At 50.5% G+C, this 65,412-nt stretch overlaps 1 protein-coding gene across 1 annotated transcript; it reads right to left on the minus strand.

Moving 5' to 3' along the window:
* Window positions 1-35,323: 35,323 nt before the first annotated feature.
* LOC120662448 lies at window positions 35,324-36,137 on the minus strand. The gene is made up of 2 exons (XM_039941593.1): window positions 36,129-36,137; window positions 35,324-36,019 (listed from the first exon to the last, which is right to left on the minus strand). Exons 1-2 carry the CDS (start codon window positions 36,135-36,137, stop codon window positions 35,324-35,326), a joined length of 705 nt encoding a protein of 234 aa, XP_039797527.1.
* Between the last annotated feature and the right edge of the window lie 29,275 nt (window positions 36,138-65,412).

The raw sequence follows: 65,412 nt of genomic DNA on the forward strand, positions 1-65,412 counted from the left end.
GTGCACCGCCGCGGGAACGCGCCGCCGGCGAGTCGCGCTGCCGCCCGCACCCCTTTTCCCCTGAGCCGCCCGATTCGGAAGGAGCGGCCCAGATTAGATCGTAGGCCACTTTGATCTGATCCGCCAGATCCAGATCCAACGGCCGAGAATCGCGCGTACCGGTTCGGCCTGTCACTTTTGTTAAAGAGTCCCTGGACTCTTTGCTATTCAACCCACAGTCCATCACAAGTCAAAAGAAATTGCAGTTTGGCCCTGAAACTTGCACAAAGCCCCCTGGCTTTTCTCAGAATAGAACCCGCCGTCCAGGTTTAGTCTTTTTGTGAGTTAGACCCCAGAGTTTTAGTTTAATTATGTTTTAGTCCTCGGTTTTGCCCAGAAACCCCCTGGAACTTAGTTTTTCTCGCAGATAAGCCCCTAGATCTTGTTTTAGCTCTAGTTTATGCGTTTTAGCTCCGTTTTAGACGGTCTTTATGTCCACGCGATCGTTGTAATGCGTAGAATAGCTTTAGACTAGTTTAGTGTGCTGTTTTTATGTATTATTGTACTATTTCTTAGTTTTTGCTATTGTTTGCATGTATGTTTATGTTGTGCATTGTTTTGGCCATGTGTTCGTGAGTAGACGTTGATCCATCCGAGGAGCCCCAGTACCAGTACCCGGAGCAGCCGTCTTCCGACCAGTTTGAGCAACAGCAGGAGCAGTACGAGGAAGGCAAGTATAACATGAACAACCTATTCTTTGTAACGGCCTCGTAGTGAGTTTGCTAGTCATCTCACCTAAGGAAGTGTGATGAACAACTGGCGTAGCTCACGACTTGTGGGTAAAGATGTGCAACCTCTACAGAGTGTAAAACTGGTATACTAGCCGTGCTCACGGTCATGAGCGGCCTAGATCCTCCTTTTGATTAGTGGGGTTATCTTCCTCTGACGAGGCAGGTTTCCCCGGGTGGCTTGGTTTGGTTTGGTTTTCAGTAGTTTCTTAATTAATTCTGATTAATTACTATGTAACTGGGTTAATGGTAATTCATCAACTCGTAGTAAATTGCTTTAATAAAATTTTGCCAACACTTAAAAGCTAATGCAGTTGAGTCAGCCAACCATAGAGCCTCATAGTTTGTGTTATATTTGTTGAGTGCAAGTTGTGTACTCACTCTTGCCTCCTCTCTACTTTTTCCTCTTGGGTACGCTACTGCTGCTCAATTCCTGCCGACACGAGGGAGTTCGCTCAGCGCTACCAGGACTACGAGGACTTCTAGGCATTCGTCTCCCAGTCGACGTCCCTGTGGCGCCCTGCTCAGCTTGGGAGAGTTTTTATCGTATTTTGTACTTCGCTTACGCTGTATCAGACATTTTGTCATTAATGTAATAAATACATTCGTACTTGCTTTATTATATCTTTTTACGTGATATGTGCTGTGATATATTGTTCATTCTTTTGTATATACGTGTGACTTGATCCTGGAACGTATATGATTGCTCGGTTTATGTCCTTTTATAAACCGGGTGTTACAGAGTGGTATCAGAGCCGTATCGACTGTAGGACGAAAGCCTAGATAGAACTGGTCGAGTTTTAAGTCTTCTTCTCTCTTAGCCTTGTCTGCTGAAACTATTTTGCTATTATACCCCTTGAATTCTATGACTTTTACCAGTCTTGCCTTGATTTCTCTCTCTAAAGAATAGTTTTTGTAGATTTTGGCCTGAAGTAAGTCGTCTGACCATCATAGGTGTAAGCTAGATGACCCCTTTATAATAATACGATAGCACGTTCTGCGACGCGTTGTGTTAGTCGAGTCGTGTGTTAAACTCGGCTAAGTTGTGAAATTGTCTGCTTGTTATTATGCTACATGTTTGATTTGGATTTTTGAATGATTGCATAGCTTAGTAGTTTAAATTTGTTTAAAGAAAATCACTCTGATGTTAAAATTAATTAATTAATAAAACGAGTTAGATCGTTGGGGGTAAAACCGTCCACTCTATCCTGTCTACTTTATCATGTCTAAGTCTTTCTCGCAGAAAAATATCGTATCCATCTGAATTTATTTCTGCAATATCCTTACTCATGAAATCTTTTGTCCAAAAATCAGATGGTGAACACCAGGCGTGGTTCTGACCAGCAGGGACAGAACAATCAGGGGCAGAACAACCAGGGTATTGGGATCCCGATGCCTCCGCCTCTGACCCCGGAGTAGTACTTCCAGCTCTAGATGCAGATGATGGCTACCCTGATCAACACCATTCAGGCACTTCAGCAGGCTCACACTCAGCCTCCGCCTCCTCCATCGCCGCAGCCCCGCGACAGGCGTGCCGAGTTCTTGAGGGGTCACCCGCCGACATTTTCTCACACGTCCGACCCTCTTCAGGCTGACGACTGGCTCCGTGCAGTGGAGCGCCAGTTGGACATCGCCCAGTGCGATGATCGGGAGCGAGTCTTGTACGCAGCAGGACAGCTGCGAGGGGTAGCTTTGGACTGGTGGGAGTCCCACCCAGTTCAGGACCGCGAGGCTCTCACCTGGTTCCAGTTCCGGGAGCGGTTCCGCAGCCACAACGTCCCCACGGGCGTTATGAAGATGAAGCAGAAGGAGTTCCTTGCACTGAAGCAGGTAATCTCAGATATAATCATTCAGCGTTTCCTTTGAGCTAATACCCCCTTGTTCCATCTTTCTGAGTCATGAATTAGTCCTTCGATGTATATATCTGTCTTTTTCACTTCAGGGGACTATGACGGTCACGGAGTATCGTGATCGTTTTCTGCAGCTTGCTCGCTACGCCCCTGCCGATGTTGCGGATGACCGCAAGAAGCAGGAGCACTTCATGGAGGGTCTTGAGGACTACCTCCAGTACGCGCTACTCAACCTCCGCTTTGACGACTTCAACCATCTGGTTGACAGCGCGCTCAACACGGAGCGCAAGCACTTGGAGATGGAGGACAAGAAGAGGAAGATTGTCCCCGTTGCTTCCGGCAGCAACACTCATCCTCGCCTCCAGCCGCCTCAGCAGTACCAGCAGCAGCAATACCGGCCTCCCCAGCAGTACCAGCAGAGGCCGCAGCAGTACCCGCCTCGACAGCAGCAGCAGGCAGGTCAGGGCCCGAGGTTACCGGCACCTCCGGCTCGTGCTGCTCCACCAGCTCCGCCAGCACCTTAGGCTCCACGACAGGCAGCTCCTCCTGCCGTACAGCAGGCTCAAGGACCCCCTCGCACTTGCTATCAACGCGGCCAGCCGGGGCATTACGCCAACTCTTGCCCCCGAAAGGCGCAGGCGGGACAGCAGGGGCGCCCAGCTCAGCCCGGGGCGCCACTTCAGGGCAGAGTGAACCATGTGACGGCTGAGTCAGCGGCCGAGGCTCCCAACATGGTTATTGGTACGTTCATGGTTAATTCATATCCAGCTACATTGCTTTTCGATACTGGTGCTACGCATTCCTTCATTACTCATTCTTTTGTCGAGCAACATGGTATTCGTACTAGCACATTAAAGAGGTGCCTGCTAGTATCTTCACCGGGAGGACAGATGAGATCTCATACTTTCTGCCCCAGAGTTAGTGTATCCTTGAGGGGAGTAGAGTTCAGTACAGATCTGATGGTGCTAGACACCAAGGGCATCGATGTCATTCTGGGGATGGAGACTCTTGCTAAGTGGGGAGTCCGGATAGATTGTGCTCAGAGGACAGTCTTATTGTCGGCTTCCAGTGGTCAGGAGGTTACTATCAGTGCAGTGGAACCTTCTGGATTTCTTCATCAGATGGAGGATAGACCCACGGACGTTATTCGCGTGGTGTCTGAATTCCCGGATGTCTTCCCAGATGATTTGCCAGGTATGCCGCCTGAACGCGACATCGAGTTTTCTATTGATCTCTTGCCTGGCACAGCTCCTATTGCAAAGCGGCCCTACCGCATGGCACCTATAGAGCATGAGGAAGTTAAGAAGACTATTGATGAGTTGCTAGCCAAGGGCTATATCCGTCGCAGCTTCTCTCCTTGGGCTTTTCCATTGTTGCTAGTAGATAAGAAGGATGGCTCGAAGAGGATGTGTGTCGATTATCAGGAGCTGAATGCAGTCACCATTAAGAATAAGCATCCACTGCCCCGTATTGAGGATCTCTTTGATTTGCTTCGAGGTGCTCGTATATTCTCGAAGATTGATCTGCGATTGGGTTATTTTCAGCTGAGGATCCATCCTGGGGATATTCCGAATACGGCATTCACTTGCAAGTACAGGCTGTATGAGTACACGGTCATGTCCTTCGGCTTGACTAATGCCCCGACTTTCTTCATGCATCTGATGAACATGGTTTTCATGTATTATCTGGATGTCTTCGTGGTGATCTTCATTGATGATATTCTGATCTTCTCCAAGACAGAGGAAGAGCATGAAGAGCATCTGAGACTCGTGTTGCAGAGATTGAGAGAGCATCAGCTGTATGCCAAGTTCAGCAAGTGCGAGTTCTGGAATGACGAGGTTCCATTCCTCGGTCATATCATCTCCAACGGAGGTACTGCAGTTGATCCGAGCAAGGTAAAGGATGTGCTCGAGTGGGAGACACCGCAGACGGTGAAGGAAGTCCGGTCATTCTTGGGCTTAGCAGGATATTATCGGAGGTTCATTGAGAATTTCTCCAAGATCGCAAAGCCTTTGACTTCCTTGCTAGAGAAGAATGCGGCATTTATATGGACTGATGAGCGTCAGATGGCCTTCGATGAGCTGAAGAAGAGGTTGACTACGGCGCCAGTCCTTACTCTGCCAGACCAGAGCAAGAGGTTCACGGTGTACTGTGATGCTTCGAAGGATGGTCTTGGTTGTGTTCTGATGCAGGAGGGCAGAGTGATTGCTTATGCTTCACGGCAGTTACGTCGGCATGAGCTGAATTATCCCACTCATGATCTTGAGTTAGCCGCAGTTGTGCATGCTCTGAAGATTTGGAGGCATTACTTGTATGGGCAGCAGTGTGATATCTACACTGATCACAAGAGCCTCAAGTACATTTTCACGCAGAATGAGCTGAACATGTGGCAGAGAAGATGGTTGGAGTTGGTCAAGGACTATGACCTGGAGATTCACTATCATCCGGGTAAGGCCAATGTTGTAGCAGATGCTTTGAGTAGGAGAAGCTATGTCAACATGGCCGTGGCTTTCCAGATGCCTCCAGAGTATGCGAGGAGTTCGAGCAGTTGAGTCTGGGCTTCTTGCATCATACTTCGAGTGCAGCATTCGAGGCAGTACCCACTCTAGAGGCAGAGATCAGGTAGCATCAGAAAGAAGATGAGAAGCTGCAGGAGATCCGTGAGTTGCTCAAGAAGGGCAAGGCTCCACACTTCAGAGAGGATGATCAGGGTACCTTGTGGTACAAGAACCGGATCTGTGTGCTAGATGTGAAGGATCTTCGGAAGTTGATTCTGAGTGAGGCCCATGATACAGCTTACTCTATTCATCCGGGCAGCACGAAGATGTACTATGATCTGAAGGAACGTTTCTGGTGGCATGGGATGAAGCGTTCAGTGGCAGAGTACGTGGCTATTTGTGACACCTGTCAGCGTGTCAAGGCTGAGCATCAGAGGCCAGCAGGTCTGTTACAGCCTTTGAAGATTCCAGAGTGGAAATGGGAGGAAATCACTATGTATTTCATTGTTGGATTGCCTCGTACTCAGAAAGGGTACAACTCCATATGGGTAGTAGTGGATTGTCTGACGAAGGTTGCTCACTTCATTCCAGTGAACACTACTTACTCCGGTGCTAGACTTGCAGAGTTGTACATCTCTCGGATTGTCTGCTTGCATGGTGTGCCCAAGAAGATCATATCTGACAGAGGGTCTCAGTTCACTTCATGATTCTGTGAGCAGCTCCATGACTCATTGGATACGAAGCTGTGTTTCAGTACGGCTTATCACCCTCAGACAGATGGGCAGACAGAGAGAACCAACCAAGTGTTGGAAGATATGCTGAGAGCTTGTGCCATTCAGTACGGTACTAGTTGGGATAAGTGCCTGTCATATGCTGAGTTTTCATACAACAACAGCTATCAGGCCAGTCTGAAGAAGTCCCCCTTTGAGGCATTGTATGGCAGAAAGTGCAGGACTCCTCTCTATTGGGATCAGATTGGTGAGAAGCAGCTCTTTGGCCCTAATATCATAGAAGATGCAGAGCAGATGGTTCAGGCTGTGCGAGAAAATCTGAAGATTGCACAGAGCAGGCAAAAGAGCTATGCAGATGGCAAACGGAGAGACCTGACTTTCAGTGTTGGTGATCATGTATACCTGAAGGTGTCTCCGATGAGAGGAATCCGCAGGTTTAATGTCAAGGGGAAGTTAGCACCTCGGTATGTTGGTCCATTCAAGGTGCTAGAGAGGAAAGGCGAAGTTGCTTAACGCCTGGAGTTGCCCACCAGCCTCTCAGGAGTTCACGATGTCTTCCATATATCTCAGCTGAAGAGGTGTCTGCGAGTACCCGAGGAGCAGGCACCTCTGGATGGAGTAGATGTGCTGGAAGATCTGACTTATACTGAGCATCCGGTGAAGATTCTGGAGACATCAGAGAGGGTTACTCGGAACAAGCGCATCAAGATGTGCAGAGTTCAGTGGAGTCACCACAGTGAAGCTGAGGCTACTTGGGAGCGAGAAGATGAGTTGAGGAAGACCTATCCAGATCTCTTTGCTAGCCAGCCCAGCTAAATCTCGGGGACGAGATTTTTTAAGGGGGTAGGGTCTGTAACACTCTAATTTAAATTTCAGCATTTATTAATAAATTTAATTGGATTTACTTAATTTTCTAAGGTTTATTATGTCTAGTCTTGCATTTAATCTAATTTTTGTTCCCTAAGTAATTAAAATTTATCATAGTGTTAAAAATGTTTGTTGCATTCATGCTGGAGTATCTCTTTTATTTGTTTGAGTGTTAGTGTTGAATTGAAATAGGTTTGAGGTGTTTAGAAATAGAAAAGAGAAAGGAAAATAGATAAACTAAACCGGACCCAAAACCCAGCCAGCCCGCAGCAGCGGCCCGACATACCCCTTCCCCCGCACCGGCCCACGCAAGCACTCACGGCCCAGTTCAAGCTGCGCTCCTTAGCCCGCTCGCCCGCGTGCTCCTTTCTATGGCTATGTGGCCCCGCGTGTCAGTCCACGCCGTCCCGCAACTCAGCGTGCGTCGCCCGCGTCTCAGCCTCCTCTCGGTGGCACACCGGCCCCACCTGGCAGCCCCGTCTCCCTCCTCTGCCTCCCCCGCGCATGCGCAACCGGCCGTACCTTCCGCCCGAAATCCCCGCGCCGCACCTACCTTTCCGAGCAGCAGCCGAGATCCCCGGCCTCCCTACTTTAAATGCCCAACCCCCCCTCTGCGCACACATCTTTCCCCTCCGCATCAAACCCTAGCGCCGCTCGCCCTGCTCCGCCGTGCCGAGCTGCCGCGCCGCCGCTGCTCCGCCGCACCCCGAACCGTGCCGATCCCCGCTATGGTTTCACCTTAGCACCAGGGAGCACCCCGAAGCACTCACCTCCGACCCCGACCCGTGTGCGTGCCGAATTTTGGCCCGAATCCCTCCGCAGGTGAGCTCTGCCGCCTCCACGATTCCACGCCGCCGTCAACGCTTCGGCCGCCCTAACCCCATTTGCACCCTCGCAGCAACATCAAGAGCCGACACGAGGGGACCAAAAGCTTGGAGCACCACTGCATCATCTCCTTTGGTGAGCCACATCCCGGTCCATTCTATCTTTAAGCGCTAAATTTGGTAGCCGTAGCCCCCTGGAGTCACCGAACCGCCTGCTCCGGCGAGGCCTCGCCGTCCAGAGCCGCCATGGCCACCGAACTCTGTGCTCCGGACCTCCCCAAACCCAGCCCGCACCCCAGGTGGACTACACATGCCACGAGCATCCTCCACGGCCAAACCCCAGCCCAAGCGGAGCCCTGCAGCCCCTAGAACACTTTCTCCAGTCGTGCGCCGCCGCGGGAACGCGCCGCCGGCGAGTCGCACCGCCGCCCGCACCCCTTTTCCCCCTGAGCCGCCCGATTCGGAAGCAGCGGCCTAGATTAGATCGTAGGCCACTTTGATCTGATCCGCCAGATCCAGATCCGACGGCCGAGAATCGCGCGTACCGGTTCGGCCTGTCACTTTTGTTAAAGAGTCCCTGGACTCTTTGCTGTTCAACCCGCAGTCCATCACAAGTCAAAAGAAATTGCAGTTTGGCCCAGAAACTTGCACGAAGCCAACTGTCTTTTCTCAGAATAGAACCCGCCATCTAGGTTTAGTCTTTTTGCGAGTTAGACCCCAAAGTTTTAGTTTAATTATGTTTTAGTCCTCGCTTTTGCCCAGAAACCCCCTGGAACTTAGTTTTTCTCGCAGATAAGCCCCTAGATCTTGTTTTAGCTCTAGTTTATGTGTTTTAGCTCCGTTTTAGGCGTTCTTTATGTCCACGCGATCATTGTAACGCGTAGAATAGCTTTAGACTAGTTTAGTGTGTTGTTTTTATGTATTTTTGTACTGTTTCTTAGTTTTTGCTATTGTTTGCATGTATGTTTATGTTGTGCATTGTTTTGGCCATGTGTTCGTGAGTAGACATTGATCCATCCGAGGAGCCCCAGTACCAGTACCCGGAGCAGTCATCTTCCAACCAGTTTGAGCAGCAGCAGGAGCAGTATGAGGAAGGCAAGTATAACATGAACAACCTATCACTTTAAATACATTTTCATACTGCATTTTAATACTGTATGCCTATAAGGACTTTCCTAGCCACTTTATATCCTTTATATATGTATCCTTTGGGTTGCATTTTGGTTAGTTGTGCTAGGTGCCGCGCTATAACACATAATGGTCCTTTTTAATTAATTTGACTAATGATATATGCAACTTAATTCTGAGAGTGGCCCTCTGTGTTGGCTTGAGTGGCTCACGTCTCGTTAAAATATGTTTTGTTAGAAACATGGTTTAGGGGGTCAGCACGGTGCTTAGTGCTTGGTTGGCCACTCTCCATAAGGACCGGTTCATAGAGCGACAACCTGGGACAACAGCGCTACCACAAGACTGGAATGGGACGGTCTTGGCTTACTAATTAGGTCTTTTTGGGTTGGAGTAACTTACCTGTGGGGCAAAGGGTGGTAAGCTTCAATGGTCCCTGCTCCTCCGGCTGGTCTGTGCTTGGTTTGCGCACCTGTGCTTGTACCCCCGTGAGGTGGGCCCCATCGTCGCCGATCCATCTCTTCGCGGTTACGCCTTACCAACGAGATTCTTTGTAACGGCCTCGTAGTGAGTTTGCTAGTCATCTCACCTAAGGAAGTGTGATGAACAACTGGCGTAGCTCACGACTTGTGGGTAAAGATGTGCAACCTCTGCAGAGTATAAAACTGGTATACTAGCCCAGATCCTCCTTTTGATTAGTGGGGTTATCTTCCTCTGACGAGGCAGGTTTCCCCGGGTGGCTTGGTTTGGTTTGGTTCTCAGTAGTTTCTTAATTAATTCTGATTAATTACTATATAACTGGGTTAATGGTAATTCATCAACTCGTAGTAAATAGCTTTAATAAAATTTTGCCAACACTTAAAAGCTAATGCAGTTGAGTCAGCCAACCATAGAGCCTCATAGTTTGTGTTATACTTGTTGAGTACAAGTTGTGTACTCACTCTTGCCTCCTTTCTACTTTTTCCTCTTGGGTACGCTACTGCTGCTCAGTTCCTGCCGACACGAGGGAGTTCGCTCAGCGCTACCAGGACTACGAGGACTTCTAGGCGTTCGTCTCCCAGTCGACGTCCTTGTGGCGCCCTGCTCAGCTTCGGAGAGTTTTTATCGTATTTTGTACTTCGCTTCCGCTGTATCAGACATTTTGTCATTAATGTAATAAATACATTCGTACTCGCTTTATTATATCTTTTTACGTGATATGTGCTGTGATATATTGTTCATTCTGTTGTATATACGTGTGACTTGATCCTGGCACGTATATGATTGCTCGGTTTATGTCCTTTTACAAACCGGGTGTTACACCACTCTCCATAAGGACCGGTTCATAGAGCGACAACCTGGGACAACAGCACTACCACAAGACTGGAATGGGACGGTCTTGGCTTACTAATTAGGTCATTTTGGTTCGGGAGTAACTTACCGACGGGGCAAGAGGGGGGTCAAGCTTCAATGGTCCCTACGCTACGAGGCTGGTCTGTGTTATCTTGTACCCCCTCGAGGTGGGCACCATCGTTGCATTGCCTGAATCCTTAGCAGTTACACCTTACCAACGTGGTCCTTTGTAACGGCCTCGTAGTGAGTTTGCTAGTCATCTCACCTAAGGAAGTGTGATGAACAACTAGCGTAGCTCATGACTTGTGGGTAAAGATGTGCAACCTCTGCAAAGTGTAAAACTGGTATACTAGCCGTACTCACGGTCATGAGCGGCCCAGATCCTCCTTTTGATTAGTGGGGTTATCTTCCTTTGGTTAGGAGGGTTTCCCCGGGTGGTTGGTTTGGTATGGTTCTCAGTAGTATCATGATTAATTTTGATTAATTACTATGTAACTGGGTTTATGGTAATTCATCAACTTGTAGTAATTAGCTTTAATAAAATTTTGCCAAGACTTAAAAGCTAATGCAGTTGAGTCAGCCAAACTTAGAGCCTCATAGTTTGTGTTATACTTGTTGAGTACAAGTTGTGTACTCACTCTTGCCTACTCTACTCTTTTTCCTCTTGGGGATAATCTACTGCTGCTCAGTTCCTGCCGACGCGAGGGAGTTCACCCGGAGCTACCAGGAGTACGAGGACTTCTAGGCGTTCGTCTCCTAGTCGACGTCCCTGTGGCGCCCTGCTTCCGAGAGTTTCTCGTATATGTTTTATGCTTCCGCTGTATCAGACATTTTGTAATTAATGTAATAAATAACATTCGTATTCGCTTTATTATATCTTTTTATGTGATATATGCTATGATATACTATTCATTCTGTTGTATATACGTGTGACTTGATCCTGGCACGTATATGATTGCTCGGTTTATGTCCTTTTATAAACCGGGTGTTACAATATATTTCATTCTGTGCCTTCCCCGGCAACGGCGCCAAAAATGCTTGTTGGCGCCTACCAACGTCACCTAGCGATGATGCCCGCAGACACCAATTTGGGATGGCAGTATTTCATGAACCACAAATAGATCCGCAAGCGCACGGAATACCACTGTAGCATTTTACCCGGGAGTATACCGGGGTGTCATTTATATTTCCGCAGGGAAGGCGATGAGTGAGAGAATATATAGATCAGTTGGTGAGCTCTATCTAGATTGGATATTCTCATGCATAAACAAGGGTAAGATAATAACATGGTAGGAGGTAGTGTGACACACACACAAACTACTCCCTTGGATAAATAAAAGAATAAAGATTGCCTTAGGCCGGGAGCAAGGTAAAAGTCAGAGCTCGAGTCAGCTGTGCTAGGCTAGCTATATCTACACTTTCTCATTGGTTAGCTCGTCAGAGATTAAACTACACAACAGGGAGATCGCTATCTAAGTAACGGGAGGAGCCCGTACACCCCGATGACTTTATGTACCTCCTACCCCTCATACCGAATGTGGAGGATTACTAAAAGGCTCGGACAGGGCTGTCACCACCTGCCGGCTACCTCTACAAACCGTGGGTATAGTTGACATCCAGCAACTCTTAGCTAATCTAGACACCATGTCTACACTAGTAAGGGATACTCTAGTGTCCCGCGCGGAGTCCCCACCCTCCGGATGGGTAGACATCACACTAGAGCAATCATACGAATACTGGAGTAGTTGATAGAGTTCTAAGAACAAAAGACTAACCATCTCCAGCACAGGGCGATCATGCAATGCAAGCATTGAATAATAACGCAACCATGACATGAAGCATATACTCGATAACTTCGAATATACTTCAAGCAGATATCAGTAACAATAGTCTAATTCTATTACAAACGATCGAATATTACAAGAGAGAGCTAGCGATGAACCCATACCAGACTCTCGAGCAACTCCGGCGACTCGATGACTCCTAGACTTCTCCTAAACTCCACTAAGCCTAAAGACTATACAAGGAATGTAAGAGAGGAAATGAGAGGTGTGTGGTGAGTGTGTGTGTCCTATTCTCCACCCCCCTTGTATTTATAGCAGGGAGCCACAGGATGAAGCCTGCACAACTGACGTAGGGGACCAACAAGGAGGCGCCACGTGCCCTGGCTGAGGCGGTGGGGCCCACGGGCCTGGTCGGCCTGCCCGGGCCGCCAACCGCCCCCAACATCTTCTGGCAGGCTATGTTGGGCCTCCTTGTCTGATCCACGTTGGGGTTGGCCTGTCTTGACTCGTTTGAATTGGGTTCTTGCATCACTTTTGGTCCATCTGAGCCTGAATCGGTGCTCTGATAATTTCTATGATTTTATGTCGGGCCAAAGTGTGCTTGCAACCTGCATATTAGCTTGAAAACACAACTTGCATATTCTAATAGGTAAAGTGTGGTTTAGGGACTTTATTGAATAAGGATGCATGTAAGAAATGCAAACTCTCATGATTTTATAATCAAGTTGATGCCTGGAAATGATTGTTAGTGAGCGTCAACAGATGGGGTATTGGTTGTGTGAGCGAGAGCCAAGTAGTCGATATATGATGAATCAATTTTATTTGGATTTGTCGAAATTACGATAACTGTAAAATGACAGACTCTGACTCTTAAGACCTACCCCTTGCTCGTTGGACGTGAGCAATGGTTTACATGACTGAATAAAACTTATTCGAAGAAAAGAACTTAGTCGATGTGGTGGTCGACTAAATTCAAGGTAGAACTAGTCGATGCAGAGGTCGACTAGATTTATTGGTAAGGTCTCCTTCAGGAGAGGTGCCCCAAGGGCCTTGCAGAGTGAGTCACACTGGAAGATCGTGTGAGAGCTCTTTGGGTGGATAAAGCACTTGCGTAGCAGTACTTTGTTGATCCTGTTTCTGCTCTGAGACGATTCACCTTGATGCTGGGTGCGTGGTTTACCCTGAGGACGGGTGCTGGTGGTTGCCGGCTTGTGCTTCTTGAAGGATGCGGAAGCCTTTGGCGGTATGCGGTAGTTGGAAGAAGGGTTGTACGCCTCGACTTCCTCTCGTTCCTTTCTCATTGCTATGATGATGTTGCGCTTATCGCGCCCAACATTGATCACACTGCGGAGGTCGCAGTTGCAGTAGTCATAGTTGTCGCCTTGTTGTTCTTGTAGGGTGTTAGCGAGGCGCTGACGCCTGTATGCCCTCTTCTGCTTGAGCTGGCGATGACGTTCGTAGAGGTCTTCTGCTGGATGCTGCTCGTCCAGTTGGATGGTGACGGTCACTGCTGGAGGAGGAGGAGCAGGTAGATCCTCCTTGGTACTAGCTTGGGCTTTTTGTGATAGTCGGAGGAGTAGTTTCCATGTTGTCGGAAAGGTACTCGTCGAAATCATCAGAATTGTAGTAGTCGAGGTTGAGATGCACCGTGGGATCGCCCTCAGGTTCTTCGGCGATACGAACCATGAGGATTTCACGGCAGAGGTCTTGGACTTCCTGGTTTTGTTTGCTTGAGGACGGGTCTAAAGGAGTGCTCTGTTGGTAGGGCAGATCCGCTGGCTGTGGGGCGGAAGCATTGGGATCTTGAGCCTTCCCTAGATGCACTGTCCGTCCTTGCGGGGTTGCATATATGATCAGGTTAGGGAGAGAGTCCTGATCAGACTTGGAGGTCTTGGCCGAGTTGGACTCGACTTGCTTGCTGTACTGGATTAGATTATCCAGCTCATCTTTGACTTGGAAGAGTAATCGGGTTCGGAATCAGTTAGGCCACCGATTTTAGAGTATGTATGCTTTGGGTGAGTGAAAACCGGGATGCCCATCTCAACATGGAGGGCGTTCTCATTAATCCAGTGTAGCCATGATTGGGCAGGAGTCAGCCCCTCAGGCTCCTTGATCCAGGGTTTATCATAGATTGAATGACTGGGTTGTTCTCGAGCCTTAGCTTTTCCTTTTTAAGCTTGGCCAGTCCCCATAGAGCATCAGCATGCTCGGTTGGTTTGGCCATAGCATCCATGAACAGCTCGACATTGTCTGACCACTCTTCAAGATCGTCAAACGGTTCAAAGTTCTCGAGACTGTTCATGAAGCGATCAAAATCCTGATCGAACTGGGACTCGACTGGTTTCGGAGTCCGAGTGTGAGCAGGTTTTGGTGAAGGGCTCTAAGGTATCGTGGAGATAGACGGTCCCATCCAAACAAGCCGGGGGTTTGTCTCACCAGCTCCCCCGCAGAGTGCTTTCAGCCACCTTAATGCAGTTGGCAAGCTTCGAATTTACCCGATCGATCCCTGAGAGCATATCGCCCGACCTCTTCTGCTGTGGGTTTAGTGCTTTAGGGTTCTGCTGTGGCGCAGATGGGCTGAGAGCAGTTTCTGCAAGTTTGATGCAGCCCTCTATCGATCGTGAAACTTGATCCACTCCGGCGAGTAGTTCTGAGTTTTTGATCTTTGGGCGTTTGATCGTCTTGAGATGAGCCAGATATTTTCCGAGAGTTTTGGAAAAGTAAGGCTTTTCGGAATCAGAATTTGTGTCAAACTCAACCGAAGTAAGAGTTAGGTTTTTAGTTGTCACGTTTTCCGGGTTGTCCGAGTCGAGTTCGGGTAGAACTCTCTTTTTGTCGAGATCCGCAAATTCGCGGATGCCGGCGAGTTGGGAGCGGGTTTTCGATCTAGGCGAGTTAGGCATGACAAGGTGGCTGGAAAAGCCTCCCTTTCCGTCAGCCGTGCAAGCCCAGGAACCGAAAACGAGGGTCGTGCCTTCTGGCACGCTGTTAGCATTGCTTGATCTGGCCATCGAATTCATTGGTGAACTCGCCGAATCCCCTACCTGGCACGCCAGCAGTTGGTGTTTACCGCCAAGCCTACTCAGGGATACCCTTAGCAGTAGGGTTTGTAGGTAGGGATTGACTGCTCTAGAACTCGATGGTACAAGAAACACAAAGATTTAGACAGGTTTGGGCCGCGAGTTTGTGTAATAGCCTACGTCCTGTGTGGTTTGTATTGCCTTAGGTGTTGATGATCATTTGGAGGGGGTCCCTACCCGCCCTTATATATCTGGGGGGACAGGGTTACATGGAAAGTCCTAGCTGAGTACAGTTGGAATCCTATTACAACACAATCAGGTAGTTTCCTTTGTACTGCAGCTAGTTTTATGCCTATTCGAGTAGTTACAGAAGAGGTAAGGTACATCCATGAGCTATCCCTTACTCTAGAACATTCTATGCCTATAAGCAGTCCCGCTGCCCCGGGTCTGACAACCGGTCTCGGCTAAGCAGTAGACCGGTCGCCTGAAGAAGAATCTCCTTACCCCCCGAGCATGCGAGGCTTAAGTATGATTCTTAGATTCTTCTTCCCATCTGGTGTCTTTTCCTGAATCACCTCCCTGGCTAGAATCTTGTTATCAACAGTCAACGGCCTTTCATCACCAATGATCACGTTCTTGCCCTTCGCACCTTCGGCTTGATCCGGCCGAATCAGCACCTTTGCATTATTGAGATCAATGGTATGAACTGGGAACGGAGCTTTATCTATCTTCATCTCCAGAAAGGTCAATCGTCCTTCATTTATGGCCGATTGTACCTGCCAACGAAATACATTACAATCATTAGTTGCATGAGATGAAGAATTATGAAATTTACAATAAGTGCGCCGCTTTAGCTCCTCAAGCGGCGGTATAACATGAGTAATTTTCAAATGTCCAAGTCGTAATAACTCATCAAAAATACGATCGTGGACACATCAAAAGTAAATTTCATCTCCTCTTGCCGATTCTTTTGAGTCGGCTTGAGAGATGTACAAGTAGATGGTTTGGCCGAGGCGGGCCAAACAAACTCAGCAGCATATACCTCTTTATCTTCATCGTCCGATGAATCGGAATCATATTCAACAACATGTGTATTTGAACGATGGGACTTGTATGTATCTTTTTCTTTTGTAAACTTTGTTTCTTGGCTCAAAGCTTTACCCAGAAGCTGATTTATAGAATAAAAACTCGAATCATCAAGCTTTTCTCTATAACTAGAACGTAAATCCGCATGAGCCAAGTCAACCAAATCCTTTTCAGAAAGTGACAAATTAAAGCATCGGTTCTTAATATCTTTAAACTTTTTAAAGTACTCATGGATAGATTCATCTCTACCCTGTCTAACCGATGTCAAATCTGTCAATTTAGTTTCGTTATCCCTACTATAAAAGTGATCATGAAACTTTTGCTCTAATTCGTCCCAAGAACGAATCGAGTTGGGAGCTAACGATGAAAACCAAGAGAAAGCCATTCCAGTCAAAGACAACGAAAACATGCGAACGCTCAAAGACTTGCTAGAACAGACTTCTCCAAGTTGAGCAATATATTGGCTAATATGCTCCCAAGTGGATCGATTATCATCACCGCTAAACTTGACAAAATCGAGAACACGCCAACCAGTAGGGTAAGGAATTAAATCGAAAGCATCAACATACGGCCTACGATATAGCCGACTCCTACCCACAATAAAACCAAGTTTTTCTTTAAACATATCGGCCAGATCTTCCTTCATCCTAGCAAGATCGGCCTCATAGTTACCGGTAGATGTTTGGCCGAAATGATGTGTCGCAAGATTAGTAGTGGACATCGTTTGTGTGGCATATTGCGGATTGGCCCTAAGCCAATCGTCCCAAACATCCTTGGGCAACAGTGGAGGAAAAGGGGGTTCACCGTATGACTTTGTCGTATACGGCGGCACAAAATCCGCCAATTCATGCTCCAGGCTATAATCAGCCAAAGTAGGAAGAGACGCGACTTGTGGCTGTGATGCAGAACTGAGCACCATGGCACCGGTCTGACTAGTCTGAGTGACCGGTCTGACCGGTCCTCCCGCCGGGGCGCCGATCTGACCGGTCGGCGCGACCGATCTGACCGGTTCGGCCCTGGACGGCCAAACTGAGCCCGGCAGGGGTGTCTGTCCCGCGTAGAAATTCGGCAGCATACTATACTGATAATTAGTTCCCTGTTGGTGCGGGCGAAAGACTAGGATTAGGAGGAAAATTAGAATAATCATTGACAGTTTTCTCACCCTTATTTTGTATACTCAAGTCCATAAGTATATCTTGTGTAAGCTTTTGGGACTGTTCGAATCTACTCAAAAAGGAGTCGGCAAACTGCTTAATGGAATCGAAGGTAAAACTTACCTCACTTGGAGTGGAAGCAGATGAAGCAACAGCTGTAGCCGTAGTAGATGGGTTTGGCGGTGGCGATGCGAATGTGGGCATGGCAAACTTCTCCTTCTCAAACACGCCTTGCCGAGTCTTCCCAAAGCATGCAAGCAATCTCTTCTTGGCCTCCTCCCGTTCCTTCTAGAACGCAGCCTCGAATTGCTTGCGCGTCTCCTTAGGTATGTCTTTGTACTTGATGTCAACGGGAGTTGCATCTACCTTGGGGTCAATCTTCTCACCGGCCATTGCACCCGATGAACTCAGATCTGTCCTCAGCGGAGTCGCCAAAAAGTATGTTGACGCAGTTCTGGTCAACACACGAGCGCTCGAATGCGCGGATCGCAACGATCAGATCACCAGCGACGAACCCTGGTGACCGATCAGACCGGTCGCGCCAACCGGTTAGACCGGTCGGACGCAGAAAATCGCCACGAAGCCTAAAACCCCAAGCTCGGGAGGAACCCCGTCAGAGCTTGAAGATCTAGGGTTGTCTTGAGGTTGGCAGGCCACTCAAGATGTTCTTGAACGTCGTCGAGACGAGCAAAGAACAGCACGAGGGTTGGAAAAGCTAGGGTTTGGAGAAAAATAGGAAAATTATAAATTGATTGATTCGATTGGGTAGAAGGACCTCAATCGGCCATGACCTTTATATTTATAGACCGGTGAGGACGTACCCCTTCCAAATCGGGTTACAAACGGACTCTACGACTCAGATCTAACCTGATTCGGATTACACAGGACCAGACCGGTCTGACCGGTCGGCCCGACCGGTCGGCCTTTGGCAGTGCCAATTTTGACCGCCAACAACTGTATGTAGTTGCTTGTTGGAATAAGACATGATGCATAAATGAGGGGTTGTTTGGATCTTGGTGGTAAATTATTTAGCACTGTGCCATTGGATGTTTTGATATTAATTAAAATTAAATATGAGATAATTATGAAGTTAATTATGAAAATTAGGATTAATTCGTAAGACAAATCTATTAAATCTAATTAATTCATAATTATTAGTATATATTTATCATAGCATCACATGGACTAATTATGGGATAATTAAGCTTAATATATCTGTCTCGCGAAAAAGTCTAAAAGCTATACAACTAGTTATATCACATCATTAGTCTATATTAATATTTTTAATTAGTAACTAAACATCCAATGCGACAGGACGGAGAGTTAACGCTGCCGGATACGGTCGTGTCTTTCCGCACGTGCCTTTCTCCGGCTTGCTCGTCACAGCAGATATTTTTTGCTCTCCCAATCGAAGGTTGGTACTGTTGTAAAAAGTTAGTAGTGGTTCAGTACATTCCCTGTATACAGAAAAAGACCATGGACGGACAGAAAACTACAAATTAATAAAGAAACCCCCATCGATCTGGACCTCTCCTCCATTCTTCCTTTGTCTCCACTTCGCTCAGACGACGCCGAACTGTACAACTCCAGAACTGAACCATGCGTGATTCCTCCTACTAGACTGCCAAGTGCCAAAGAGGTCCAAAGCCTATAGTTTCTCCACGCAGCAAGAACAACCTAGGCTCGTTCTTGGGATAGACGAGTGAGGTATATGTAGGACAGAATAATAAGTACTCCCTTCCGTTCCAAATTTTAAATCTTGGAGAGTCAAAAGTTTTAAAGTTTGATCAAATTTATACAACAAGATAATAACATTTACGATGCCAATTAAATATCATTAGATTTTTTATTAGTTATATTTTCATAGTAAATCTATTTGATATCATAAATCTTTGTGTTTGGCTCTATAGTTTTGGTCAAACTTTGAGATGGTATGACTCTCCAAGATTTTTGGAATGACTTATAATTTGGAACGGAGAGAGTACTAGATTATTGTAGCGAAAATGGTCTCTCGTGCCATATTTCAATATAATGTTTTGGCGATTGATGACACACACAACACTTGGACTAATATGATTGTTAAAGATGACCATTCTCAGGCTTTTAGGTTCAAGTGATGACAAAGAGAAGATAGGCGTAGCTAGGCCCAAAGGGCCGCCCCTACGGGGGTTCCGCTGTACCTGAAAGCTCTTCGATTCAGGAGCACCGGAAGAACCGACGCCAGGGCATCGGAGCATCCGGTGGTAGTCGGAAGAACCGACGCCATAATACCTTGGTGCAGAAGGGAATCGAAGCCAAGTCAGCCTATAGGCACCGGTTGAACCGACGGTCCAAAATAGGGCATCGGTGCATTGGGCGTCCTATGTACCAGAGACGATGTCAAGCGCCCAGGAGAAGTTTCTTCAGCACCGGTTCAACCGACGGTGCATCGGAGCATACCGTCGGTGCATTGGCCGTCCTTTGTACCAGAGACGATGTCAAGTGCCCAGGAGAAGTTTCTTCAGCACCGGTTCAACCGACGGTGCATCGGTGCATACCACCGGTGTAATGACGTCAGCGTCCAGGAGAAGATTCTTTCAGCACCGGTTGAACCGGTGAGGCATCGGTGCATTGCATCGGTTCAACCGGTGGTCTCTGCGTCAGCTGTCAGGACTTCAACGGCTACTTCATGTTGTGAGTGACCGGATGAACCGACGCTACCCTGCCAAGAGGCATCGGTTCTTCCGGTGGTAGCAGATTTTCAGCTGACCGTTGGAGCAACGGCTACAAAACTTGGTGGCCTATATATACGCCTCACCCCGTCCATTTGAAGTGTGCTGGAGTTGCTAGACATCCCATACACACCCAAGAACATCTCCAACCACCATAGAGCTTCATTGTACATCATATAGGCTTAAGCACATTTGTGAGAGTACTTAGTGCTTGTTTAGGGATTAGTTCTTGCGAGAGCTCCCTTGAAAGAAGTCTTGCTGCGGCAAGCAACTTGTGATCCGTCGTGTGACCCTCCGTCTTGGTGTGGAGTGGCAACGACACTTTGTGCGGGGGAAGAGGAGGCCCCCTCCTTGGTGGAGAAGCTCCGTAGTGGATTTCGGCCGGGTGACCGAGAGAGACGGTGGCGGTGCACTAGACTCGGTGTCTTGTGTGCACTTGCCTTTGCTTGCCGGCATCGCCTTGGTGGCGTAGTGCAAGACGGTGATCGGAAGAGCCTCGGTGTCCCGTGGACGTAGGCATTTGTGCCGAACCACGTTACATGACCGTGTCTACTCGGGAGTTTGCATCCCTCTTGCACTTACCTCTTTACTTACCTTATTATGTTTCCGCATTTACTCTTTCTTGTGTGCCTTTACTTTCCTAGTTAGTTTGATTAGGATTGGCTATAGGTTGCAAGTTTTTAGGGGTAAGTAGAGAGTTGCATAGATAAACCTTAGTCATAACTAGCATGTGTAGGACGTGTTAGGTTTATCTTATGCAATTAGATTGAGCCCTAGGATAGAAAAGCGTTTAGCGACCCTATTCACCCCCTCCCCCTCTAGGGTCGGACACCCCGGTGATCCTTACAATTATTATACACTGAGTGGGCGATCGAGACAGTTAACAATTTAAGGACGACAGGGCTCCATTATTGAAAGTGATCGAGTGCTCCAGCCTAAGAGGGGGAGGTGGCGAATTAGGCAACTTAAAACCTTAACCTATGACTCCAACTAATTTGCACAAAACTTAAACTAAAGCTTGCTATCTAAATGTGTAACTATGGTTCTTCTAGTGTGAAACACCCATCCCAAAAAGAGTTTAGCAACCTATGACCAATCCTATCAAGATACTACTCTATGAATGTAAAGGCACACAAAAATTCCTAATATGAAATGCGGAAACGTAAAGGCGTGATGAGAGGAAGCAAACACTCGATACGAAGATTTATCCCGTGGTTCTGTTAGCCACAAAGGCACAACTAAATCCACGTTGTTGAAGCACTCACGAAGAGTATTGCTTCATGACAATCAAGTCTCTTCCGTGAACATAATCACGGTCACCTTGATCCCGTTTTTCACTAAGGAGCTTCACCAAGAAGGTGGGGATCTCTACATCCCCGCACAAAGTTGTCGACATTGCTCCACACCAAGTCGGAGGTTCGTTGACATTGCCGACGAGCCAACAAGGCTCCAAGGGGCCGGCACACCGAGATCTTCTTGTGGTTCACTCTAGAACCAGCTCACAAGGCACAACACCTTGCTATCTCACTCACTAAGGAGCTAACCTAGCACTAACACTCTCAAAGATGTGCTAAGAATTAAAGATATGATCACTAAGCTCTTGGATGGCTTGGAGATGTTCTTGGATGTGGGTGTGATGTCTCTGAACTCCAGCAACCTTCAAATGCCCGGGGAACCCATATATATAGGCCACCAAGTCCATATAGCCATTTGTAGCCGTTGGGCACTTTCTGCGAAGGGCACCGGTTGCACCGGTGATAGGGCACCGGTGTAACCGGTTATTCACGACTCTAAACTAGCCGTTGGCGTTCTGACACTGCCACCGGTTACACCGGTGCATTGCACCGGTGGTGCACTGTTTCAATCGGTGCTGATCCTTTTCTTCTTAGCTTCCTACAGTGCTGACGTCATTGCACCGACTCTATACACCGATGCCCCGGTCGGTTTAACCGGTCCTGAACAATCTTCACTTGCACGCCAAACATGCTCTCTGAGTGATGGTATGGTGCTTGCAACGACGCTTGTTGGCATTCCTTAGCCTAACGAATTACTCCACAAGTGCACAGAGACCGATTGTAGCTTTCACCAGGGTGAGTAAGCCTGGGATATCGAATCCAAGGAACGATAAGTGTCGACTAGTGGTCTGGAGCGTTTCAGCCGGAGCCGCTAAGGAGCAGAGGTACGAGGGCAGAGGGCTTATCTCTAGATAGAATCCTAATTACTAAGATAACTTGAAGAGCTGCTAACTTGATCTGTTTCGGCAGCCTAAGCGAAGGGCTCAGAAAGGGATGAGAAGGGGCCCAACATACTTTTGGTAATCCTACTGCTATGAAAGCACCCGAACGTGGTAGACTACTAGGGACGGACAAGGCTGTCACCACTTGCCGCCTACCACTGCGGTACCGTCGGGTGGAACACAACCCGAGGTAACTACCAAGCCTAAGCACCATGCCTAAACTATCGAGTACTGACTTCCGCCTCGCGCTAAGGCAAGAAACCCCAAATGGACAGAACTTGTTGTCCACACAGACAAGGGATCCCACAGATCAAAGGGAGCAACTAAGCAAGTAACTTAAATAAAAAGTAAACTAGCGAGGAACTAAAGATAAGCGAGGAAAACTTACTCGATTATAATATTCCCTTGAGGTGGGTACAAGATGGGGTAAGGTCGGGAGAACTCGACTCCAGCCCTTTAGCCCAGCTTCCGCCAAAGCACTCACCTCACACTCTCCCTATTCTACTAAGGATGAAACTGAAATTGTGAGGCACTCAAGTTCCCAAGGTGTGTGTTACAAGTGAGGTGAGGGGGTCCTATTTATAGCTGCCAAGGTCGGTGAAACGGTTAACCGCTGCAAGCCTACGCTACCTCTTCCTTGGCTTCAACTCCATGCGAAAGGGCATCATCAGAGGTTGAGAGGTGGGGTCGGGCGGCCTCCCCTAGGCTGGCCGGACTGGGGGTAGTGCCACCTATCCACCGACTTCACGTGGTCGGCTCTGATCACATCAGGAGGTCGGTGCTTCTGGCGGTTTGCTCAACTGTCATCTTCTTGGGCCGGGCGGCCTGCCTCTGGCGGCCTCTCGGTCCTCTGTTGCACCATCACGCTCCTCTCTGACCATGGATCAATCCTAGATATGGTGTATGTTGCATACTTGATCATGGCCCAGGTTGGCTTCTCTTTTGGATATGGGTCCAAGCCTTCCGGGTCAAAGTTATATATTTCTGGATTTAACCCATTGAAATGGCTTGGATTCTTCCTCTATGTGACTTTGGTAAAGTCTCATGCCAAGATTCCACCAAAAGTATGCCGATCGGCCGAATTCGAGCCTTCCAGTCCAGACAGCGTCCGTTTTGGGTCAACTTTGGATATGTTGTTCCTGAAGTCAAATAAACACCAAAACTTGTGGAACTCATTAGTAATAATGGTTATGGCATGGTTAGGGCCTACATTTCATGAAATCAGGCAGAGCGTTGGCGGTGAAAACCATCGTTATCGACCGCCAACACACCACCACAGCCAAACTTTGCTCGCCCCGAGCAATAAGGTCGAGAAAAGAGCGAAGACTGGTTTCATGAACTCAAACCATGTGTAAGAGTTATTTCTTAGCTTTTTTGCATACCTTGGATTCTAGGTGGCTAACATCTTCACCTCTGCCTATTGTCCCTCAGAACTAATCACCAAGAATCAATGCAAGTCTTTCTTCTCAGAGTTTGGAGTGTTTTCAGATTTTCGAAATAAGACAAACTCTAGATGCTCATGGTGTATGATTCTCTCATGGCTAAACCTCTCTCTTTTGTATGATAACAAAGGTGTATGCTCATCTTTTCCATTTATTTTGCAAGTTCAAACAAAGTGTCTCTAAGTAGCAATGCCATTCAAATACTTTGACCATGTGCATGTGTAAACAGCGACACTTGTCCGTCATCTATACTTTCGCCCTTATCATCTTCCCCTCTTTCTTCTTTTTTTTGAACAAGGATTCATGAGGATGATGACTCACTTTACTTGTTTTCTTTTTGTTTCAGGGGGATGATGAGCCTTTGTATGATTGATCATGATGGACAGTGATTGATGTCGTGTACGTGTATGGCCAGAGTAAGAAATGTGCATAGCACACTCGAGAGGTAATGAGTTTGAACGAGCACAAAATGTACAAGATAGCTATGTGGAATCATAGAAACTACTCTCATGTAAATATGTGGCATTGGTGGTAATTGAGCATAGGAGAGTTGCCATAGTTTTTGTTTTCAAAATAAATTCCTCCAAATCCTTGAATTAGGACAAGCATGACATTGGTTCAAAGTATCATAAGAGTCAATAAGCAAAAGATCTGATGATCCTAACATAGTTAAGTTCCACAGGCATGTAAATACTTGCATTAGAAATAAAACTTAGGCACGTGCTGATTTTCATGAAATGATTTCATCTTTCTCTAAGTTCTTGTTCAAATTTTAGATTGTATTAAACTAGGCACAATTTGAACTGATCTTTTAGAGAAGTAAGCTATAGGAGTTGCAAACCTACAGCATGAGAAAGATCTCGGCGTTTCGCTAACAGTGGAGCCGGGTGGCCTAATCTTCCACCGTTTTGCAAACGGCCTGTTGCAATGTGTCCGTTGTGCTGCGTGTGTCGCAATTCCATTGGGTGTTGCAGTAGATCGTAGAATTGGTATGCCGGTCGGCCTAGATTTGGCCTCCCGGTCTTTTCTGAACCGAAATGCCCTCAACTTTTTCTGGTGCTCTCCATTCGTTGTGTGTGTTGTAGATTCATGGGTACTTCGTAGAATGTGAGAACAGGGGTGTGGTTGGCACACAAGTGTGTCCCAACCACAAACATGACATGGGGAAATTTTATTTTATTCAATTCAAAATTTTCTGAAAACAAACTAAGGCGCTGGAGAAGGGAAACAAAATGAAGAAAACAAAACAACACCTACTCCTAATCTACTTATTCTAACTTCCCTATCTAGATCTAGTCCCTCGGGTTGGGGGCTTCGTAAAGCACCTCGTTCCCTGTAGCCTTTGCAAGGTGTTTGATCTTCGAACAAACGGCCTTGCGCAGTGTGTCCACCTTGTCATCTAGATCCATCCAGTCGATCTCGGACTTCGCCACCCGCTCATCCATATTGTTGAGCCGGAGTTTAAGAGCAGCGAGCTACTCACGGAGTGCGGCGATGTCGTCCTTCTCCTCCTCCTCGTTCTCATTGTCTGTGTAGCTGTAGACCTCCGAAGGACCCCGGATCGGTGGTGGCGATATGAACCATCGCACCGATCCTGGGTTGGAGTCAATCGACTCCCTCTCCTCCTGATCCAACGGCAGGCGCAGCTCCTTCCTGCGGCCGACCTTCCGTCCAACCACAAAAATGTGTGGCGGACTCGGGCTGGCTGGAGAATACTCCGGAGACTTGGGCATCACCGCCTGGAGGGCAGCGACTTGCATCACGTGGCCGCCGGAAGATGACGGCACGAGATGCTTCCCGATGGCCTTCCGTAGGGAAAAAACCCCGATGGTCGGCTGTCCAGGAGTGCGCGCACCAATCCTCCCATTTCCCCTTGATGCAGGGCTTTTGGAGGGTGACGACGCGCGAGCTGGAGATGACCAGCACGAGGGGGTGGCCGGGCAGCCTCCCCTAGGCGGCCATTGGCCCGCTGGCCTGGCGGCGAGGCGAGGGTGTCAGCCATAGGGATTGGCTCGATGATCCGAAGGCTGTAGTCTGACCTTTTTCTCTGGATGGATTTGGATGGAGCAGAAGGGGTGGAGCTGTCCGTGCCTACCGATTGTGGTGTTCTGGGTGAGGATTACGATGCCATGGACGTGATCTAGAATCAAGAATTGGCAGGCGAGATCTAGGACTGCAGGAAGGGAGTGGAATGGCAAGGAGGAAGAAGCCTCCCGGCTTAAAGCAACTCTAATCGGTGCAACTCCTCCAGAAATGGAACGTTCACCTGACGAGGAGCGTTGCCTTGCAACGGATCTCTAGAACGAGTCCGGGGGAAGCTGGGCGGCCCAGGCAGGGCCGGCTGGCCCCACACTCTGAAGTGTGGGCCCCGGTCTTCTGTCAGAGGCTCTCTCATCAAGCGTAGGACTCAATTCTTGGGGTGGGTTTCCCAGGGGTAGAAAGGGAAGAAAAGAATAGAATAGAGAAGGGTTCTATCCTATGATAAGGCTAGTTTTGGGTCTGGCGAGGACCATAGATGAGATTTTTCATATCTCAGAAAGCTCGAAGACATCTACTTCCTCGAGTTCTAGCATTTCTTGTTCTAGGAACACTTTTAGTCTTTGGCCATTGACCTTGAAGGTGTTCCCGTCATCATCTTGGAGGGTAACCGCGCCGTGATCGGTGGCGTCAAGCACTAAGTAAGGGCCTTCCCACTTACATCTAAGCTTACCATGACCAAACAATCGAATGCGGGAGTTAAAGAGGAGTACCTTGTCCCCCGCCTTAAACTGCTTGATCTTGATTCGCTTATCGTGCCAACGTTTCGTACACTCCTTGTATAACTTGGAGCTGTGGTACTCTTTTTCCCTCCACTCATCCAATCCAGCTAATTAGATCTGTCTCTTAATTCTAGCTGATTTGAGGTCCATATTCCACCTCTTGATTGCCCAATGGGACTTGAATTCTAGCTCAACTGGAAGATGGCAGGTCTTGCCGTAGACTAGTTGGTAGGCGGTTATCCCTATCTGAGTCTTATAAGCTGTCCAATATGCCCAAAGTGCCTCGGTAATTTGCTCTTCCATCCCTTCCCCATGGCATTTACGGTCTTTTGCATAATGTTTTTGATTTGCTTGTTAGATGTTTCTGCCTGACCACTTGTTTGAGGATGGTATGGAGTAGCAACCCGGTGGTCTACCCCAAGTTTGCTGAGGCACTTCTTAAAGGTTTTATCGATGAAGTGTAAGCCTCCATCGCTAATCACAGCTCGTGGAACTCCAAAACGCGGGAATATTGTTTCCTAAAACATTCTTTTGGAGTTCCTTGAGTCGGCCGCAACACAAGGAAGTGCTTCTACCCATTTGGACACGTAGTCCATAGTGTCGAGTACCAGGATTAGGGGCACCCTAACCAGGGGACTAGATCACCCTTAAAATGTAAAACACGTGTTGGGCAATCGGGCCTACGAAGGCCCACAGTCTCCTCCCGACCGAAATGAAAGGAAAGGACTCAAAGAGGCCCACTTCGCCTTCGGCCCACGGCCTGACTCTATAGTACAGCCCATTCGAACCCCCCTCGAACCTGTGGAGCCACCTCTGCCTCGCTCGAGGTCTCCCTGTCGAGGCCCTCGACGACACCCCGCACCTCCGCTTCGCTCAAGGGTAGCGAACGTACGCTCAAGGGTAGCAAACCAACTCCTCCTCGCTCGAGGGTGGTGAACCTACCCTCGAGAGAGAGAGAACCAACTCCGCCTCGCTCGAGGGTACCCCTCGGCAGAAGGAACTGGTGACCGTCTGCTCACCCGCCCGTTGTACGGCGGCATTAAATGCCAACAACTCCACCGCAACACCCGGGTTAGACGGCGTCAGACCACCACTCCGCACAGCGGCTATGACCGGGATCCCATCTGCCAACTCCGGCCACAGCTTCGCCATCCCTGACACTGTGACGACACTGTGGGAACCTGCGACGCCCAGTCCCGACGTGCTCGGCACTGTTATTACCACTGTGCCGCCAACTCCCGTACTTTCCCCACCGGGGAACCCTCGAACAGCATGGGCACAACCCTCGAACGCGGCCCGGGCCTTGACCAGAGCAAGACTCCCGCCTGCAAGACCCTCGAGACGCCGCCACATCATGCACAGAGGACGGTACCCTCTACAGGAGACGCCATGACGCCCGCTGGAGCCGCAGAGACGCCGGCGTGATCTCCGCAAGGCCAGGACGCCACCCAGGACAACCGCACGTCCGGCTCCATGATCTTTGGAGCCCCACAACGTACTATGTATAGTAGTTGTTTACTGTGCGCCCCCGATTCGGGGAGGAACAACGACTTCTTCCCCTCCCGTACATGTGCTCCGCCCCTCCTTGTGTCTATAAAAGGAGGGGCGGACTCTATCTTCATCATCTTCTACTCTCTTGTTCTCTTTCTTAGCACACACACACACGCTCCCTGGAGCACGACATTGGCACTTGCCTCAATCACTTAGCAGAGACTTGGGAGCTTCCCTCCCTTTCTCGCCTCGCTTGTACCCCCTACTACAGGCACCCCCTGTGCAAGATAGTACAGTGCATTCGCACACCCCTTTGCCAGACGTGCGGCCGGAACCAAGATAAACCCGTGTGTCCCTGTGTTACCTCTTGCATCAACCATCCGGAGTGATGGATCACGCATCATCGTACTAGTTGGTGCCGGACCGCCGAGTCAGGACAGTGACAGTTGGCGCGCCAGGTAGGGCGTGACGCTGCGTGACTTTTGTCTTCATTCTCTCTAGTTCTCCAGATGGCAGACGAGCCACGCCCACTCCCGGCGGGCATGGTGCTCCGGTTCGAGAGCCTCGACTTCGTCGCGACTGGCAATGGTTACGACATGGAGCTTCTCCCGGCCAGGACCAACCCCGACACTCCGACTCCACCACCCCAGCGCAGGAGGCGTTCGGGCCAGTGCGCATGACAAGCGTGCATGGAGCGGCGTAGGGCGGCACGCCTCACTCCCCCTCGTGGGTCGAGGCTGACGTGTCGCAGCCTGGTGCCACGGCGGGGGATGTCACCACTTCTTCACCACCACCGAGTGCAGCTCCGGAGCCTCCCAAGGAGGGCGCGATTGCGCCGTCGCACTTTCTCTTCGGGATGCGCAATGTGGCTGCGACCTATGCCTCGTCGGTCAGCACCAACATGAGCGCGTACAAGGATCTGCCGGGTCATCACCTCATCTCGATCCGCAACCTCATCGCGTCGTCACCAGACGACTCCTACCCCGACACTGCCGGCACGATTGCCGACGACATCAACTTCTTCATGGACAACTTCACGGCCTCGAATTGAGACTACTCTGGGGTCCGTGACCTCGACATTTTCCGGTCGTTCCAGCTCGCGGCAAACTACTGCCTCACCTGCTCCGAAGACTCTAGCGCGGGGGATTACGATCCCACTCGGGAGTGGTTCATGGTCGAGCTGGCGGATGGGGTGGTCGATGAAGCGCCAAGCGACGACGGAAACAACGAGGAGCCCCCACCAGCAAACCAAGCAGTGGTGCCGGTCGCAACGCCAGCCGCTTCGTCAAGCTAGGCGGCACGATGGGCTCAGCTGGCACAACTCACGAAGCTTGAAAAAAGGCTCGAAGAGGAGCAATGGCAGATGCGACTACTACGTACCGCGCTTGAGCAGGAACGCACCGCACGCGGTGCGCGCGCCCGAGCGGTAGGGCGTGTCGCCCAGGAGCGGATCCTGGTCGATGACAATGTCGACAAATCGCTGGACCTAAAAAAGGGCCAGCCAGAAGCTTGTCGCGGTGGCTTACCTACTTCAGGCCATGCCCGAGCCCTCAACGACCAAAGGCCGCAACCTGCGCAACGAGGTATGGGTGCTCATCGAGCAGGCTGTGGTGCAGCAGGCTAAGACCTCCGCGTCTCGAATGCATTCAGTGGCATCGTCAAAAGCCGGCGGGACTGCATAGCAGGACCACGAGGCCTCAGTGTACGTTCCACTAGGAGGAAAGGGCAAGGCAGCCATGTTGGATGACGCAAGGGCACCCTCGGTGCACGATCGCATCAAGAAGCCTCCTGTGAAGGAGCGCCTTCACGATGCGCGTGGGCGCACCAACGACGGCGACGCCCACAACATCATCAACGGGAGGAAGAACACCCCTCGATGGGGTGGCCGCTTCGACCTCGAGCACGACAGGGCATGTCGCCGGAACCTCCGGGTACCCGTGTGTTCAGTCGGGAGATTCGTATCGCTCCCTTTCCCCCATGCTTTCGCGAACCCACCACCCTCGTCAAGTACTCGGTAGAGACCAACCTCGCGGTCTGGCTCAACGACTACCGCCTAGCATGCCAGCTGGGCGGTGCAACGGACGACGCGGTCATCATCCGCAACCTTCCCCTTCACCTCGCCGACGCCACACGAACGTGGCTCGAGCATCTGCCCGCGGACCAGATCAACGACTGGGTCGACCAAGTCAAGATCTTCGTGGGCAACTTCCAGGGCACCTACGTGCACCCTGAGAACTCCTGGGATCTCCGAGGGTATCGATAGAAGCCCGATGAAACCCTGCGCGACTACGTGCGATGCTTCTCTAAGCAATGCACTGAGCTCCCTAGCGTCACCAACTTCAAAGTCATCAACGCCTTCCTCGAAGGCACGACGTGCAGGAACTTGGTGCACGAGCTCGCGCGAAGCCATCCCGCCAGCACCAACGAGTTGTTCGATGCTGCCTCCAACTTCGCTTCCGGCAAGGAGGCAGTCGGTGCCATCTTCGACAACAAGACGAGCAAGCACAAGGAGGATGCGCCCGCGGAGGCCAGCAACAGCAAGACCAAGACCCCCGCCAAGAAGCAAAAGCGGGGAAAGAAAGGAAAGAAGCCGGTCCCACTGAACCAGTGCGAACAGGGGCGAGCGGAGGACTCCGATGAGGCCTTTATCACTGCCCCGGATCACAAGGGCCCTCGAGGCGGTGGCAGCCTGTTCGATGACATGCTCAAGAAGTCGTGCCCTTACCACAAGGGCTCGGCCAATCACACACTCGAGCAATGTGAGATGCTCCGCAAGTACTACAAATGCATCGCGCATCGCGACGAGGACAAGAAGAAGGATGCGGATGACAAGAGTGGAGACGACGAGTTCCCCTCGATGGAGAACGCCTTCTTCATCTTTGGAGGGCCGACGACGAACATGACCTCTCGGCAGCGCAAGCACGAGCGCCAGGAAGTCTTCATCTTTGGGGTTGTATTAGGGTTTGTGTAATGCTGCGAAAAGGAGCCTCTCTCTATGGGTCAGTCTACGTCTCCCTTATATAGACTAGGATTCATAGGTATGCGGGCTTCTAGTTGGAGCCTCTTATCCTAATCCTCTGAGGATCCTCTTCTGCGCACAGCCGAGTCCTGCACACCGAGTAGTTGTAGCCGTGTCACCGAGCAGGTTAGTCTCCTAGGTTCAGGGACCCCACTCGGCAGGAAGGTACGTAGATCTACCTCCGTCAAGCCCTCGAGCGCCGGAGGGCCGAGTCGAACTTTTGTGGTACTTGAGCAAACTCCTTCAGTGCTCTTGATATTTGTCCATCATGATTTTTGATTCAGAACGGGATGCGCCCCTGGGCGCACCCGTTGGGTGTAGCCCCCGACCCTCGGAAGGTTTCAGAGAAGCTTTTCGAGGGTCAAAGAAATGATCTTTAACTCGTCTGTCCGAATGTCTGAATATCAAGTCGTTATTTTTGTTACACTGCCCCCTGAGGATATTAGTGCCTGGCCACCCTGAGGTCGCCACAGTGATCTAACTGGACTTGGTAACCCTAACCCTGGAGGCCTGGGTTAAGCCTCTGAGACTTTCCAAGTAGCCCGAACATCTAGGCCCTGAAGCCTTAGGTAAGTCACGAAGATGCACCAGGTCGTGGATGGCACCCAACCCCCGAGTAGGGTCGCTGGCAGAGTCACGGAGACACGCTGAGTCGTCACGACGTCCGGGCCCTGAAGCCCTGGCTGGGTCGCGGAGACACGCCGGGTAGTAGGTGGCACCCAGCCCCCGAGCAGGGTAGCTGGCGGAGTCACGGAGATGCGCCGAGTCATCATGGCGTCCGGGCCATGAGGCCCTGGCTGGGTCGCGGAGACACGCCGGGTAGTAGGTGGCACCCAGCCCCCGAGCAGGGTAGCTAGCAGAGTCACAGAGACGTGCCGAGTCGTTTACAGGAATATTTGAAGTATATTCGCATCAGGGTGAAAATCCAACCGTTATTCTCCACGCGGATCTATCGCGGCTAACAGGGGAGCGGGATTGTTAGAGGCAACGGTAAAAATGAAAGTTACCTTTTATCCCACCTTATCCACTGTGAGATCGCCAGCCCGATCAAATCCGACCGTTAATTTCGGATCTGCCCATTGTGGGGGACTCCGATATTTAAACAGGGAGGCGGCGCGGAGTGGCCACCCTATTCCCGAGCGTTCCAGAGCTTTCTGCCGCCTTAGCCAGCTCGGCAAGCTTCCAGAGTTCTCGGCCTTCATCTTCCTCGCAACTTCCTCCCCTCACCTAGTCTTCACCGCAATCGCCATAGCCGCCTCGCCCTCTGCATCTGCGTCCTCGACTTCGGGGAGCTCCGGAGAGGCCCCGCCGCCGTCATTGTCTTGGCAGAAGTGCTCGCTCCAAGAGATCCACATCCAGGACCTTGTGGAGCGTGGCCTGCTCCTAGAGAAGCAGATCTCCGGGTGGCGGTGCAACTATGGGGAAGAGTTCCTGTCGGAGGACACGAACCAAGCGGTCGTGTTCAAGTCCTTCTACGAGAAGGGCTTCGCACTGCCCGCGGGGGCATTTTTCCACGGGCTTCTCTATTTCTACGGGCTTGAGATAACTCATCTCAAGCCAAATTCAATTGCACAGATCGCCATCTTCATCCACCTCTGTGAGGGGTACTTGGGGATCGTTCCCCACTTTAATCTGTGGCTGGCTCTGTACCGCCTCAAGGGGCACCCGTCCAACGTTTGCCGGAACGTCGTGGGTGGGGCCGCCTTCTCGCTACGCCAGGGGAGCATCTACCCCAACTTTGAGCTCCGCGACACGAACAAGGGGTGGACGCGGGAATGGTTCGTGGTGGCGAACCCAGTGTCCTGCCTCCCGGCACGCACCGACTGCGTGCCGGAGTACAAGGCGTGCTGGGAGGAGCTGCCAACCACTGAGGAGATGGCACAGGTGGAGCGCCTCCTCAAAGAGATCGCCGACTTGTCGGCACTGGGCGTGATGGGGGATGCGGTGGCCATCTCCTTCTGTAGGTGGCTCACACAGCCGATCCAGGAGAGGGTCCACCCAGCCTTCGAGTATTGGGGTCATCGGGACCCAACCCAGGGACACGAACGCAAGGTTCCCCAGGATGAGATCGCGAACTGGATCGCCCACATCATGGCGAGGCAGATCCAGGAGAAGGGTTGTCACAAGGCCCACTGTCTGAAGTGGCCAACTGATGCCGTAGGTCTTCTTGAACTTTGCCGAGTTGTTTTGTTCACTCCGAGTTTCTTCCTCTATTTTTGCTCTGTTTTTCCAAGTGCACCCATTGGGTTGTATAACAACTCGGTACTCTTGCAGGCCAAGGTCTTGGAGTACTAGTCCCTCGCTTCTCTGCCTGAGGGGGACCCTGGGAAGGACGCCGCCGCCCCCGCCGAGCTGCGCGAGCTGGCGGAGGAGAAGGCCGAGTTCTCCTCCGACTCCTCCATGGGGAGTGAGCCGGATGTGGAGATCACCGGAGCCTCGGGGCCGCCGCCATCAGCCGCCATGAGGAGGAAGACGCGCCGCACCATCAGGAAGATCCAGCTATCGAAGGATGGGTTAGCGGCGGCGCAACAGTCGTTGAGGAGCTCGACCCGGAAGGGGACGAGCAAAGTTCGGGGAGCATCGGCGCCCCCGGCCACTGCTGAGGTGGGGTGGCATCTGCCGGAACCCAGGTCGAGAAGGAAGCGGCCCAGGTGCTGGGCCAACTGCACGGGGAGGAGACGCCCCCGCGCGCCGGCTCTGGGACTCCACCGGCCGCGCCGCTGAGGCTAAAGTTCCCGCTGCATCGCAGCGTCGGGTAACCTCCGCAATCTTGATCCCATTTTGCCTTGATTTTTATTTCCTGGAGTCGTTCTTAGTTCCCTTGTTGTTGGTGTAGGAGGGCGACGCTCGGCGGCGCCAAGAGGAAGGCTGAGGAGTCGTCCAATGAGGCGGCTCCAGTGATGCCGCGAAGCTTGCCTCACCGCGGGTGAGCCCGGCAAAGAGCCGCGGCCGCCACGAGGAGGAGGAGAAGAGGGAGGAGGAGGCTAGGAACAGGGTTCCCCCCCTCCCCGTGATGTGGAGATGCAGGATCCGCCCCGCGATGAAGGGGCGGTGGACGTGGAGGTCGGGGCCTTGGAAGTCCCGGCCATTGAGGTGGTCAGGACCACGGAGGTCCCGGCCATTGAGGCGGAGAGGACCCGAGCCGAGCCCACCGAGGGGGTCAGGCCCCCGCTGGTCGAGTGCGCAAAGTTGACCCATGATTGGGTCGCGGTAAGTCTCCTGCCTCGCTCATTTTTGAAGCCGACTTGTTTTTGCAGGCGCTGTCTTGTAATGCATAGTTGTTTTTCAGGCTCTTGTAGACATGTCGGAGCAGGCGCCCAGGAGCTGGCCAAGGGGAGCACCGCCATCGGTCGGGTGGCGGGGCTCGAGGCTAGGGTGGCCGAGCTGGAGGAGCGGAGCATCCATCTAGAGGCCGACAAGGTCAAGGCCGAGGATGCTCTGCACAAGGAGAAGCACGGTATGTAGTCGGATCATGTTTGCCGAGTTCTTTGCGTGCTTGTTTGTCTCTGACTTGCTTTTGTTTAGAGCTGGGGGCCTGCACCAAGGCCAACGAGGAGCTACAGAAGCTCCGAGAGGTGGCCGAAGCACGGGAGGCCGCCACCAAGGAGAAGCTTCACCTGGAGTGGGAGGCTCGGCGAGGTACGACCCGGAGATCATACGCTATGTTCTTTCTATCATGTTCTTCGGCTTGGGATGACCCAGCCGGGTGCTTTTTGCAAAAGCGGAGGATCAGGTGGCACAGGGCCGGGCGACGCTGGATCGCCTGAGCAGGCTGCTGGAGGCGCTGCTTGGGGATTTCGAGCCCGAGGGCGTGGCGACTGCCGTGAGCCTGGATGAGAGGCTAGAGGTGCCCCGCGGGCGGCTGGAGGCCTGCATCAGGGGAGCTGCCAAGGATGCAGTGCAGCATACCCTGGGTCTTGTGAAGACCCACCTCGCGGAAGCGGATCTGGACCCGGTGGGAGACGGCGTCCTTGAGGATTGCTCTGACGCCAAGTGGGAGGCCAACCACGCCGCCGTCCTGGAGATCGCCAAGCGCGTCGTGGCCGAGCTGTAGGCTGCCGTTCTCCAGGAGTTTTTGCTGCAAGGAAAGTTGGTCAGAGTGGACCAGCTGAGGACAATGTTTATGTAAATAATGCTTTAATTTTATTTGATGTTAATGTTATGCCCACGGTCTGGGTTCTTTTCTGAATTTGCCGAATAGGTGGAAAGCGATCTCTGAGCCCTTTGATTAGCGCTTGAGAGCAGATCATCAATGTGCGCGTTTGGTCAGGGTGACACAGAGTTGTTCCTGAACGCACTCGGCTGTGTTCAGTAAAGACAAACCGGGTTGTTCCTGTCCGACTGGTCGGACTCCGAGTGGGGGTTGGCTGGGTGGCCGGAACACAGCCCCCGAGCGTGTTGAAAACGACTCGGTAAAGAACGAAGAGTAAGTTGAATGCAATATTTAGAATATAACAAACTTTATTGAATGAGTAGATGGGCACATAACTTTGCATTTCCTATGCTTCTATGGATAGAAGCGACGTAGATGTTCGATATTCCATGGGTTGCCCACGTCTGTACCGTCTGGCCTCTGTAGGTGGTAGGTTCCTGGAACCACTATCCCACTGACTACAAAGTGGCCCTCTCATAGGGAAGACAGCTTGTGAGCGCCGGTGGTCGACTGGATTCGTCGCAGAACTAGGCCGCCGACGTTGAAGTCGCGCTCGTGAACATTGCGATCATGGTAGCGCCGGTGCTGCTGTTCAAATCTCACATACTGGATGGAGGCCGTCAGGCGGTGCTCCTTTGCCGAGTCGATGTCAGTGCATCGAGCTGCTTTGGCTTCTTTCTCATCGTAGTTCTGGATGCCCGGAGCACCAAAAGCTATGTCCGATGGCAAGACTGCTTCAGAACCATACACCATGAAGAATGGCGAGTAGCCGGTAGCCCGGCTTCTTTGTGTGCGTAGTCCCCAAACTACTCTCGGTAGTTCTTGGAACCACTTTGCACCATACTTTTTGATCGGGTCAAAAATTCTGCCTTTGAGGCCTTGGAGGATCAAGCCGTTGGCCCTTTCAACTTGGCCATTGCACCTGGGGTGTGCCACGGAGGCATAGTAAACGTTGATGCAGCTTTCTTGGCAGTAGTCCCAGAACTCGGAGCCCGTGAATGAAGTACCCAAATCTGTGATGATCCGGTTAGGCACCCCGAATCGGTGTGATATCTCCTCAATGAACTCGGCTGCCTTGGCTGTTGTGGTGGCTGTCACCGGCTTGACTTCGATCCATTTTGTGAACTTGTCGATGGCCACAAATATGTGATAGTATCCACCGACGGCCGTCTTTAGGGGTCTCACCGAGTTGAGTCCCCAGCAAGCGAATGGCCAGGACGGCGATATGGTCCGTAAGGCCTGAGCCGGGACATGCTACTGCTTGGAGAAGAACTGGCACCTGGGACATCGCCTGATGATGTTTCGGGCATCGGCCAGAGCTGTGGGCTAGTAGAAGCCTGATCGAAAGGCTTTCCCCATGAGGGTAGAGTTGCCCGCGTGGTTGCCGTAGATACCCGAGTGGATATCGCTAAGGAGTCGGACTCCTTCGTAATGGGGACGTGGGTTCCCGATCTTCCGTCAGGTTCTAGATAACTCTCGTTGTAGGCGGAGCGAGACACACCGATCCGGCTTCAGATCCTAAAACCCGAATCCAGCAATCTTAGCACCACAACTCCTCTGGTTATCAACCGTGTCACAACCCGGTTGACCTCGCCAAGAAGGCTAATCCCTGCAAGCGCAACGAAGAACACAAGCAAGAACTCGAAAGAAACGCAGCTCAAATAGAGTGACTCTGCAGATGATTGATTAATCTCACAAGTTGGGGTTTCACAAACCGATGAACGGCGACAACTGTTCTTGACAGAATGAATCTAAGCAAAACCCCAGTAACCTAATGGCGGCTGCTGTGTATATAGAAGAGAGAGGCTAGGGGGGCGGCCAAGGGGGTGGCCGGGCAACCCTAGGGAGTACAAGGCCTTCGGGCCCAAAAACTGGCGTCGCTGCATCCAGGCAGATTCTGGTCGTCATGTTGTTTCGACGATTCCCGTCGACTCCGAGCATATTTTGATATGGATCAGTTGGGTTGGAAAGCTTATCTCCTTAGCTTCCAACGATATATAGAACGCCCAAAACGGAGCCTGTATGTGGCCTGGGCGTCCGTTTTTGTGAGGCCTGCTCCTGCAGTCCGAACCGGACTCGCGAATAAATCGGACTTCAATGTGGAGTGGGCTTTGAACTCTATCTTCACTTGGGCCTTGGTCATATGCGTATTGGTCATGTCCTCATCATTCTCCCCTTCTTGGTTTTGAGTCGTCCTCGACTCAAAGTCGCTGATGCTTGCGGAAGTAGTTGTTCCCATTCTTGACATGATCCTGCGTTGCTCCCCTTCTTGAAATTGAACCTGTTGTGACAAAACAAACAAAGAAGAACAAGAGGAACTCTGCGTGATAGGATTAGTCTTAAAATAGCCCTCTTTTTCATCTAATTGTTGCATAGCAAAAGGAGATTTCAGATTTGAACACATATAAACACGATGCACCATGTACTCTCCTTTACAATTATAATTGCCAATAAAGTGATATGTACATCGAGATAACCATGGCAATCCAACACAATTAAATTTCTCCTCCAAACTACTAAGTGCACACAAAGTATCAAACTCTATATAACCCAAAGTATTTAAAGAAGACAACAATGTCCTTTCATCCTTTTCTGTAGCAATTGGAATCAAATGTTTATTTTTAGCATAAGTCTTTGGTTCCAAAATAAAAGGATCAATTTCCTTCACAAGTTGTGGCACAGGGATAAACATAGAACTATCACACAACTCTTCTTTATCACCAAATTTAGTAGAATATTTATCATGTGACAAAGTCAATTCAGATTTGGTGTCCACTAAATGTTGCTCTATTATAGCATGAGTGGTGGACAAATTCAGCACATCAAGAGAGCTCTTACCTGAGACAATTACCTGTTCCTTCTCTATCACCTTGTCTTCTGTTTTAGATACATGCTGCAAAATATTAGGTCCAACAGAAGACAAAGCGATATCTTTAATTTGTACAAAATCAGATTTAGAGAAAGACACTGTAACATCTGAAATAATCCATTCTTTTCTAAAAGGCTCATTCTTTCTTCTCTCCGCTCTTTCAAGATCAGCTTCTAAAATTTCAGTTGCAGTCATAGATTTAAGTGTAATTTTTCTTCCATTGTAGTTGAAAGAATATCTATTTGCAACCTTTTTATGTACCACATCATTTATATTAATCCATGGCGTTCCTAGCAATAAATGACATGCTTGCATGGGTACTATATCAAAATTAGCACTACTCTTGTAAAAACCAATGCTAAATTCAATATGTGCAATTTCAGTTACCTTAATCTTATCGTAAGAATTTACCCATTGCATGTAGTATGGATGTGGATGTGGCTTTGTGGTCAGACCAAGCTTCTCGACTAGCTCTAAACTTGCAAGGTTGGTGCAAGTCTCACCATCAATGATGACTCGGCAACGTCGTTCCATCACGGCAAAGAAAGTCTGGAACAAATTGTTGAATTGATTTTGCTCCACTTTCTCCATTTGAGAACTCAACACTCGTTGAGCAATCTCAGTGTTACCTGACATTGTTAGTAAGTAGACAAGAGAAAACACAAAAAGGTTATCCCTATCAACTACTATATGTGGATGTGGATGGTGGAAACACAATCTCGCACGTCTTACCAATCTCTAACAAGTGTTCTTACCAATACAAAGCAGAGGATGGTACAACCGGTGGCTGGTTCGTGATACCTGTGAGGAAGTGGTACCAAGATTGCAAGATCCTTTGGGTGTACTGATCTGAAGTAATATGTGGAGCTTCGGGGGGCTTTATTTAGTAGCAAGGATTAGCACAATTGAAAATCAGATAGCAAAAATTGAATAAATATCCAAAGTACTTATCAATGTTGCTGGCCTAAACGTGTTCCTAGAACTAGTTCAAGCAAGCAAGCGACATATACCAAGCACAAAGGACACAAAAGGATGCAAGCACTTCTGATTTTTTTTCTTTTTTTTTGTGCGGCTCTTTTTTATGCACTTGCCTTTTTCTTTCTTTCTTTTTCTATTCAAAAGTGCCACAAGAGCAAGAGACAACTCCACACTATCACAAAATTGTTGTCTGTAAATTACAGATTTGCTACATAAACTTATACAGGCTGTTTGACAAATTTAGAGACCCCAAACACGAAAACTTACAACACAAAAGTTGTAGATACTCTTTTTCTCTTTCTTTTCAATATATGGAAAGTCTCTTTTGGATAAAGGAAGTAGAAGATATTGACCCCGAAATACAGACTACTCAGAAATTTCTGGGTAACCAACAGATTGGCTTCCAATACAGATTAGGCGCAGATAACTACGTTTTCTGGAATTCTCACAATTGATTAAGTTGTAGATAATTTCACAAGCTTTCCAGAAAGTACTAGAACACAAAAATCCGAGTTCGTATGTGAGAGATATCAACAAAATACCGAACTGGACAGAAACAAGTGCGAACCGGACGTGATGACGAGATGGAAAAGGACACGGTGACACGATGCAAAACTCAAACCAATCTAAGAACTCGATCTAAACCAGCAACAAGACCACGACTATGGACACAAACTCAATGATGCGGACTCCGATATCAAAATATGCAATGGCTTAAAAGGGCTAATGGGATGGGAAAACAGCACGAACACAAAATTTTCTAGGGCTTTTTGGTGGACTGTGGGACAATGGCGAAATTGATGAAACTAAAGATAGATGTGAAACCTGACAGTAAACCTGAGTCTCTGAATACCAAATAATGGGGACGTGGGTTCCCTGATCTTCCGTCAGGTTCTGGATAACTCTCGTTGTAGGCGGAGCGAGACACACCGATCCGGCTTCAGATCCTAAGACCCGAATCCAGCAATCTTAGCACCACAACTCCTCTGGTTATCAACTGTGTCACAACCCGGTTGACCTCGCCAAGAAGGCTAATCCCTGCAAGCGCAACGAAGAACACAAGCAAGAACTCGAAAGAACGCAGCTCAATTGAAGTGACTCTGCAGATGAAAGATTAATCTCAAGTTGGGGTCTCACAAACCGACACGGCGGCGAAACTGTTCTCGACAGAATAATCTAAGCAAAACCCCCGTAACCTAATGGCGGCTGCTGTGTATATAGAAGAGAGAGGCTAGGGGGGCGGCCAAGGGGGTGGCCGGGCAACCCTAGGGAGTACAAGGCCTTCGGGCCCAAAAACTGGCGTCGCTGCATCCAGGCAGATTCTGGTCGTCATGTTGTTTCGACGATTCCCGTCGACTCCAAGCGTATTTTGATATGGGATCAGTTGGGTTGGAAAGACTATCTCCTTAGCTTTCCAACGATATATAGAACGCCCAAAACGGAGCCCGTATGTGGCCTGGGCGTCCGTTTTTGTGAGGCCTGCTCCTGCAGTCCGAACCGGACTCGCGAATAAATCGGACTTCAATGTGGAGTGGGCTTTGAACTCTATCTTCACTTGGGCCTTGGTCATATGCGTATTGGTCATGTCCTCATCACTTCGTCCTGTGCAACGCATTTGCACAGGGTTCTTGAGGAAGCCGAGTGCCTGAACAGCTCGGTTCCTATGACGACGTAGTTGCTTGACCGGCGAGCAAGCTTCTCGTGTTCCTTTCCTTTTGGGTAGCTTTTTTTGTTTTTGATGAAGTCGATGATTGGGGAGTGCCAGTCGGTATCAAGGGTTAGGACCTCCTGTCCTATGGCCGGGACCAAGTCGGGCTTTGTGGGAGGTTCCACTTCCAACATGACCGTAGGGCTGTTGAGTGCTTGAATGAACATGCCGGGTGGTACGATGGACCACTTGGATCCGAGCTTGGACAGGACATCGGCTGCCACGTTGTCGTCCCTGGGGATGTGGTGGAACTCCAGACCATAAAACTTGGCTTAGAGCCTCCTGATCTCCCTGCAATAGGTGTCCATCTTTTCCTTGGTGCACTCCCAGTCCTTGTTGACTTGCTGTATGACGACTTTGGAGTCACCATATGCCAACAGATGCTTGATGCTGAGTGTAACAGCGATCTGGAGACCGTGAATGAGAGCTTCATACTCGGCAGCGTTGTTGGTGGCCTTGAAAAGTAGCTGGAGGACGTACTTGAGTTGTTCACCTTTCGGGGAGATGAAGAGAACTCCAGCGCTGGCTCCATCACGATTGAGGACGCCATCAAAGTACATGATCTAGTGCTCGGATCTGGTGTCTGGTGGAGGATCTTGGATCTCGGTCCACTCGGCAACGAAGTCGGCCAACGCTTGAGACTTGATGGTGGACCGCGGCGTGAATTCAATCGAGAATGCGCCGAGTTCTACTGACCATTTGACGACTCGGCCGTTGGCGTCCTTGTTGTGGAGGATGTCGCCGAGTGGATATGATGAGGCCACCTTGATCTTGTGAGCCTGGAAGTAGTGTCGGAGCTTTCTTGATGTGATGAGGATAGCGTATAGCAGCTTCTACACTTGGGGGTAGCGTGCCTTGAATTTGACGAGTACTTCACTGATTAAGTAGACATGTCGCTGTACCTTGTAGATGTGACCCGGCTCGTCGCCTTCGACGACCAGGACAGTACTTACTACGCTGGTAGTGGTGGCGATGTACAGGAGGAGGACTTCCCCGTCTTCTGGTGCTGTTAGGACATGCGGCGAGGTAAGGAAATCCTTGAGCTCCTGGAATGCTTTGGAAGCATCGTTGTTCCACTCAAACTTGTCAGACTTCCGGAGAAGTTTGAAGACGGGTAGGCCTCTGTCGCCGAGTCGGCTTATGAACTGACTCAAGGCAGCCATGCACCCTGTGAGCTTCATTAGGTCCTTTTTTCTCCTTGGAGGCTTCATGAACCTGATGGCGTTGACCTTGGTGGGGTTGGATTCGATGCCCCGGCTACTGACTATGAAGCCGAGTAGTTTTCCGGACGGGACACCGAACACACACTTGGTCGGGTTGAGCTTCCATTTGAATTTCCTGATATTTTCAAATGTCTCGGAGAGATCTATAATGAACTGGTCATTACATTTTATCTTGACGACGACATCATCGGCATAGGCCTCGGTGTTGCGCCCGATCTGCCCCTGGAGGCATCTCTGAATGGCCTTCTGGTAGGTCGCGCCAGCGTTCTTGAGGCCGATCGTCATGGTATTGTAGCAGTAGGCCCCGAAGGGGGTGATGAAGGATGTCTTCTCCTGATCCGACTCCTTGAGGGCTATCTGGTGGTACCCTGAGTAACAGTCAAGAAAAGAAAGAAGAACGCACCCGGCCATCGAGTCGACGACCTGGTCGATGCGTGGTAGAGGAAAGGGGTCCTAGGGCAGTGTTTGTTGAGGTCGGTATAGTCAACACACATTCTCCATTCACCATTTTTCTTTTTTTACAAGGACTGGGTTTGCCACCCAATCTGGGTGTGTGACTTATCTGATGAAACCGGCGGCTAGGAGCCGGGTTACTTCTACCCTAATGGCCTCCTTTCAATCTTGCGCCAAGCGGCGGAGCTGTTGTTTGACGGGCTTCGCCTTCTTGTCCAGATCTAATGAGTGCTCAGCCTCCTCCCTTGGGACCCCAGGCATGTCAGATGGCTTCCATGCGAAGATGTCCCAATTCTCCCGGAGGAAGGAGGTGAGCGCACCTTCCTACGCCGAGTCGAGGCTGGCCCCAATCACGGCGGTCTTGTGCGGTTCATCGTCCCGGAGGACGATGGTCTTGGTCGCCACGGCTGGCGTGAGCTACGACTCAGAAGTCGACTCCTTGGCAGGGATTTGCTGCTGATCTGCCGGGAGGTTCTTTGCTGCCTGAGCAACAAGAACCGTGTTCCTGGATCATTCCAGGGTGTCGGAGAGCTCGATGTTTTTGGCCTCACACGCGTATGAGGTCTGAAGATCTCCGTAGACCGAGAGGACCCCCTTTCGAGCTGGCATCTTCAGGAGAAGATACGTGTGGTTGGGGATCGCCATGAACTTGGTGAGGGAGGGTCTTCCCAGGATGGCGTGGTAGGAAGTCTCGAACTCGGCGACCTCGAAGTTGACGTACTCTGCGCGGTAGTTGTCGCGTGTGCCGAAGGTGACCGGCAAGGTGGCCTGGCCGACCAGAGTCAACCCGGCTCCAGGGATGATGCCGTAGAAGGCCTAGTCAGATGGGAATATGGATGCCATGTCATAGCCCATGCTCTGCAACATGCTGGCGAAGATGATGTCGAGGGCACTACCTCCGTCGACGAGTACTTTGGCCAGGCGGACCTGGCTCACCACCGGGCTGACCACGAGGGGGTAAGCACCCGGCCTGGGCAGGCGGACCTAGTGGTCGCGGCGGTCGAAGGTGATCGGCGTCTCCAACCACTAGAGGGGTTCATCCAGTTGTTTGAACACCAGGTTGACTTCACGATCATCCATCTTGAGCTTGCACTGGCATGATGGCTTACTGGGGCCGCCGTTTATGAAGTTGACGGCCCTATCTGTTTCCTGGAAGTTCCTTGGGGAATCTTCCCTCTGGTCATCGTCGTCTGGCCTGGGTGAGTTGCGCCTCAGTGGGCACGCCTGGGTAGTTCTGGAACAACCCGGCCTGTCGAGGTTGTCACAGCGGGGTCGCTTGGGGTCGTCGTCCTTGATGACGCCGTTGGAGAGTGCTCGGCACTCCTGGGCGGTGTGGTTTGCATCCTTGTGCCCAGGACACTTGCCATCTAGGAGCCGGTCCAGATCCGCTTGGTTGAGGGTGGAGCGAAACTGGGATCGTTCAGCGACAGCGATGGTGTTCTCGGGGCCACGCTTGCAGTCCCGTTTCTTGGACGACTCAGCGCAGTCGTGCTTCTTCTCGTAACGAGGTGGGCGATCGTTGCGATGTCATTCCGAGCGGTTGTCCCGCTGAGGGGGACACTTGGAGTGGTCGTTCTTGTGCAGGTGGCGGGCCCGCTCGGCTTCTTCCATGTCGGCGTGTTTGTTGACAACCGTCATCATGTCGCCCACGGTCTTGGGGTAGGTCTCGAACATCTTCCTCCATAGTTCGATGTTGTGGAGGCCTTCGTTGAAGTAGTGGATGACGTCCCTGTCATCAGGTTCCGTAATGGTATTACGGTTAGCAAAGTACCTCTTGATGTAGTCGCGGAGGGACTCGTCCGGTTGTTGCACGACACTTCTCAGATCCCATCTAGTTTTGGGACCTGGGCAGGATGCCTGGTAGTACTGGACGAAGGCGTTGCAGAGATCTTGCCAGCTGTTGATGGAGCCAGCGGGGAGCACTTCGAGCCAGTTGAGAGCTTGGGGACCCATCATGACCGGGAAGTAGGCGGCCATGATGTCGTTGTCGCCGCACGCAGCTCGGACGACGATGTAGGCGCGCAGCCATGTCTTGGGGTCCGACTCGCCGTCGTACTTCTCGATCCCGGTAGGCTTGAAGGTGGCGGGCCACTGGATGGCCCGGAGCCGACGGGAGAAAGCGGAGAAGCCATCGAGATCGTTGCCGGGGTCGTTGTAGCGGTGGGGTCGTTGTGGACATCTGCCACCCCGGTGGCCACAGTCGACGTCGGAGTCGCCGAGTTCCTCGTCATACTAGCGACGTCGCTCGTGCTCGGCGGCGTCGCGTGGGCGGTGGCGATTGTTGATGCGCTGACGCAGATCTTACTGGTTGAGTTGGTCGTGAAGGTCACCCTGGTTGACCTCTCCGTCGTCGTAGTGTGGTCATGTCGAGTGGTGGCTCGACTGGACGCGGTAAGCCGAGTTGTCCTCGCGTAGCTGCTGGGCTTACGTGGCGGCCACATGCAGACGAGTGCGAGCCTTGACAATCTCGGGGGTCTCCGGAAGACCCTCGAGAACCTGGAACACTGCGGCGAGGTTGGCCGATGGCATAGCGAAGATGTCTTGGCCGTTGTAGTTGAGGATGAAGTCGGCGTCGAGGTTGCGGGGTTGGATCGGAGAGCGCCGATTCCTGGGGTTGTGGTGTTCGGCATTCTCCAGGTCGCGGTAGGCCCGATCAATGGCCGCATCATTGTGCGTCGTGTCGGCGTGGACCTCGTTGCGGTGGAGTCGTTGAGCCTTCTCCTCGTCGGTCTCGTTTTCACGAGTGTCGGAGTCGTCGGAGGTGAAGAAGATCCGGTGATGCTCCATCGCAGAAGAGTGGTTGGGCGGGAGGGTGAACGAGGCATGTTGGAAGCCAAGTTCCTCTTCCGAGGTCGGGTCAGATTGGATCTGACCGAAGGTAGCCGGGTCGGGTAGTCGCACTCGAATCTGGTCCAAGTACGTCGTAGCAGCGTTGCGGAGCCCGAAAGCGATCCGATTCGGGTCATTGCAGTGCCGAAGAGTGTCCTCGCCGAGCCTGACGCACTCGGCGATGGATCTGTCGACTCGATCTATCTGAGAGATAAGATTGTCGGTAGATCTGGCTGGATGATGGGTCATCCAGGAAGGAGTGGTCATCGCGTCTCCCTCCGGCCTTGGCCTTAGGTTTTCGTCGAGTTCTGGGTGGATTGATGCTATGAGTTGAATAAGGTGCGAGCTATTTATAAGCCGAGGAAGCCACCGGTCGAAGGGGAGGCCAAACCGCCTCGAAAACGGGCTGGGCCGGCCGGCCTACCCCCTTTCGGGCTCGCCTCGGTCTCATCTTTCACGTGTAGACTCATCGCATCTTCTAGAGTTTATGTCCTTCACGATTGCACCCCTTTGGACGTCGTTATCTTGGAGATATCTTCGAGGAAATGATAGGATAGGGAATCCTTCCTTAAATCTTCATTTGCTTTGCTTAATCCCGAAGTATCTTGATCTCATCTTCGTGGGCTCGGTCCTTTGGGCTCTCTTGGAGGATGGATGTGCGTGAATGGGCTTCGAATCAACATGGGCTTTGGTCCTCCCTTTGGGCTTTGGCCTTCGTCTTTCTCTGTGTTAGTGCTCGATCACGGGCCTCGTCATTTCATGCTCTAAAATAGGCCAAAAACCTGCAAAAACGAAGTTCCTCCAAAATATATGTGCAAATGTGAACATGACCAATAATTAGGCCGGGGTTAGGACGGTTAGTGATTTTGATATTAAATTTATGCCATTATCAAGGATAAACAGGGGATAAAATGGGTACTTAAGGAGCGCCAACAGACCCCCACCCCCGAGCCCCCAAGGGCTGGGGTCAAGGGTGTTACCGCAGCGCCGACGGCACCAACGACATCGGTGGCGGAAGACACCCTTGTCCCAGAGCTCGCAAGGGCCGGGGACGAGGGCACCGCTGTGGCAGCAATGGCGCGAATGGCGCGAATGACAATTGATTTTAAAGACTGATGTTTTTGGGAAGAATTGTTTGTTCAAGCAATAGGTATGGAGCATGCCCGCGAAGAAAATCGTGCGATCGGATCATCATCATCTCCAAAGTGTTACTGTTGTAATGAGTTTTTCGTCCAAGATCAGAGAAGTACCATGAGAAAATAATAGATTATTTTGAAGCTCCATCAAGTCTACTTTCCAACGCATCAAGAATCGTGAATTTTGGATATCGGTGTGAAGAGTTATGGTAAAATCTTTCAACGCTGCGCATTCTGAAATGTCTCGGGACAGAGCATAGTGCCGGAGTAAAACGACCATAACTTCTTCATCCGGAGTCCATTTGGGATCAATGACCACTCGTTGAAAAGGTAATTTCATAAGGCTTTCCATGGAGTAGAATTTTGGTATATGTTCTGTGCACGAAGAAGAGGCAGCAACAAACAATGGAGAAAGTGATGACGATGTCGTAAGATGTTTGGAGAACCTTGTGCACAAAAGTTGATGATTTGAAGTTGACCAACGCTAGAGGCAACAAGATTAGTCGAGTGCAATCAAAGAAAGAGACCGCTCTGATCATCGACACAAAGCACGGGAGCCTCCTTCGATCCCGACACCTTAGGCAAAGCAAGAACTATGAAGACAGACCATTGGAGCCATGCTACTCGCTGGTGAATCTATGGTGATGACCGTGAAGCCAAGGATGCACAACAAGACGCTCCGAAGACCACAAGATCAAGATCATCGACATCTTCGGATCGATTCGTAAGAAGTCATTGTTATCATCAATATTCTGCTCGACCTCAGAAGAAAATTGCAGTATATTTTTGGATATTCAAAAGCCCCATGAAGTTCCGGTTCGAACGAATCAAGAATGAAGTCAATCGAAGTTTCCCACAAGAAGTTATGGCCAAAACATCGAAGGTCGTGCACTCTGAAATTTTCTGGACAGCATGCAGCGCTAAAGTAAAACGGGCATAACTCTCTCGTTTGGACTCCGTTTAAAGCGAATGACCACTTGTTGGGAAGGTAATTTCATAAACTTTTCAACAGATCTATATTTTGTTATATGTTCTATTCTGGATGTAGGGGAAAATCCACGAAGAAGAGGCAGGAGCAACGCGATGAGAACAAGATAGAGAAGATGACGATGACAACAATGAAGGGTAGCTTGGGCGATGCTTTCATCAAGCGTACATGATAAAATTCAGAGGCTTGGAGTAGAGCAAGAACCCTAATGACATTGGCAAATGAAGACACAAGCGGTCGACTTTCGACAAATGAAGATGTTGCAAGCAAACCACGATGGATTACAAGAGGCGACATCAAGCTGCATGGACACTTCGGATTCTCGCACGAAGGACCATGGCTTCACATCAATGAGAAGGTATGTGAGAAAGTCAAGCTCTATGACTTTAAATGAAGCGCTTTGCGGGAGGCAATCCGTTCATTTTATTTATATATATTAATATGACCGTCTACATTGCACTCTTTAATCGGAATACCAAGTAACATTGTACCGTTGCTCTAACAAAAACCACAACTTCATGTTGTTCATTCTAAATGTTATTGAGGGAGCACTTTGTTATTTGATCCTGGGAAACTTGTAGACCTTTTTGTGTGCCTATTAGCGTTTTGAGTCTTTTTCTTTGTGTCTTTTTAGAGAGATTTATGATGCATTGCACCACCCTTTGATTCTAAACTTGTGGCTAGTTAACTTAGGCTAACTTTTTGTTTTGTTTTAGACCAACTCATCATGTCATATCATTTTGTTCACCCACCCCGTGTTGCATTGCATACCATGTTGTTCATCTCACCCTTGCATTGCATTGCATGTTGCATTAAAAAAAACCCTTTCTAAAAACATTGACTAGCCTCGCTTTTGAGATTCTAAAACCCTTAGGAAAACCACTTATAGAGCAATCCTAAAACCATAGGTTATGTTTTTCATTCAAAAAAAATATGACTTTTGTTTCTCTCTAGTTTTTTTTTAAAAAAAAACCACCTTAGATAGAATTTCTATACCCAACACTTCTTCAAAATTTTTGTTTTAAGCCAAAAAATATAGGAAACCCATAAACCTACTTCTAAAACCTTGTTAGCTCGGTTGCTTGGTCCTTTTCGATAAATAACCTTTTCATTGACAAAAGCCTCACTTCTTATGAAGTGTCGCGAAGGCTTTTTGTCACTCTTAGCAATTGTTTTTGAATAAGCTAGTTGCGGAACAACATCGAAAGGTCCTTTCAACCTTGCTAACACTTGTTTTTGCTAACTTTGCATTTGCACTTTGCATCCATTCCATTGTTCATGCACTCATTTTGCTAGCTAGGTCTCAACTTTATTGATGAAAGCTTTCATATCCATGTTAATGCTTCACGTGAGCATTTTCCTTTTTGCAATCTTGTGTAAACATGGTGTTTAGACATGATTGAAGACCATCATCATTTAGTTACCAAGCTATGAGGTTGCATTTGGTTGGTTTATAAGCTTTGCAATGCGCTTTATTTTTTCTTGTGCTATTAAGGCCTATTGATCTTGGGATAGACATGGTGTTTTTACCTGGGTTAAATAAGTCTTTTTGGCTATGGAGAAGTTCGGCAACCTAGTTGTAAACATGGTGTTTAGAACTAGGTGTAAACATTGTCTTTGTTTATATACTTTCCTCTCATTTGCATTTACACTAGCGCACATGTACACTCACTAGTTTCGCTAAGCTAACTTTGCCACAAATTGAGATCTTAGGAATGGTAGGTTTGTTGGCATTTGTTTCTACTCCCAACCGTCACTCCAGGGGTAGTGTGTGTTTAAAATATTTTGCAGGCATGAAGAAGTGCTCCCATGAGTTCAAGACCAAAAGAATTTCAATCAAGATCGTCAACATCGTCGAAACCCGAGAAGGATGCAGCTGTTTTCATCAATTTGAGAACATGTTCAGAGCTGTACAAGAAGCAAAAAGTTGATATTCAGAAGCTCCATCAAATTCCCATTCCAATGCATTCAAGATCAATGAATTTGAAGACCCGTACAAGGAGATATGGCAAGAACATTGGACGTTGCGCGTTCTGAAATTCGTCGGGACAGATTGCAGCACTGGGATAAAATGGACACAACTCTCTTGTTCGGAATCAATTTTGGGCGAATAAGGACTCGTTGGAAAGAAAAATTTGTGCACTTTGCAATGGAGCAATGTTTCAGTACAGGTTCTGTTCTGGAAATTGAAAGAAAAATTCATGAAGATGAGGTAGCAATGAGACAACGAGGAATTGAAGGTGGCGACGACAATGAGAAGTAAGGATTGGGACCATGACTTAGTACAAGAAGAAGTTGAAGGAAATTGAGGCAACAAAGGTGAAGACACATTGAAGATGATATTCATACACATGAGGGAAGGACTTCAAGAATTGCAAGATGGTCCATCTTCCCCTTCCACGCCTAGCATCATGCTAAGCATGGGGGAGGATTTCGTGGACAAGGAAGAAAGATCTCATGGAGTAAGATAATCACGGTTGCCACAAGATGCTCATGATTCTTCTTCCATGCTTAGCATAATGCTTAAGTATGGGGGAGGCTGCGCTACACTTCATTACGAGCATCGAGAAGGATGGTAATTCTTCTTCAACTCTCTCTTTTTCTAAATGCTTGTACATATATGCCTTCAACCATAGATGCAACCTTTGTATATCTCTCCCTATAATAACATGGCTACTAGGAGTACAACCTAGATTTGTTTTTGTTTTCAATGAATGATAACCACCATCACCTTGATCTCACCACGATGATATTCTTATATGCTCTTGCTTATGGAAAAATGATGAAAGTTGCTGCTTTGTTTTACCTACGCTATGTTGTATATGACTTGACCATTTGCTCTCAATTAAATGGAATTAAAATGATTAAATACCGGCTCTTTTATTTGTGGAGGTTAAATGACTAAATTCTAGACCCACATATTCTATGTTGCTCTTTGATTTAAGTCTACCGATGACTTTACACCTTGTGTTGTTTAATTTGAAAACTTAATTCCTATGCTATCTACATTTGTGAATCTCTTGCAAAGTTCTACCTACCAAAGCCTATACATACATATTCTTTCATGATGAAACCTTTAGATTGCAAACTTATATTTTGATGAGTTGGATTAAGATTGATTTCTTTGGTATGAGACTAAGAAGCTGGTCATTCCATTTTTTTTATGTAACCTTCTTTCTGCTAGCCTATTTATTCATGCATTGTGAGTTTCCACTTCGGAAATTTTGCAAACCTCGCTGGATATCCACCCTAAACCAAAAATATCTTTTTGTAATTACCTCCTTGACCACAACCCAATTTGAGTATGGATTATCATTTCGACGGAATCAAAAGAATCAAGGGCACCACATAAAGAAAAGTTTTGGGAGACAAGGCTCCCCGGAGATTCAAGAGGTTCTACGAAGAAGAAGGTGAATTTGAGATACTTACCCTAGTTAGTTGGTTCTCCCACTATTCATACTCGAGGACGAGCATTCGTTCAAGCATGGGGGGATGGCTGGGTAAGTATTCTATGTTATTAAAAGTTCTAAGGAGCAAAAAGAAAGAAAAAAAAAGAAAAAAGAGAAGAATAAAATGCTCCTTAGCTCTTTATTGGCTTCATTAATTTTCCAAGTTACTTTTGACTAGTCTCGGTAATTCCATTAGATCTCACTCTTAGTTTGATAATATTTCAAGTATAATGTTTTGCTAGGATTGTTTTTACCTACCAAGCTCCACATAAGCCTTCCACTTTTATATATGAGTAGAATAGGCTGAAGACAATCTAATGTAGGCTTGAGCGACTTGATGAGATGAGTGTTTCCATGATCTTTTAAAAGAGAACCTCACTTATGTTTGATATGCATTCTTTTGAAAACTCTTCACGATGAAACAAGGTAAAGGTTTGAAGTTCGCTTAAGTTTGAGAGCATTGCATTTATCTATTATTGTGGCTTGTTCTTTAATTGCTTGTCTGTCTTCCATAATGAAAAAGTAGCCGGTCACAACATGAACTTAAATGCTAAATACTTGAGAGAGCAATATGTCTTGTTATGTATGACTAAGTGCAGAGAGGACATTGAGGGGCAACGCTGATTTCTTTATAAGCAAAGTTCTTGGACTTACTCGAGGACGAGCAAGGTTTAAGCATGGGGGGAATGTTGGCGCTCCTTAAGTACACATTTTATCCCCTGTTTATCCTTGATAATGGCATGAATTTAATATCAAAATCACTAACTGTCCTAACCCCGGCCTAATTATTGGTCATTTTCACGTTTGCACATATATTTTGGAGGAACTTCATTTTTGTAGGTTTTTGGCCTATTTTAGAGCATGAAATGATGAGGCCCGTGATCGAGCGCTAACACGGAGAAAGACGAAGGCCAAAGGCCAAAGAGAGGACCAAAGCCCATGTTGATTCGAAGCCTATTCACGCACATCCATCCTCCAAGAGAGCCCAAAGGACCGAGCCCACGAAGATGAGATCAAGATACTTCGGGATTAAGCAAAGCAAATGAAGATTTAAGGAAGGATTCCCCATCCTATCCTTTCCTCGAAGATATCTCCAAGATAACGACATCCAAAGGGGTGCAATCGTGAAGGACATAAACTCTAGAAGATGCGAGGAGTCTACACGTGAAAGATGAGACCGAGGCGAGCCCGAAAGGGAGTAGGCTGGCCGGCCTAGGCCCATGGGGCCAGCCGGCCCAGCCCGTTTTCGAGGCGGTTTGGCCTCCCCTTCGACCGGTGGCTTCCTCATCTTATAAATAGCTCGCACCTTATTCAACTCATAGCATCAATCCACCCAGAACTCAACGAAAACCTAGGGCCAAGGCCGGATGGAGACGACGGCCGCTGCAAGTCTTCGAAGGTACCTAGGAGATGGTTTAGGCCACCCCTAGCCGCCATGGCCTCCCAGCGAGGTTGTGCCATGGTGGAGTTCGGGTGTCACCCCCAACATTTGTCGGGGTATGTACACACACGATGGTGATATCAATCTACTCTTTATTCTAGTTGTCTCAACTTTGGTCTACTTCAATGCATGCTTTCTTTCTCATATGTGATGCATCCATATGTTCATAGTAAGATTAGATCTATTCGTGGTGATTAGTCTATATCTTGCGGATATGTTGAGGTAGCGTGTTTTAGCTAGTTGGTTGATTACCCCGGTGTGGTGACAGCATGGCGGAGGGTAAAACCCTAGCGACGACATGATGTGGAATAGGATCGATGGCGAGTATCATGGGAGTCGTGGCGCGGCCACCAAGAGGAGGAGCTTCAAGTAAGAGCACTTGGTGGGCGTTTGGGGTAAAGCTTTGTGAAACCTTAGGCATTAACACGCACCTCGCACCGGCGACCTTGGGAAAGTAGGCCGCTTGTGAGCCGCCTTTTCTGAGAGATGATTTCATGTACCTTTAGTTGAGATGCAATCTATGTTTTGATCACCTTTTTGACTAGAACTGTACCTAGAGACGATAGGCCCTAGCTCCTTGGTTGTGTTATCTCATCTACGGTTGTGGGTGTGATGAACACTTATGCTCCATTCATATCTATCAAGTGTTCAGTTTATATGCAATCTTCGCTTCATGTTTAGGATAGGTTCGATAGATTAGATGGTAAACTCTAGTCGGTTCGCTTCCAATCCACGGATTGATAAACCTTGGGGGAGTACTCTAAGGAAAAAGCTACCACGATCCGTGCGCTTGCGGTACGTAAATTGGGGCTCTAAGGAGTGTCAACAGGGTCTCTTCTTCTCGGCTGGCGGGATGCTCCTGCGCATCCCCACCAGATCCTCCATCTCTTGCTTCCGGCTGGGCGGCGCCACCCGCGCCGCCTTAGCCGGCCTCATCCCCGACATCCGGCCGAGCGGCGCTCCCCGCGCCGCCTCGGCCGGTCTCCTCCTCGACGTTGGCCCGAGTGGCCACCGCAGTGCCACTCTGACCAGCATCATTGTAACACCCTAATTTAATTTTCCTATTTATTAAAAAATTGAATTGGCTTTATTTAATTTTCTAGGATTTAATTTGCTTAGGCTTGCATTTAATCTAATTTTGTTGCGTAAGTAATTAAAATTTATTTTAGGTTTAACTTGATTGTGCATTCATGCTGGTGCATAATTTTATTGATTGAGTGTGGGTTAAATTCAAATTCAATTTTGAATTCAAATGGTTTGAGTTTTTTTGAAAAAGAAGAAAGGAAAAGAAAAGAAAGAAACTCAAACCCAGAAAACCAGCCCAGCTTCTCCTTCCTTTCCTTCTGCGCGGGCCCAGCAACTCATCCGGCCCAACCCGCACCCCAGCTCCTTCCCTCAGCCCGCGAAGCGCAGCGGCCCGCTCTCCTTCTTTTCCCCGGCGGCCCAGCTCCCTCCTGCGCTCAGCCGCGCTGCGCGTGGCCCGCTTCCCTCTGTCACCCACACCAGCCCAGCGCCCCCGCCGCACTCGCTACTCCCTCTGTCACGCCGACCCCACTTGTCAGCCCTTTCGTCTCCGCCGTGCCGCGCCTCTGTTTGCTGGCCCGGCCACGTTTCTCACCGCGCCCACGCTCTGGGTCACCCGCGCCACGTCTACAGCCCCGCAATCACCGCCACCAGCTCCGCCCGCGGCCTACGCCTTCTAGAACCCGGCACGCTCAGGACGGATAGAACCGGATCCGTCGTGCGGATCCAAAATCACCGCGACCGCGTGACCGGCACACCATGGCGCCTCCCCGCTCCTTCTTAAACGCCGTCAAGTTTCCCCTAGCCCCTTGAACACTAAGCCGCCATGCCACGCACGCCCAGAATCCCAGCGCCGCCCTCTCCATGATCCGCAGTTCGGTGTTCCGCCGCCTGCCGGAACTCTGTGCTCGGTAGCCGTCACCACGCTACCGCCAACCCGCCACCTCGAAGGCAAACTCTGGCCACGGCGCCTCACTGGAGCACCGCGTGGAGAAGAAGGTCGCCTGCAGCTGCCCTCTACGCCCTCTACCCCACGCTCCGCACGGGGATTGCTCACCGGACCACCATCGAGCCGCCACGCCGCCGAGGATCCGCCACTGCGCCGCCAATCTCCGATGACCGCTTGTCCCTGCAGCACCAAGCGTTGGTGAGGCACCTCCCCAAGCTTGTTTCACCTCCCTTCCTCCCTCTGCATTGCCTCCTTCACGAGCGCCGCCGCGACCCGCCGCTCGATCTCACCGTCGACGATCTTGCGCCGCGCATCCGTCCAATACAACCCTCGGTGAGCTTTCCCGTGCCCCTATCTTGCCTGCGCATGAGTTCTAGCCCGACTTAGACCCCGGTGCTCCCCTGTCCGCGTGAGGCACCACTCGCCGGAGTACCGCCAGGCCAGCTCGCCGTGGTGAGCCATGTTCCGCTGCGCCATAGCCGTGCTAGAGCCTCCAGTAGCTGTGCCATGCTCTGCGTGTGTGCCCTGCTTCCGTAGCACCCCAAATCGAGCCGGTAACGCGCGCCTACGCGAACTCATATGAACCTCGCCGCCGCCAAGCCGCCCCCTTCGCTGTGCGCACCACTACACCCTCCGCAGACTGGCACAACCCACATAGGTGGATTACGCGTGCCACGGGCATGCTCCGGAGCCAAACCGCCACCTGAATCGGCCACGGGAACGCCGGGATTGCTTCCTCCAATGAAGCTCCGTCGCGGAGCTCTGCTCCGGCGAGCAGTGCCGCCGCTCGCGCGCCCAAACGCCCTGAACCGCCCGATCCGAAACTGACGCGTGAGATTAGATCCAGATCGGGATAGGTTCGGATAGTTGGATCTAGATCCGATGGTCCATACGCGAAGATACCGTTTCGGCCTGGAGTTTTGTTAAAGAACCCCCCATCTTTTTTGTTATCAACCCGCAGTCCATCTCTTTTCAAAAATAATTACAGTATGGCCCAGAATTTAACAAGAAGCCCCCTGAGCTTTTTAAATATTGAACCCGCCATCCTAGCTTGGTAATTTTGCGAGTTAGACCCCAGAGTTTTAGTTTAATTACATTTTAGTCCTCGGTTTTGCGCAGAAAACCCCCGGAAACTTAGTTTTTCTTGCAGAAAAGCCCCTAGACCTTGTTTTTGCTCTAGTTTTCGCGTTTTAGCTCCGTTTTAGGCGTTCTTTATGTCCACACGATCGTTGTAACGCATAGAATAGTTTTAGACTAGTTTAGTGTGCTGTTTTTATGTATTGATGTACTGTTTCTTAGCTTTTGTTAGTGTTTGCTTTTATGCTTATTGTTGTGTGCCTTGCTTTTGGCCATGTGATCGTGAGTAGACGTTGATCCATCTGAGGAGCCCCAGTACCAGTACCTGGAGTAGCCGTCTTCCGACCAATTTGAGCAGCAGCAGGAGCAGTACGAGGAAGGCAAGTATAACATGAACAACCTATCACTTTTAAATACAATTTCATACTGCATTTTAATATTGTATGCCTATAAGGACTTTCCTAGCCACTTTATATCCTTTATATATATCCTTTGGGTTGCATTTTGGTTAGTTATGCTAGGTGCCGCGCTATAACACACTTCATCCTTTTTAATTAATTTGATTAATGGCATATGCAACTTAATTCTGAGAGTGGCCCGTTTGAGGGGCTCACGTCTCGTTAAAATTGGTTTTTGTTAGAAATATGGTTTAGGGGGCCAGCACGGTGCTTACTGCTGGGTTGGCCACTCTCCATAAGGACCGGTTTATAGAGCGTCAACCTGGGACAACAGCGCTACCACAAGACTGGAATGGGACGGTCTTGTCGTAATAATTAGGTCTTTTTGGTTTGGAGTAACTTACCTGCGGGGCAAGGGTGGTAAGCTTCTATGTCCCTCGTACTGAGTGGCCTCGTCTGTGGTATTCTTGACGCCCACTAGACCTGCTCCATAGTCGCCGATCCAACCCTCGCGGTTATTCCTTACCAACGAGATTCTTTGTAAAGGCCTCGTAGTGAGTTTGCTAGTCATCTCACCTAAGGAAGTGTGATGAACAACTAGCGTAGCTCACGACTTGTGGGTAAAGATGTGCAACCTATGCAGAGTGTAAAACTGGTATACTAGCTGTGCTCATGGTCATGAGCGGCCCAGATCCTCCTTTTGATTAGTGGGGTTATCTCCTTCCGACGAGGGGGGTGCCTCTCGGGGTTATCTTGGCTTGGTTCAGTTTGGTTCTCAGTAGTTCATGATTAATTCTGATTAATTACTATGTAACTGGGTTTATGGTAATTCATCAACTTGTAGTAAATAGCTTTAATAAAATTTTGCCAAGACTTAAAAGCTAATGCAGTCAGTCAGCCAACCTTAGAGCCTCATAGTTTGTGTTATACTTGTTGAGTACAAGTTGTGTACTCACTCTTGCCTACTCTACTCTTTTTCCTCTTGGGGATACACTACTGCTGCTCAGTTCCTGCCGAGGCGAGGGAGTTCACCCAGAGCTACCAGGAGTACGAGGACTTCTAGGCGTTCGTCTCCCAGTCGACGTCCCTGTGGCGCCCTGCTCAGCTTTGGAGAGTTTTTATCGTATTTTGTACTTCACTTCCGCTGTATCAGACATTTTGTCATTAATGTAATAAATAACATTCGTATTCGCTTTATTATGTCTTATTCGTGATATGTGCTATTATATACTGTTCATTCTGTTGTATATACGTGTGACTTGATCCTAGCATGTATATGATTGCTCAGTTTATGTCCTTTTATAAACTGGGTGTTACAATCATCCCCACCCACCTCTCTGGTCTGCTGGGCCGCCTAGGCCCCCTGAGCCATCGCCTCCCGGAACTTTGCGGCCTCCGCCTCAAGGGCCTAGTCCCCATCGGTTCGGGGCTACGGCGCCGAATGCGGCGTTGCGCGCACCCCAGTCTTGAGGGCCTTGGTCGGCGCAAGGCGGACCGGACCCTTGGTGGTGGCCCTGTGGCCAGACAAAGGGGGAGAAAAAATGCTAAGTCAACAGAATCGGGGGGTCGAGTAAACAAATGCGAAAAATGAAATCAAGATCACTTACTCTGACAGGGAGCTCAGACTGCGCTTGCCTATGCCGCTCCTCCGCGCCCGCGGTACACTGACGCCTCCTGATAACTGACCTGAGGGCCTGAAGCTCTGGGGCCGTCTGTACGTGCGTTTCCACGCTCGCCACAGACGCCCTGCCACCCGACGACGCCGCAGACGCAGGTGTCTGACTGCCCGTTGCCGGTGAGGACAACCTCTGCCCCGCCACAGGCGCGGGCGACCTTCGCCCCATCGCCTGCACAGATGAATCCCTACCCGCCGCAGGCGCGGGTGATCTCCGTCCCGTTGCCAGAGAGGGCAACCTCTGCCCTGCCACCGGCGGGGGCGACCTCTGTTCCATCCTCACTGCGGGTGCCCCCACAAGTGTCGCTGGAGCGAACCTCCTCTCGCCCAGCACCATCGTCGACGCCTTGCCGCCGGCCCCTCGCTGGGTCGGCGGGGGACTCGTACCCATCACCGCCTCGAAATCATCCGACTCCGAGAAATAGACCCCACCAGTCGAGGAATACTCCTCCTCGGTGGACTCGGGCATCAGCGGCGGTAGGAGCCCCTCTCTCCTCGCTCGGGCGCACGCCTTCTTGTGCTCCTCCTCTCTTTCTCTCTTCCTGGTGGCCTTCGCCTTTGCCCCATCTTTCTTCTTCTTCACCGCCTCTGCGTGTAGGCGGTTTGCTTCGCGAGCCTTGGGAAGCGGGGGCTCCGAGACGTAGCCTTTACGGCTTAGTCCCTGCGAGCGCGACTGAATCAGAGCAAGAAGTGGGGGAAGAAACAGCGCGAAATCAACAACAACCGAAAGCCGGATTCACCAGACTGATGTACCCCTTCTCGGGGCGCATCTTGATCCTCCAGAGATCCGTGGGGTCGGATGGGAACCGCGCCACCACGCTCCTCGCCCTCAGGGCAGCAGCGTCGAGGGGGAGCAACATCCTCGACATCCTCGAACCCTCGGCCGCTACCTTGGGGGTGAGCTCGAAGATCGGCAGCCTCCTCTCCATGAGAGGAATCACCCTCTGCCGATGGAAGTTCGTGATGACGGCGGCCACCGTCAGCCCCTTCTTCACCAAATGATGCAGCGCGTTGATGAACTCCTCGAGCCGGGCCTGCTGCTTTGGGGACGACACCCCCCAACCCTACTTGTCCGGCTTCTCCGAGAGCAGCTTGTCGGTGAATGCGAGAGCCACTCGTCGTCGTTGTGCAGGTAGAACCACCCTCGGGTCCACCCGTCGTTGTTCGTGGTCATCTTGCTAGGGATGTACATGTTCGTCCTCTGCCCGCGCAGGTGAAGCATGAGGCCACCGGTGCGAGCGTATCTCCTCGGCTGGCCCTGGACGTTGTCGGCGTAGAGCTCGCCGCGAAACAAATGGACCCGCAGGTCCCAGTGTGCCTCCACCCCCAAGTATCCCTCATAGAGGACAATGAAGACCGTCGCCTGCGAGATGGAGTTGTAGGCGAAGTTGTGCAACTCCACCACGGAATGGTCGCGGAGCGCGCAGACGAACCTGCCGGCGGGGACGCTTAACCCCCGCTCGTGGAGCCGCACGAGGCTCACGACGTAGCCCTTCGGGGGCTTCGGATCGCTCTCCTCCGGCCAAGGAGCAATCCACACCGACCGCGACGGATTGGTGTTCGGCGGCAGGAGCCCATCGTCGACTAGCCCCTTCAAGACCGCCTCGGTGGCGGAGGACTTCCCCCACGGCAGCGGCTCCTCGTACTACGCCATTGCTCCGACTCGACGGGGAACGCAGGGAACAGGCTCAAGTGAAGGCTAAGGTGTGCTCGCTCCTCTCTTCTCCCTCCTCTCACCTCTCGACTCTGGGCTCTGGATGTAGGGGAGGCGAAGAAGGCAAGGAAGGCGAAGGCAAATGGCTGGGTGAGCCGAACGGATCCCCCCTCTCTCGCTTTTATTCACCATATTGGGTGGATTTGCTGCTATGGCCCCGAATCTACCACATTAAATGCAGGGGATATCGCAGCCACTGACAACTGGGCTCCACGCCCGCGGAGAACCCCACGCCCACGCACGGCACTAATCGCGGCGCAGTAACCGACGTGGGCGGCGGCACTGTAGCACCGTCTCGTCAGCCGGCCACCGCTCGCGCCTCTCCACCTGCCCGAGGAGACCGCCTGAAAAGGTGCGCCCACACTGCACCACACGTACCGGGTCACGTCGCCCATGACCAGCGGAACACCCGCGCGCACGACCGGCTACTACAAGCCATTTGCAAACCGTGACAGAATATTCCCTTCGGGCACTCTTTACCCTCGATGGAACCTTATTCCGAGGCCTTACTAATCAGGGGTTCGAAGCTTGGCCAACCGAGGGTTCGACAGGCGCCCCAGATCACCAGAGTCAGGGACTACACGGATGTGCCGCACGAGCTACCCTCGAACACGGAGTTCGAGATATCCTACGCAGTGTTCAAGGCCAGTCGAGGGAGCCTAGCAGGTGGATCCCATCGAGGGAGAGCATCGAGCCCTCGGACCCTATCAAATGGGTCCGGGCCCCGCCTAGCGAACCTTTGTGAGCACTTTATGCAAGTCCACGGACCACACGCTGACCCTTATCGAACGGGGCACGGACGTCCACTTGAACCATGGCTCGTGGCCCGGGCATGGGTAGCATGGCACGCTTCACCCCTCCTACCTGCGGAAGGGCGACGAGGGTCGTAACAAAAAGTTGAGGGTCCCCTGAACGCTTTCACGTAGGCCGGGGCTCGAGGGCTCCTCGCACGCTGCGGCTCAGGCCGCGCCCTCGAACGAATCAACCACCACCAATTGTGAAGTTCCACGCGTCGAATAAACCCCCCCTGCATGATCATTAGATCCCACTACGCTCCCGACTGACCATCGGAATGGGACCAGACGAGGCAGCGGGCCGCCACACACTTGAAAACGCCGAGGCCGGCTGAAAGGAATGCCGAAGCCGGCTGAAAAAGAAGCTGGGCAATCGCCCCAACTAGTCAATCACACAGGACAACGTTTATAGCCCTTGGATGAGTGCAAGCACTCCTCCAAGGCCTCGGGAGCTACACCCGTGGGTGCGCTGATGCGCCCCCACGGAGGAAACTTCACACATTCGAGGATTGAAATAAGACCGCAAGTATCTGACCCTTCTCTTCGTTTCTGTCTTGCTCCACGACCCGCCTCGAACGCCCCCGTCAGCACGGCGGCGGCACCCCCCAGCGGCAACGCCATGGTGCTCAAGGCGACTATGATCTGCATAGACAACTCGAAGTGACCTTGCCGCCATTTCTCTATCGGCGAACTCCGATCTTGAACTAATCTCCTCTAGCGACACCCGTTGGCGCGCCGACGCACCCCCGCAGGGCAAACTAAACCCACGGTCAGCACCCGAGTCACGCCCTCGAGGGATCAAGCCTCTGCAGGGCTGATGCTCATCCCAACAAAGGCTCAGGGGCTACTGTCGGGTAGCATGATTAGGGGCACCCTAACTAGGGGACTAGATCACCCTTAAAACACAAAACATGTGTTGGGCAATCGGGCCTACGAAGTCCCACAATCTCCTCCCGACCGAAAGAAAAGGAAAGGACTCAAAGAGGCCCACTTCGCCTTCGGCCCGCGGCCTGGCTCTATAGTACAGCCCATTCAAACCCCCCTCGAACCTGCGGAGCCACCTCCGCCTCGCTCGAGGTCTCCCTGCTGAGGCCCTCGACGACACCCCGCACCTCTGCTTCGCTCGAGGGTAGCGAACCTACCCTCGGGGTAGCAAACCAACTCCGCCTTGCTCGAGGGTAGTGAACCTACCCTCGGGAGAGAGAACCAACTCCGCCTCGCTCGAGGCTACCCCTCGGCAGAAGGAATTGGTGACCGTCTGCTCACCCGCCCGCTGTACAGAGGCATTAAATGCCAACAACTCCACCGCAATAAAAGGATCAGATGGCATCAGACCTCCACTCCGCACAGCGGCTGTGATCGGGATCCCATCCGCCAACTCCGGTCATAGCTCCGCCATCCCTGACACTGTGATGACACTATGGGAACCTGCGATGCCTAGTCCCGACTTGCTCGGCACTATTATTACCACTGTGCCGCCAACTCCCCATACTTCCCTCGTACTTTCCCCACTGGGGAACCCTCGAACAGCATAGGCGCAACCCTCGAACACGGCCCGGGCCTTGACCGGAGCAAGACTCCCGCCCGCAAGACCCTCGAGACGCCGCCACGTCGCGTACAGAGGACGGTACCCTCTACAGGAGATGCCATGACACCCGCTAGAGCCGCAGAGACGCCGGCGTGATCTCCGCAAGGCCAAGACGCCACCCAGGACAACCGCACGCCCGGTGCCATGATCTCCGGAGCCCCATAGCATACTTTCTATAGTAGTTGTTTACTGTGCGCCCCCGATTCGGGGAGGAACAGTGACTTCTTCCCCTCCCGTACATGTGCTCCACCCCTCCTTGTTTCTATAAAAGGAGGGGTGGACTCTATCTTCATCATCTTCTACTCTCTCGTTCCCTTCCTTAGCACACACACACGCTCCCCGGAGCACGATATTGGCACTTGCCTCGATCACTTAGGAGAGACTTGGGAGCTTCCCTCCCTCTCTCGCCTCGCTTATACCCCCTACTACAGGCACCCCCAGTGCAAGATAGTACAGTGCATTCACACACCCCTTTGCTGGACGTACGACCATGCGGCCGGAACTAGGATAAACCTGTGCGTCCCTGTGTTACCTGTTGCATCAACCATCCGGAGTGAGGGATCACGCAGCATCGTACTAGTTGGTGCCGGACCGCCGGGTCAGGACACTGACAACAGCTACCAAGATGTATTCATACTGCTCTGACATAGGGAAGGGACCCATGAAGTCAACTCCCCATATGTCGAAAATTTCCACTTGAAGGTTGCTCTTCAAGAGCATAGCACCTCAGGAATTGATATTCCCGTGCTTTTGACATCATGGGCAACACCAGACAAATTCTTTGGCATCTCCATACATGTTTGGCCAGAAGAACCCACTCTGCCAAACTTTTGCATGGGTACGGAATGCTCCGTAGTGTCCTCCATAAGGCGAGTGACAACACTCAAGAATTTTCCGGGTCTCACAAAGTGGGACACAGCGACGAAGTAGACCATCAGCACAAACCTTAAACAGATAGGGGTCGTCCCAATGGAGGAATCTGCTGAGGTGAATTAGCCTCTTCTTGTCTTCTCCTGGCGGTATGTACCCGATCACCATAAAGTTCACTAGGTTAGCGTACCATGGACTGGATGCAGTGACCTTCAGGAGAGTATCATCTCTCAGATAATCATTGATTGGAAGATTCGATCCTTGGATTTGCATCCGGGAGAGATGATCAGCCACACAATTATCTTCTCCTTTCTTGTCCCTGATTTCAAGATCGAACTCTTGAAGGAGAAGAATCCAACAGATGAGTCGTGGCTTAGTGTCCTTCTTGGTGAGTAGGTACTTAAGTGCAGCGTGATCCGTGTACATTATCACTTTAGCACCAACCAAGTAGGACCTGAACTTGTCCATGGCAAAGACCACGGCCAAAAGTTCCTTCTCTGTTGTGGCATAGTTGAGCTGGGGGCCGGTCAGTGTCTTACTAGCATAAGATATGCCATAGTGTTGCTTATCCTTGCACTGGCCGAGCACTACTTCAACGGCATATAGTCGCTAGCGTCACACATGATCTCGAAAGGAAGGCTCCAATCGGGGGGTTGTATGATGGATGCGGTAACGAGTGCCTTCTTGAGGGTATAGAAGGCTAGGAGGCAATTGTCATCGAAGTATGAAAGGGGCATCCTTGGCAAGGAGATTTGTCAAGGGTCGGGCGATACGGGAGAAGTCCTTGATGAACCTCTGGTAAAAGCCAGCGTGGCCCAAAAAACTTCTCACCCCTTTGACATTCGTCGGGGGTGGCAATTGCTCGATTACCTCTATCATTGCCCGATCCACTTCTATCCCTCTTTCGGACACTCTATGTCCGAGGACAATCCCCTCTCTCACCATGAAATGGCACTTTTCCCAGTTAAGGACCAAGTGCGTGTCTTGACATCTCTTGAGAACTTTATCCAAATTCTCAAGGCATTCGTCAAAACTCTTTCCATAGACCAAGAAATCTTCCATGAAGACTTCCATGATGTTCTCGATCAAGTCAGAGAAGATCGCCATCATACACCGCTGAAAAGAAGCGGGTGCGTTGCAGAGACCAATGGACATCCGCCGGTAGGCGAACGTGCCGTACAGACAGGTGAAGGTAGTCTTATTCTGATCATCAGGATGGATAGGGATCTGATGATAACTAGAATAGCCATTGAGGTAAAAGAAATAGGAATGCTTGGCCAACCATTCAAGCATTTCGTTAATGAAGGGTAGTGGGAACTGATCTTTCCTGGTGGCTTTGTTAAGCATCCGGTAGTCGATACACATTCGCCAACCAGTAATGGTCCTATGAGGTATGAGCTCATTTCTCTCGTTCTGGACCACTATCATGCCTCCCTTCTTTGGGACTACTTGAACTGGGCTAACCCATTCACTATCTTGCACGGGGTATATGATACCTGCGTGCAGTAACTTTAGAACCTCCTTCTTGACTACCTCCCTCATCGCATCGTTAAGCTGTCGCTGGTGCTCTCTTGACGGCTTATGGTCCGGTTCCATAGGAATGCGATGGGTACACAGATTGAGGCTAATCCCCTTCAAGTCCTACAGAGAGTATCCTATGACAGACCGGTACTTCTCCAGGACAGCAACGAGCGGCTGAGTCTCACTCTCTGTCAGCTTGTCACTGATGATGACTGGCGTGGCTCTATTGTTGTGAAGAAAGGCATACTTCAATCCAGGAGGTAGCGGCTTCAGCTCTGGGAGAGTAGGTTGCGGTGGCTCCTCTCCGTCTAGCTTACTCTGGCCGTACAGTTCTAGCTCCTGGGTGAAATGAGTGGCAACGTCATCAAGGGAGGGTTGAGTTAGCCCTTCCTGGATGGTGCACACAGCCTCTATGAGTGGGTCTTGCTCCGGCCTAGCTTCCGCAATGGTGTTGCAGGAACGCACTAAGCTGACCGGGATTAATTCTCTGCCAACTTTAACCTCCAGCGTGGCTCGGTCTCTGTTGGGGTTGATGAGAGGCTCTATTGGCCTTCCGACTAAGAGGAACTCTACACCTTCAGGGATAGCGAAGATGTGGAAGTCTAGGTAGACCTTGTTGGTTTCCATCATAAAGGGAACAACTCGGAGAATACCTTGACACTCCACGATCTGGTCGTCGATCCATTTCAGGTGCTTACGAGACAGGGTCACGGGCTGCTCGGGTGAGATGTGGTCTGCCAGAGCTCTGGACATTACGTTCACCCCGACCCTTGGGTCGTAAAAGGCCTCTTGTGGCCGGCAGGCGTCCCCAATAGTGTAGAAGAGAAGTCTGGGATTACGGTAGCTCTGGATGATGCTACCGCAGGATTTTGTTTCTTCTGTTCATTCCCGACTCATAATCGTAGAAAGACCCTCGATCTGCGAGGTGGCTTCGAGAATGAACGCCTCAGATCATGAGCAAATGCACTTATGTTCCTTCGGCATGTTTGAAACATGTAACACCCTAATTTTTAAATTTCAGAATTTACTAATAAATTAATTGGTTTTATTTAATTTTCTAAGGTTTATTGTGTTTAGTTGGCATTTAACCTAATTTTTGTTCCTTAATTAATTAAAATTTATCATAGGTTTAAATTTTTGTTGCATTCATGCTGGTGCATAATTTTAATTGAGTGTGGTTTGAATTCAAATTCAAATTTGAATTCAAACTATGTTTGAATTAGATTTAGAAAAGGAAACAAAACCCAAAACCAAACCCAAGACCCAGCCCAAACCTCTTTCCCAAACCCGGCCCAAGTCAACCCAGCACCGGCCCACTCCTCCCTCTCCTTTCCCCGCAGCCCAACCCGAGACGGCCCAGCCAGCAGTGCCACCCCCGGCCCAGCCCGCTCCCCGGCCTGCTCCGCGTCACGCGGCCCGGCCTGCCCCGCACTCCCGCTCCGCTCTCGGTTCCGCGTCGGCCGCGCCCCACTGACCGCCCGGGCCAGCACGTCAGAGCCTTCTCCCTCCTCTCGCAACCGCACGCCGCGATCCCCGCCGCGATGCTCGCAGGCCTTTCCCTGGGCGCGCCTCCCCAAGATCCCCGCCCGGCCCTTAAATTGACCCCGCGGAGCCCCTGCGTCCCTCCCATTCCGCAGCACAAACCCTAGCCGCCGCCTCCCTTTGCTCCTCCGCGCATCCGCTCTGCGCCGCCGCGGCTACGGCGCTCCACCACGCTCCAGCGCCACCGGAGCCGCGCGCTAGAGCCAACTGAGCCCCAGGAGGCCCCCCGAGCCCTCCTACCCCGGCCGAGACCCCTGCACCGCCGGATCTTCGCCGAAGACCGCCACGCCGGTGAGCTCTCTGATTTGAGCAATTGCTCACCGCCGTGCAACCCTCGG

This window comes from Panicum virgatum, chromosome 2N, assembly GCF_016808335.1.
Source record: "Panicum virgatum strain AP13 chromosome 2N, P.virgatum_v5, whole genome shotgun sequence".
Lineage (NCBI taxonomy): Eukaryota > Viridiplantae > Streptophyta > Magnoliopsida > Poales > Poaceae > Panicum > Panicum virgatum.